The 72,089-nt window shown below is 45.8% G+C and overlaps 1 protein-coding gene and 1 pseudogene across 4 annotated transcripts; both read left to right on the top strand.

Annotated features, from left to right (window-relative positions):
- Positions 1–36,580: 36,580 nt before the first annotated feature.
- LOC136542859 (6-phosphofructo-2-kinase/fructose-2,6-bisphosphatase-like) lies at positions 36,581–55,132 on the top strand. 4 transcript variants are annotated; one of them, XM_066535504.1, is made up of 26 exons: positions 36,634–37,454; positions 40,553–40,869; positions 40,997–41,108; positions 41,235–41,366; positions 41,449–41,530; positions 43,096–43,394; positions 44,193–44,408; positions 45,267–45,407; positions 47,052–47,147; positions 48,825–48,923; positions 49,009–49,038; positions 49,274–49,327; positions 49,414–49,467; positions 49,534–49,611; positions 51,829–51,920; positions 52,001–52,058; positions 52,152–52,226; positions 52,469–52,516; positions 52,852–52,949; positions 53,584–53,659; positions 53,735–53,797; positions 53,893–53,984; positions 54,121–54,189; positions 54,286–54,349; positions 54,430–54,495; positions 54,810–55,132. In XM_066535504.1, the coding sequence occupies exons 1-26, from the start codon at positions 36,831–36,833 to the stop codon at positions 54,909–54,911; spliced, it is 3,237 nt and encodes a 1,078-aa protein (XP_066391601.1). In that variant the 5' UTR covers positions 36,634–36,830; the 3' UTR covers positions 54,912–55,132. The 4 variants fall into 4 exon arrangements, with proteins under 4 accessions (XP_066391605.1, XP_066391601.1, XP_066391608.1 ...); XM_066535511.1 differs by lacking the exons at positions 36,634–37,454; positions 40,553–40,869; positions 40,997–41,108; positions 41,235–41,366; positions 41,449–41,530 and adding exons at positions 41,559–42,592; positions 42,679–42,742; XM_066535513.1 differs by lacking the exons at positions 36,634–37,454; positions 40,553–40,869; positions 40,997–41,108; positions 41,235–41,366; positions 41,449–41,530 and adding exons at positions 41,560–42,592; positions 42,679–42,742 and having other exon boundaries at positions 47,055–47,147.
- Positions 55,133–56,329: 1,197 nt separating this feature from the next.
- On the top strand, positions 56,330–57,270 carry LOC136464594 (trihelix transcription factor ENAP2-like; annotated as a pseudogene).
- Positions 57,271–72,089: the final 14,819 nt, after the last annotated feature.

Genomic DNA, 72,089 nt, shown 5'->3' with positions numbered 1-72,089 from the left:
CTTGGATTCTCTCCCAATCTCACAATGATGATGGATCAATGATGGAGATGAGTGGGAGGGCTTTGGCTAAGCTCACAAGGTTGCTATGTCAATGAAAATGTGCAAAAGTTATCCCTTGAGCCGGCCATGGGGCTATAAATAGAGCCCCCATCAAATAGAGCCGTTATACCCCTTCACTGGGCAAATCAGCGGGCCGACCAGGACGCTGCAGTCCAACTGACCGGACGCAGCACTGGACGCTTCGGTCGTGAATACCGGACGCGTCCGGTCGGCATACCGGACGTGTCCGGTAGCCCCAGACTGCCACGTGTCCGGTTCAAATCATCATAGCCATTGCCGCGCATACTGCCGATGACCGGACGCTCACACCGACGCAGACACTCAATTGACCGGACGCTCCACCGTCGAGTCCGGTCGAGTCCAGTAAGCCACCAGGGCCGACCGACGCGTCTGGTAGAGACTGACCGGACGCTGAGCCTCAGCGTCGGTCGAGTACAGTAAGCACCCATGGACGACTCGGACGCGTCCGGTCACATCGGACCGGACGCTGCCAGCGTCCGATCGACTTCACTGCGGAACACTATTTTTCTAAGTCATACCGGACGTGTCCGGTGTGGCGACCGGATGCGTCCGGTCGCTGAGTCTGCCGCCGAATACCGGACGTGTCCGGTCATCATACCGGACGCGTCCGGTCACTCTGTAACCAGCGCGACTACCTCCTCTTCGACTCTATCTTCTTCACCCTTGCTCAAATGTGCCAACCACCAAGTGTATCACCATGTGCACATGTGTTAGCATATTTTCACAAACATTTTCAAGGGTGTTAGCACTCCACTAGATCCTAAATGCATATGCAATGAATTAGAGCCCCTAGTGGCACTTTGATAACCGAATTTCGATACGAGTATCACTCCTCTTAATAGTACGGCTATCTATCCTAAATGTGATCACACTCACTAAGTGTCTTGATCACTAAAACAAAATGGCTCCTACTTTTTATACCTTTGCCTTGAGCCTTTTGTTTTTCTCTTTCTTCTTTTCCAAGTTTAAGCATTTGACCATCACCATGCCATCACCATTGTCATGATCTTCACCATTGCTTCATCACTTGGAGTAGTGCTACCTATCTCATAATCATCTTGATAAACTAGGTTAGCACTTAGGGTTTCATCAATTAACCAAAACCAAACTAGAGCTTTTAGCAGCTACTGGTAATGCCTGGATGCCTTGCCCACGGCTTCAAATACCCCATTGCCAGTGTGCTCCTCTCCCATTTTCCTTTCCCACCGCCGCCGTGCACCTCCACGAGCCGGTGAAATTCATGACTGTCAATCCATCCGCGCCCAATTGCTCGCACCAGTAGCATCGCCCCACCCTAGCGTACTTCGCTAACTCACTCGCCTTGCCTCACCTCTCGCTGCTGTAATCATCCTCGGCACCGGTTGCCGTCATGGTCGTGCCACCATGGCTGCAATGACCACCTTAGCATGGCCAGCTAGCTCTAGAGCATCTCCCTTCCTCCCATATTTCATTTTATCTTCGTCTTGATGCCGAGATGCTCATTAGCTTCTTGTTTTTATCTCTACCATGCAGGTCGTGTTGGAACGCTGCCCTCGCCACCAGTTTAATCCGCCGCGTCCACCCTCGATGCCGGCAGCCGCCCCTCCTCCCCCTCCGCTTCAACCTTCAAGCTGCGCGAGTCATGGTGAGCCTCCCCGTGCTTTAGTGAACCTTTGTCGAGCTAGTCTTGTACCAGAGCAGCGAATCCATCACCGTGCCACTGTGCTTCGCACCACCGTGCCTCCATGGCCGTGGGTGAGTCCGTGCGATGTCCTAATTCATTCAACCGATAGCAGAGCTAGGTGCACAAGGTCGAGGGGAGTCCATAGATACTAGTCTCATCGTCAGCAAGCAACACGACTTACCAGCTAGCCACCGCTCGGTCAAGGCCGGCTAGGGTCCACTTGTCAGTGGTGGTGGGTAGGGGTGAGCTGAGTAAGAAAAGAATTTCAATAGTTTTTTATTTTCAGAAAATGATAAAAAGTGCAATTTCTTGTTTAATTCATAACTAAATATAGAAGCATGCTAAAAATGTGAAATTTGTTCTATAGACTTGTTATGATATGTTCTACCCATGAAAAATATTAGTTGGTCATAATAAGTAATTTTTGTATGCTTAAAAATTCTATCTTTTAATAGAAAAATGCTCCTTGTGTAATTTTTATAGACAAAAATATTAATCCTTTAATCATGAAACTTTTTGTGTAAATGTCATGTGCTAATACCTACCTTCACAAAAAGTTTTGTATGGTTTTGAGAATTCTAAATTGGTTGATTAATTTAAGTGTTTTAAATGACTTTTCTTTAATTAATAAATGCTAAAATGAATTAGGAAAATACTTAAATGACTTTGGTGTGTTTTATACTTTGATTGTGGACCTTAGAACACCTAAACCCCCTGTTGTTCCTTGGCAACTTAATTATTTCCTTGATATGCTTATAATCAACTTATTTATATAATAATTAAAATGACTTAATTAAATATTGGGTTTTATGAGTTCCTTATAATGTTATGAGTTAAGTAAAATGTTAATGTCTTGCTGGTCCATGTTAAGTTTAATTATTTCATGATAACAACTAATTAACTTGTTAGTTAAATAATTGAAATGCTTTTATAATAATAACCCTAGTTCTTTGGCGAAGGAAAGTTGTACTCAACTTTCTTAGATTAGTTTAACTTCGGTTATACACTTGAATGTCTCTCATCATGCATCAAGGCATACATTCCATCATGTTAAGCGTGCATCATCTTATTATGGCAGAACCGCCCGAAATAACATACTTACGGAGGTGCTTGTCTTCCACTAGATACTAAGCACCCCGAAGGTGAGCTATATCAGGTAGTTTTGTCGAGCACATCCCGAGGGAGAACTCAAAAAATCCATATTTTTTTCATCAGGGTCATAAATGAGAGGATAAATCTTACGACGTGCTTAACCATTTCTTACATCTCTTTTAATGCAACATCAGAGTATTGCTCCAATTGATTATAACAACAGATTATACAATGTTATCAGAGTTTTCAGCAGAAACCCAAAATTTAGGTAATGACAGTTCAAATGATGACATGAGGAGCATCTATATACATGGAATGATAACAGGTTGTAATTCTTTCCTTTGTAAAACATTTTTGGGTGAAAGTTATAAATAACTCTATGTTCGCATTGTAAGGAAATACTCGCTGAGCCCATTAGAAGGTTTCCACACACAAGTGTGAGCCCTAGCATTCACCTGTCACCTGCAACAGGGGGAATAAAATCCTGAGTACTCGATTGTACTTAGCAAGACTTATCCGATAGGAGGAAAATAAAAGACTCCAAGGATATGCAAGGCTATTTGTCTTGTGGGTTGTTGCATTGCAGGAAGCTTTACTAAATGTGCGTCCTTATATTCAATTTTATTAGAAGCCATCATTAGTTCATTAACTAACCATTCTATGTAAGCACCTATGCTACTTTCAAGCAGGTGGTAAGCAATCAGAACCATTTTACCATCTTTCATGTTCTAGTTCTTACTATGGTGCTAGATCATAGCCAAGTCATACCGTATCTATCGGGGACCTAATACTAGGGTACCCAATGAGGTAGGACTAATAACCATCGAACATTGATGCTTCCAGTTAGACGAGAGCACTGCTACTCTTCTTGCCTGGGCGATGGAAGGTTGGTTCTGCCTCACTCGATGTCTGAGGGAGGGCTCCGCCTCGCTCGACCCCCGGGTATGGGCTCCGCCTCGCCCGACCCCCGAGGGCTGGCCTCCGCTTCGCCCGACGTCCTAGGATGGGCTCCGCCTCGCCCGACGATCTCACCCTGCTCCTTCCTAATAATAAGCACAGGGTATGACAGGACATTCGAGTCAAATGTAGTACCGAGGACCATGCCCTGCACGTCGGTAGGAAGGTACCGTCAGTTTACGATGGGACAGACGCTTTAGGCCCTTTCCAACGTAATAGTGCCTAAATAGTGTTGTAGGCGCCGACTTTTGTCCCACAGTGTAGTAGGCACCGCCTTCAGTCCTCGGGCGTGGATACTAACACAGGCATATGATAGCCACTATGGTCCAAGATAGGAATCACCTCATCTACAGTGGTGGGCATATTGTCACTTCCCCTGTTACTCCCCGAGGGGTCACAGCTCGGCTCTTCGGCACACCGCACCGTCCACCGGTGTAGGATGGGATGCGCCCACTTGCTAAAAAAGGCCAGGGCATGGCCTACAAAGATCAGTGAACATGCCACCTCTAACATGGTCTGCCATGTTAAGCAGGGCAGGCACAAGGAAAAAGGAAGACCTGGCTCCCTCGAAGGACCTTCAATACCTTTGATATTTTCCTTGTTCTTCGATCTGTAATCCCTGCTCCCCCCTTGGTCTATAAAAGGGAGGGCAGGGCCCCCACCAAAGGGACTGACTCTAGAAAGATAAGTTCAACACACACACGATACTTCACACATGGCTGAGCAGCGACCAAGCTCTCGGCGATCTTTTCGATTATTCCATCAGAGACTTGGGACCTATCCCTCTCTCGACCGTTTGTACCCCTTACTACGAACCATTTTCAGTACTAATAACATGAGCAGTAGCAGCAGTAGACTGGATGTAGGGACGTTCAGCCCGAACCAGTATAAACCTCGTGTCCTTTAGTGCACCATCCAGACCTAACGCGCAACAATCATAAATTTACTAGCCGGTGTTTATTCAAAACACCGACAGTTGGCGCGCCAGGTAGGGGCCTTTGCACGTTCCAAATCAGTCCACAGATGGCTAACCATGTAATCAGCTGGGTTCCAGGCGCACATGTGTGTTTCGGTGACTTGGACTTCATTGTCACACTGGGAGGAGAGTTGGTGCTGGCCCACGCGGCCGTCCAGTCTCTCCCCTCCGTCAACTTCAACAATGGGAGGCATGAGTGCCAGCCCGGCTTCTCCCTTAGACCACAGCCATCTAGGGAGGACTCGTGCCGCCTCACCCTCTCTTTAGAACACTCCGCACGAAGTGCCTCGATCGTGTTTCTGTTTGGTCTCTGCAATGTCGCGACGATCGTTAGCCACCTTGTGGCACAATGCACGATCCTATCCCCCTCGAACAATGAGTTCATAGGGATGATCGAAAGCGTTACGGAATCCCTTCATAGCCTCCTCATAGAGGGGCCAGGGTCGGACTCTGGCTCTGACTTCAGCAGGGGGAGCCATCATCCCTCCTAGGAATGTTTCATGGCAGAAACCTTCGAGGGACATATCGAAAGCATTTTTGCGAAGGAGACTACCCCAGGAGGCAACCGTGGTGGCACAACTGAGAGGGGGATAGCCTCCCCACCTCATGTTGGGGTGGAGCAGCTGAGAGCCTAAAAGTGGGAAGTAGATGAAGCCAGACAACAGCTTGTTCGGGACTACAAGAAGATCGATGAAGAGATCAGGCGCCGCAGAGATGGAGGGCACGCACGCACCGTAGCCTGCGACATAAACCAAAGGATCATTGCCGATGATGAAACCCTTCCCCACTTTGCTCGAGCAAGCTAGAACATTGCTGCCGCAACGACCTTGCTCCATGGCCTCCCAGAGGCTGCAACACCCGAGGATCGCTGGGCCCACCGTGAAATCCGCACGCTACTTTAGCTTGCGACAGCACAGCAGGTGGAGAGCTCGTTGTCTCGCTGACAGGAGCTCGACACCAGCCAGTGCACGCCCTTGGTACGCCCCACCAGGGATGCATCCATCCACCAAGCGCCGCAAGGTGACGGGTAGCGTGCTGCAATCCCAGTGCATCAACGTCTCGGCCACAACCGCGATGCACGCAACACCCTCGATGCCCATAGACATGCCTACAGCGACCCAAGGGAAGGAGCCTGCCTTGGCTATCATCCTCGATGCGGTAGATGCTACGACAGTGGCAAGGACTGGAGTCCAAGCCCTAGCCTCCCAGGGCCTCAGGCCTTCAGCCGGCACATCCTCAACGCTGCATTCCCACCAAGGTATCGACCACCTACTAATATCCCCAAATACTTCATGGAGACAAACCCTAGGCTTTGGCTTGAAGACTATCGGCTTGCCTATCAACCCGGTGGTGCGGATAATGATGACTTCATTATCCGCAACCTTCCACTGTTCTTGGCCGATTCGGCTCGGGTATGGTTGGAACACCTACCGTCCAACGCAATCCAGAGTTGGGCGGATCTGAAGGAGATCTTTGTGGGAAACTTCCAGGGCACATACAAATGCCCTGGGAATCCATGGGACCTCAAGAACTATCGCCAGAAGGCCGGTGAGATCCTTTGTGGGTACATCCGATGCTTCTCCCGGTAGTGCAACGAGCTTCCCAACGTCGCTGACACCAACATGATAGGAGCCTTCTTGTCCGGAATGACCTACGAGTCCTTAGTTCATAAGCTGGGACACAAGGGCCCGCAGACCACCAAGGAGCTCCTGGACATCGCCACCAGCCATGCCTCAGGAGAAGAGGTGGTTGGAGCGATCTTTGATCGTCTCGAGGGCAAGGCAAGGCGGGACGAGGGTGCCAGTGAAGGCACCTCCAATCGTTCCGCCAAAAGGAAAAACAAGAAGCAATGGCGTGAGGACCCACTTGTGGCTGCTACTGACCGCAAGGGTCATCGGAAGCCTACGGAGGGCGCTCCAAACCACTTCGAGAAAATGCTCGAGGGGCCGTGCCCGAACCACGCCTTCCCCATAAAGCATATGCTCAAGGACTGCAGCCTCATGCGGAAGTTCCTGTCTGGAAGCTCCAACAAAGGGGAACAGGGGAAGGAACCTGCCCCCGCTACGAATGACACCGAGGAGAAGGACGATGGCTTTCCAATGCCAGATGGCTGCCTCATGATCTTTGGAGGATCAACGGCCTATGACTCCAAATGTCATTAGAAGGTCGCATGCCGCCAAGTCTACATGACCCAGCTGGCCACACCTCTTTTTCTCCAGTGGTCAAAGTTCACCAAAACCTTCGATCAGGCCGACCATCCGGACCTATCCCGCACCTGGGAAGGTATCCGCTTGTCATCGACCCGATCATCGGCCCAAAGCGCCTCACCAAAGTTCTGATGGACGGAGGCAGCGGCCTCAACATCATGTACGCAAAGACGCTCGACGTAATGGGCGTCGACTAAACGCACCTCTGCCTAATCCGAGCACCTTTCCACGGCATCGTCCCTAGAAAGTAGGCCATGCCACTCGGACAGATTGATCTACCCATTACCTTTGGGGATCAGTTCAATTACAGGACTGAGACCCTCACCTTCGAGGTAGTAGGGTTCCCCAGAACCTTCCACGCCATCCTGGGACGTCCATGCTATGCGAAGTCCATGGCCATCCCCAACTACACGTACCTCAAGCTAAAGATGCTAGGCCTCCGTGGGGTCATCACCATCGACACCTCCTTCTAGCATGCCTACGAGTGCAAGGTCGAGTGCTGTGACCACGCCACAGCAATCGTCGCCTTTGGGGAGCTCGCCGCCCTGAAGGAGGAGGTCGCCGAAGGAGCGCCCGACGCAAAGAGGTCGACCGGGTCATTTGAATCGGCCGAAGGCTCCAAGGAGGTACTCATAGATCCCAGCAGCTCCAAGGGTAAACTGGTACGCATTGGTACCATGCTCTCCTTCGAATAGGAAAGCACGCTCGTCGACTTCCTCTGCAACAACAAAGACATCTTTGCGTGGAAACCCTCAGATATGCCAGCATTCCAAGGGAGGTCGCCGAGCATACCCTAAAAATCCATCCAGGCTCAAAGCTGGTGAAGCAACGCATGCGCCGCTTCAACGAGGAAAAGCATAGGGCCATCGGTGAGGAGATAGCGAAACTGTTGGCCGCCGGGTTCACCAGGGAAGTACACCACCTAGAGTGGTTAGCCAATCTCGTCCTTGTATGAAAGAAGAATGGGAAATGGAGGATGTGTGTTGACTATACGGGCCTCAACAAGGCATGCCCAAAGGACCCATTTCCTTTGTCACACATAGACCAAATAGTTGACTCTACCTCTAGGTGCAAAACCCTCTGCTTCCTTGATGCGTACTCTGGCTACCACCAAATCACAATGAGAGAGTCCAACTAGCTCACGATGTCCTTTATCACCCCCTTCAGATCATTCTGCTACATCTCAATGTCATTCGATCTAAAAAACGCTAGGGCCACTTACCAGCGCTGTATGCTCAACTACTTTGGGGACCTCATTGGGTGGACTGTTGAGGCCTACGTCGACGACATCGTAGTTAAGTCCAAATGGGATGGCCACCTTATCGCCGATCTTGAGCAAACCTTTGCGAAACTCCAGGCAAATTGCATCAAACTCAAACCCGAGAAATGTGTTTTTGAGGTCCTGAGGGGCATGCTGCTTGGCTTCATCGTCTCCGAGCGTGGCATCAAAGCCAACCCGAAGAAAATCTCAGCCATCACAAGGATGGGCCTGATCTAGAACATAAAGGGGGTTCAACGGGTCACAGGGTGCCTCGCCGCCCTTAGCCGATTCATCTCGCGCCTCGGTGAACGAGGACTCCCCCTTTATCGACTCTTGAAGAAAGCCGACCACTTCGAGTGGATAGCCAAGGCCCAGGAGGTGCTTGACATGGTCAAATTACTTCTAACAAAACCCCCGGTCCTAGTTCCTCCAAGCGACGGGGAATCCCTCCTGCTATACATAGCGGCCACCACACAAGTGGTCCGCGTCGCCCTGGTAGTAGAGCAGGAAGAAGAGGGGCACGCCCTCAAGGTGCAGCACCCTGTGTACTTCATCAGCGAGGTACTGTCCGACTCCAAAACCCGCTACACCCAAATCCAGAAGCTCCTATACGCCGTCCTCATCACCAAGAGGAAGCTATGCCATTACTTTGAGTCACACCCTGTGACAGTAGTGACGTCGTTCCCCCTCAGTGAGGTTGTCCATAGCTAGGATGCCACAAGAAGAACCGCAAAGTGGGCACTCGAGCTGATGGATCAAGTCCTAGGTTTTGGCTGACTTCATCGTGGAGTGGACCGAGGTCTAGACACCACCGGCCGTCATCGATCAAGAGTACTAGACAATGTACTTCGACGGATCTCTGATGAAGAAGGGTGCTGGTGTAGGGCTGGTCTTCGTATCACCCCTCGGGGTCCGCATGAGGTACATGGTTCAGCTCCATTTCCCCTCATCAAATAATGTGGCCGAATACAAAGCACTCGTCAACGACCTACGCATCACGATCGAGTTGGGCATCTGATGCCTCAACATTTGGGGCGACTCTCAGTTGATCGTTAACCAAGTCATGAAGGAGTCAAGCTGCCACGATGCCAAGATGGTTGCGTACTGCCAAGAAGTCCGATGGCTAGAGGACAAGTTCGATGGCCTCGAACTCAATCACATCCCGAGGTGCCTCAATGAGGCGACCAACGCACTCATGAAGGCGGCATCCGGTCGAGAGCCAGTGCCAACAGGCGTCTTCGCCAGCGACCAACATAAACCCTCGGTGCACTATGAGGGGTCAGAACGGACCGATGATGGCCCATCTGATCCAGCCTCGGGGGCTGACCAACCGACCGCTCCACCCGGCCCCGGTGTCATGGAGCTTGAAGAAGATCTAGCGATGGAGCTCGACCTTCTAGGCGACTAGAGAATGCTCTACCTTGACTACTTCCTCCATGACGCGCTACCAACAGACAAGACGGAGGCCTGACGGCTCACACGATGCGCCAAATCCTTCATTCTTGTAGAAGGTGAAGTCTACAAGAGGAGCCACATCGGGATCCTATAGCTCTGTATCCCTATTGAACAAGGGAAGCTTCTGCTGAGCGATATCCACGGTGGGGTCTACAGTCACCATGCCATGCCTAGAACCTTAGTTGGGAACGTATTCCGATAGGGCATCTACTGGCCCACTGTAGTAGCTGATGCCGAGCAAATCGCACGCACCTACAAAGGGTGCTAGTACTACGCATGGCAAACTCACCTCCCGGCCTAGACACTCCAGATGATCCCCACCACGTGGCCCTTCATGGTCTAGGGGCTTAATCTGGTTGGGCCTCTCAAAAAGGCGCTTAGGAGCTACACCCACTTGCTTGTCACTATAGACAAGTTCACAAAATGGATCGAAGCTTGGCCGATCTCCACGATCAAGTCTGAGCAAGCGGTGCTATTCTTCCTCGACATCATCCATCGCTTTGGAGTACCAAACTCCATCATCATAGATAATGGCACGCAGTTCACCGGAAAGAAATTAATTTGATTCTACGATGAACAACACATCCAAGTCAATTGGGCTGCCATCGTGCACCCCCAAATGAATGGGCAGGTCGAGCGCGCAAACAACATGCTCCTACAGGGCCTCAAACCTAGGATCTTCAATCGGTTAAACAAGTTCGGCACACACTGGGTCACCGAGCTCCCTGTGATACTCTGAAGCCTAGGACAACTCCCAGTCGGGCCACCGGCTACACACCTTTCTTCATGGTCTATGGTTCTGAGGCTATCCTCCCGACAGACCTCGACTATGGAGCACCAAGGATCAGAGCATATGACGAGCACGGAGCTGAGGCATCCCACAAAGACGCCATGGACCAACTAGACGAAGCTCGCAACATCGCCCTCCTCCGTTCAGCCAAGTACCAACAGACGTTGCGATGGTACCATGGTCGACGGGTGTGGAACTGAGCCTTCAACATTGGGGACCTTGTCCTCTGCCTCGTATAGAGCAACAAAGATCGCCACAAGCTCTCCCCACCCTGGGAGGGGCCATACGTCATCGTGGAAGAACTCCAGCTAGGCACCTACAAGTTGAAAACCATCGACGGCAAGGTCTTCACCAACGCCTAGAACATTGAACAACTACATCATTTTTACCCTTGAATAAATGCTTACTTTCCCTTATCAAGTTTTTATCTTTAGAGTCCCTGCCCTTTTGTGACATCCGACCCCTACAAATTGCGAGGGGTCGGACCTCACTCGGGGGCTGATATAAGTAATACAAGTACATTTATCTTACAAACACTGCTGGTGTTACCTTCACAAACATTCTCAAAAAAGTTTTCCATTCTTCTCGTAACAAGTCCTAAGGGTTAGGATTTTGGGATTCAATTCTGACTACAATTGGTAGGACTATGGGAAACCCATGCCCCAGCGGCTATGACCTCCTTGCTCACCAGCGTGATCAGAATTGATTCACCTACACTCCTAGTTTTTGCAACCTGGACTATGAGATGAGCCAGAAGGCACATAAACCTCTTATACAAAAGAAAAGAGGAAGTTAAAAAGCTGTTTGCCGTAGCGAAAGTCAAAAACTTATGCATTTTTTTGCACAAAATTAATTGCCTACAAAGTGATCCCATCACAAAAAGGACTAATGTATTCATAAATACAAAAGACTATTCACTCGGGGACTCCCTCACAAACTTATTTGATTATGATTTCTGACCAGCCCTACTACAAGTACTGCTACGGTTGCCGCGTCACGCTCTCCATCAGCAATGCCCTACCAATCCGTGGGATCCCCGAAGGCACCAACCTCTACAAACATCAAGCACCACGTCGGCGACTATGGCACCCCCCATCGGGGCACCCAGAGACTACACCATCATCATCAGCCGTGACCCTGACAACGGCGCCCCCCGCCAGGGCGCCCAGGGACTGCGCCATCATCATCAGCCACAACCTTGACAATGGCGGCCCCCGTTGGGGTGCCTAGGGACTATGCCATCGTCATCAGCAGTGACCCTAACAACGGCGCCCCCCGCCGAGGCGCCCAGGGACTACGCCATCATCATCAGCCATGACCCTAACAACGGCACCCCCGCCAGGGCATCTAGGGACTATGCCATCGTCATCAGCCACAACCCTGACAACGGCGTCTGGGCGGGGGGCATCTCCCACCAAGGAAAGGCCATAATGAATGATGGCAAGGCTGACAACACTTGGCACCCTCCAGTGCTCCTTCTCCTTCAGCAGCAGTGGCCCCTTCTCAGCAAAGGCGACCTGCACCATCTGATCTACGTTGGATGACCCCAAGCTCGACATCGCGCTCCGGATTCACCGACGGATCTATGTGCTTTTCTCTCCCTGGCATTACCCTCTCTCACTTAGGACCCGCCGAACTCATTTGGTGGAAAGGAAGGAGAAGAGGTAGCGGCTCTAAAGTAGGCGAAGGAGTGTGGCAAGAATTCCCCTCCCCCTCCCTATTTAAGGAAGAGGCGTAGCAACTGGGGAAAGGTGAAAGGTTGGGACGAAAAACTCTCTGCCTTCCCCTATTCATTAACAGGTGGGAGATCAATGCTGATGGGAATCCAAGGGGACATGCCTGGACCAACGGGATGCGCTCTGACTGACAAGATGATGCCTGGGAGTGGCCCGCCACTAGTGCACACCGGGCACGAGAACTAGGGCACACTCGCATGCAAACGACTATCCGCTTCCCTAGGCAGGACCATGGAATGACCCAATGGGGGATATCCCGTCGGGCCTCCTGGGTCAATCCAACAGCCCAGGCGAAACGACAAATGAACGGCCATAGAAAGATAAGCACCCCTATTTCCTTGCTTTGCGCATTAACTTCATTACCGAGTTTCCGACCCTAGCAACGGCAGGGGCATGGACATTGCTCGAGGGCTGCCGAGAGTGTCTACCTGGTTAGACTTCCTCCTCGGCCGACCCCTCCTTACATTTAAAACCGGAAGCATGACATGTGGGTATAAAACTTTGAATACAACTGGACGAGCCGCCAGACCCTACGCCCTGACGGCTATGGTGTTTTTGTTCACCAGCATAATCAAATTCATAGTTCCCCACACCACAAGCTTTGGCTCCTGCCTTCCCGAGAGGGGTTTGGGGGGCCCTCCTGCAGAATCTCCTTCGAGGAGAAACTGTCAGGTCGCCTAAAAATCAATCGAACGACTCGGATCGCCACCGAGAGACAGAAATGAAAAATGGCAATGTTTATGCAGGTTACACAGACCTTGTCGCAGACGCCGGACCCAAACCCCGCAGGAACAAAAGTGGTAAAAGCTTCCCATCGCTCACACCACCAGGGTAACATTATCGACCTCCCGCTTTCGTTTCAATTAAATTATACGCTAAATCCATACATCCAAATGTTGCATATGCAAATCCTTGCATCCCAATGCTTCATGTTGCGTCACAAAGCGGCATGAAGGGCTCAATATGAGCGGCGACCGACCGAGGTTTGAAGGCTAGCCCATGAAGGGCTCGAGGCCGCCTCGCGTCAAACAGAGCCAGGGGAGAAAAAATAGAGATGAGCCCTAGCGGCCTTGCCCAACCCTACTCAGAAATAGACAGGGACATCTTGACCTTTCTCATTCAATTCTAACCCCGAGCCAGACCCACAGAATCTCCGTCGAGGAGAGGCCAACGGGCCACCTGAGCCTATCGAACGGCTCGGGCATCTGCCGGGAGCCAGGTTAAGAAGTAGTGAAATACCATATGAGGGCTCTACCAACCTCGTTAGCGAATGATGGACTCGGATTTCACACGAACATACCTGTTAGCGAGCTCATTGAGCGCGACACTCGAGCCATCGAGGCAAGTATCATCAACTCAGCCCCTCCGGTTGTGGAAATCGAGGACAGGGTAACACGCGAAACACGGCCAACCCCTATTAGACCCTAAGGGGCTCAGGGGCTCGAGCTGTTTGATCCAAGATCGAGAGACCGAGGTTTGAAGGTAGACCCATGAAAGGTCCAGGGCCGCCTCGTGTCGAACAAGAGCCAGGGGAGAAAACATAGATGAGCTTCAGCGGCCTTTGCCCAGCCCACATTGAGGCAGGTAGGGTCATCTCAACCTTCTAGTTCAATCTAGCCTCTAGGCGAGCCCATAGAATCCCCATTAAGGGGGAATCCATTGGAAGGCGGCCCAAGTAGCAACAGAATGCCACCCGAGGGCTTTTGCCGACCCTGTCGCAAAGCAAATGGGATCGGATTTTGTCCGAACATCCCTATTAGCGAGCTCATAAAGCATGTCACTCGAGCCATCGAGGCAAATGACATCGCCTCAACCCCTCTAGTTGTGAAAACCTGCTGATGGGGCGACAGTCATGAAATAGGCCGACCCTTGACCGAATTCCCACCATGCGCGGGGGCTCGAAGAAGGCTGGACCAGCGATAAGTCCAAAATGCATGATCATGCAGTGATCGCCAAAGTCCTAAGTAAGGGGTACGCGAAAATACAAACTCATTACATCAGACCTTCTCCTCGCATTGAGACTGGCGACAAGGTTCGGGGGAACAGATAGGTAAGACTGCAAAAAGCCCACGCCCAGACGGCTACGGTAATTTTGCTCACCAGCACAATCAAAATTTCCCCTAAACACCTTGGGTCCTACAATCTTAGCAAATGGAGGGGTCGGATCGCGTAAATCATTCTTCATTGCAAAAAAGGAAGAAGGTAAGATCAAACAAATGAAATGAAATTGCGAAACAAAGTCACGAATCTGTTTTTAGAAGTACCGACACTTGTTCACATATTACGGATAAATGTTTATCAAACTTATTCAACTAACTACTTCCATGGAGGGAGAACCATTTCTTTCAACCTGTTCGCCAGGTTCCATGCAAGGGGAGTCACCGCCCTCTCAATCTCATCCAGCTCGGGGTCTTATAGATAGGCGTGAAGCCTTGGCTCATTACCTCCAAGTTGATCTCCCGATCATAATGAGAACAGGCAATAGCGAAGGCTTGGGTGATCCCAGCGTGAAAGGCATCCTCCTCAAGCTGGCCCACCCACGTCGTGATACCGATGGTACGAATCGGGAGGGAGTCGATCCCCTCTCCTTGCGCCACCTGCAGGTCATCGCAGACCACCACGACGGCAGCACGTAGAAGATCATGCTCATCACTTTCAGCCCGAAGGATCCCCCGTACCTCGGTGAGTTCCATGACCAGCCCGGTAGAAACTTCCTCGACCTCTAGCCTTCGAACCACCGTGTCTCCAAGATCCGCCCAGAGGGCCATGGCCTCCTGACGTGCCTCACCATGCTCTCGGATGGCCCGGTCACGCTCCTCGCAGGCCGTGCTACATTTCGAGCGAAGTCTTTCTTCGGTCCAGCGTAGCTCGTCCCGCTCGCCGCATAGCCAGGAGATCACCTCGGCATCCTAGTTTGCCCTCTGCTGCAGGGCCATGGACCTTTCCTCGGCCTTCCACCGGAGATCCCGCTCCGTCTCTAGCTCAGCCAGGACCTCCATGGCCCACTAACTGGCCTTGGCATCCTTCTGAAGTAGCTCATCCCGCTCCTTTCGGATCCTAGCGGTCGCCTCCTCGTCCAGCTTCACCCTCGCCGACAGGTCTTCAAACATCCCATGGATCTCCTCCGTGTCCTAACGCGCCTCGGCCTCCTGCTACTGGGCGACAGCGAGCTGCGCGCCCACATCCCCTCGTAGGCGGGCCTCCTCGGTAAGGCGATCCCTTTCCGCTTTTTGCTCATGGAGAAACCAGGATTTGTTCCGGCTATGAGCAATGATACAATGAAAAGAGGACCGGTATCAAAAATATGAAAACACAAGAATACGCGAAGAAAAGAGAAAACGAGGGAGAAGATTCAGCGGATACCTGGCTAGTAGGAATGAGGATTTCACACAGGACGCCACTGGCCTGGCTCAAGGCATCCATCATAGCCGAGAACCCTATGTCAAGATTCTCCTGCTCCTTGCTCTCGGCAGCATCGTCAAGCAAGAAAAGAGCCGACGTTGGGTCCTTAGTGGCCATCCACTGGAGCGGCGGCTCACCCCGCGCGGGGGAGCGGCTCCCCTCCGACAACAGGGCTGAGGGCGCCCTCCTGCTGATCCTCTCCACCACTGCCACAATGCCTGGAGACCCTCTAGCCGTGTCCTCCTCCATCTGGCCTGCCTCGGGCACCGTAGCCTGGGCCGCAGGAGGCGCAGATTGTGCTACCCCTCAGATGCCACCATGGCAACATCTAGCCCCACTAGGCTTGTCACGGTCGTGGTCACCTTCGCCTAGGCCTCCGGTGGCACAGACTGCGCTGCTCCCTCAGACGCCACAATGGCTGCGTCCGACTGCGCCTAGCTCGTCAGGGTCGGGGGTGATCCGACCATGTCCTCCTCCACCTGGCCCGCATCGGGTGCCATCGCTTGGGCCGCTGGAGGCACGGATTGCATTGTCCCCTCAGACACCATCGTGGCGGCGTCTGGCGGCCCCTAGCTTGGAGCAGTCATGGCCACCACCACCGATGACACCGGACCCTCGGCTGGTGGTGTCGCGATCGCCATAGAAGACGCTACCTGCACGGCGACCACCGAGGGTGTGGGCGCCACCGCGGGCGCCACCGGATTAGCCAACGAGGCCACAGCATCAGTGCCGCTCCTGCCCAGAATAGAGGCGACGTCGGGCAACATCGTCCGCCCTGCTTGAAGGGCAAGGCTCTTCTTGGGTGCTAGCCCCAGAGAGCGGCCCCACCGTAAGAATCTGCAAGAGGGAAAAAGGCATAAGGTCAAAAGATAAGAATAAAAGGGGGGAAAACAGGGGAATCAATGGCCTAGTTCAACACCTTGGGGTGGCAGGAATGTTTCGGGGATGAACCCCCAGACCCTTGCCCTGACTCGTCTGGGCGGGACTGCTTCGAGCCTACTCCTTGCTCCTAGGCAAGGGGGCTCACCTCCCTTATCTCTGAGGGTGCGACGATGGAGCCATCCCTCTCTATCGATAGCTCAGGGGCGGCAGCCGATCCACCTCCCATCCACCGATCCTCCGGCGGCACCTCGGGTGGGGCGGCAGATTCTCCAACTCCCACCGGCCCCACAGACGGGCCGATGGTTCGGCCCACCTCCACCGATCTCACGGACTCGCTTCCCTCCGAATGAAACGGGAAGGGTCCCTATATGGGTCGGTGGGCATCTGTCAGCATATCATCGTCCGCTAGGACGTCCCAATCCACGTCAACGGCTACCTCACTATTGTCGTCGTCATCATCATCACTGCATGTCTCCTCTTCTTAATCACATGCTTGCCGCTTCCATAACACCTTCTTCTTCCTAAGCTCCCTCGACTTTTTGTCCTACTCGGCCATGATACAGTTTGCATTCGCCAGGGTCCGATCATTCTGCAACAAAGCCGAGCTATCCTTGAAGAATAGACCCCCCGGCTGGTCCCGCCATCCCTAGGGTCAGCTTCAAGGGGTCGGAAATTCAAGTAAAAAAGGAGTATGGAGAAGAAAAACTTATGAAGTCAATAAACCCCGGTTCCAGCCGCATTGGGGGATGCCCCGGCACTGGGAACATGAAATCGAGGATGATGCCAGCGGAGTCCTTCAAAGGCTCCATAGCCTCCTTGATGCGCTGCGCCACCCTGGATGGAGGCAGCGCCTCATCGACAAGCACCGTCCCTTCGGATGGCACTCTGAGCACCATTTAGTGTAGGGGAAGCACGCGCACCATCAGCGGCACCACCCTCCTCGCATGGTAGGCGCCGATGATCCCTGAACCCTTCACGCCCCTATCCTTCAAAGTTTGGAGGGCAGCAAGAAGGTCGTCGATGTTCTTCTTCTCCTTGGTTAGGACGCCCCACCTCCACGACCCTGGAGCCTCCTTGATGATGCACCCGGAGAAGACTGGCAAAGGGGCGGTGGCATCATCCTTGACATAGAACCATTGGGAATGCCACCCCTTGTTGGAGGTGGACAGACGCATTAATGGGTATGCATCTGACTAGTTGTTGCTGTAACATCCTAATGGGCCGAAGTGGGCCCAATCCAATCTAGTCATGGGACGGTGGTACTGTAGTAGAGAAACGAGCGGGTACTGTAGCATGCGGGATTCGAGGGTACTGTAGATCGAGTACTGTTCACCCAAAAATGGGACGACCAAATTCGGGGTACGGGTCACTGTTACTGTAGCACTGCAAAAAAACACTGTTCAACCAGGTTTAGTACCATACTGGAAACTGAGGAATCGCCGGATCGACTTAAATACTAGGGCCAGGGACGCGTAGTAACCTTCGGTTAACCGTTTTGAACGAAGCGAGGACGAAAGTTCAAGCGGGTTGCTACGCGGGTGGGACCACTCCTCGGAAGAGTGGGCCTGGGCCATGTATGTCGGGACTGGTTGTTACATTTGGTATCAGAGCCGACTCTTGAGGTTTCACGGGCACGTGGGGACAACTGCGCGGGTATGTTGTGTGCATGTGCGTGGACCCGTCGTGGACACGGCATGGCATACACATGCGCCAGCACGGGGCCACACAAACGTGTTGAAGAGAGGCGGATCCTGTGAATAAATGTCTCGAAAGGGTAAGCTAATCTGGCATTCGATGGGGATGTCGAATCCTTAGGGGGATGATTGTAATATCCTAATGGGCCAAAGTGGGCCCAATCCAATCCAGTCATGGGCGGTGGTACTGCAGCAGAGGGGCAAGCGGATACTGTAGCATCTGGGCTCCGGGATACTGTAGACAAGTACTGTTCACCCGAAAATGGGCCGGACAAATTCGGGGTACCGTTCAATGTTACTGTAGCACCACGAAAAAACACTGTTCAACCAGGTTTAGTACCATACTAGAAACTGAGGAATCACCGGATTGACTTAAATACCAGGGCCAGGGATGCGTAGTAACCTTCGGTTAACCATTTTGAACGAAGCGAGGACGAAAGTTCAAGCGGGTTGCTACGCGGGTGGGACCACTCCTCGAAAGAGTGGGCCTGGGCCATGTATGTCGGGACTGGTTGTTACAGTTGTGGAGGTGAATGCCAGCGCATCCCACCGGCGTGGGTAGCTCCTACTTCCCGACCCGCCTCTTCAGAAGGTTGACGGCGAAGATATGCCGCCACAGGTCAAAGTGGGGTTCGATCCCCAAGAACCCCTCACACAGGGTGATGAACGCCGCAATGTGCTAGATCCCATTTGGGGTAAGGTGCTGCAACTCCACCAGGTAGTAATCCAACAGCCCCCGAAGGAATGGGTGAGCAGGTATGGCGAATCCCTGCTCATGGAAGTGGGCGAAGGACACGACATACCCTTCGGGCGGTGATGGCTTGTCCTCATCACCAGGCAGCCGCCACTCCTCGGTGGCGGTCAGCGAGCGAAGGAGGCCACGGTGAACAAGGCCCTCCAGGCACTGAGGGGTGATGCTGGATCTGCCCCACGGCTCCATTGAAACAATTGGGAGGGGGTGGATGTGAGTTCAACAGTGGCTACGATGCGGGTGCGAGCTTGGCGGCGGCCGTGATGTGAGTATGGGAGGCTCCGGCGATTGGTGGTAGAGGTTGATGATGAGAAGGCAAAAAGGCGAAGCACGGAACCCTGAGGGCGAATTCCATGGTTTTATAGGGGCGATGGATGCGAGAAGGGCAACCGTTCGTCTCGATGTCTGAGCCTGCCACGACATACCGCTGCGTCACACCGCGGGATACGCGCCAGCGATCCCTATCCCTTCCCACCAAAATCGCACCAGACGGTTCGTCTTCCCGAGCGGATCGAACTCTTTTTCCATAGAGGGGACACGGGTCAGAAGATTTCCCCTCCGGCCTATATAGGCCCAGAAAGCCCAAAGGTTGGCCCAACAATTTCGATGGCCATCCCAATAAGGGACAGGACCGTGAGCGACTAAGACGTAGGTACACGAACATTGCTAGGGCCTCGTTCCACGATCGAGCCCCAGCCAGGCGGATCCAAGACAAAATCCCCGTGAACGGGATACCAGGGTTCCCTTAAAACTTTCTAGTTGACAAAAACCAAATCCCATAGCCTTACCCGCAAAGGATCCAAAATTACCCCCCGGGCGGTTCAATCTGAATCACCCGAGGGCTACACCCGACGGGTGTGCTCGCACACACCCTCGGGGACCTAATACCAGGGTGCCCAATGAGGTAGGACTAATAACCATCGAACGTTGACGCTTCCAGTCAGACGAGAGCACTGCTACTCTTTTTGCCCGGGCGACGGAAGGTTGATTCCGCCTCGCTCGACATCTGAGGGAGGGCTCTGCCTCGCCTGACCCCTAGGGATAGGCTTCGCCTCGCCTGACCCCCGAGGGCTGGCCTCCGCCTCACCCGACGTTTGAGGGCAGGCTCTGCCACGCCCGATCCCCGTGGGCTAGCTCCACCTCGCCCGACGTCCTAGGACAGGCTTCACCTCGCCCGATGATCGCACCCTGCTCCTTCCTAATGATAAGCACAGGGTATGACAGGACATTTGAGTCAAACATAGTATCGGGGACCATGCCCTGCACGCCTATAGTAAGGTACCATCAGTTTACGATGGGACAGACGCTTTAGGCCCTTTCCAACGTAACAGTGCCTAAATAGTGTTGTAGGCGCTGACTTTTGTCCCACAGTGTAGTAGGTGCCGCCTTCAGTCCTCGGGCATGGATACTAACATAGGCATACAACAGCCACTATGGTCCAAGATAGGAATCACCTCATCTATAGTGGCGAGCATATTATCACTTCCCCTGTTACTCCCCGAGGGGTCATAGCTCGGCTCTTCGACACGCCGCACCGTCCGCCGGCGTAGGATGGGATGTGCCCACTTGCTAAAAAAGGCCAGGGCATGGCCTACGAAGATCAACGAATATGCCACCTCTAACACGGTCTGCCGTGTTAAGCAAGGAAGGCACAGGGAAAAAGGAAGACCCGGCTCCCTCGAAGGACCTTCAATACCTTTGATATTTTCCTCATTCTCCAATCTGTAACCCCTGCCCCCCTTGGTCTATAAAAGGGAGGGCATGGCCCCCACCAAAGGGATCGACTCTAGAAAGATAAGTTCACACACACACGATACTTCACACACGGCTGATCAGCGACCAAGCTCTCGGTGATCTTTTCGATCATTCCATCAGAGACTTGGGACCCGTCCCTCTCTCGACCGTTTGTACCCCTTACTATGAACCATTTTTGGTACTAATAACATGAGTAGCAGCAGTAACAGACTAGATGTAGGGATGTTCAGCCCGAACCAGTATAAACCTCGTGTCCTTTAGTGCACCATCCGAGCCTAACGCACAACAATCATAAATTTACTAGCCGGTGTTTGTTCAAAACACCGATAGTATCACACGGCGATTCATGAACTAATGTATCCCAGCTAGGTACCCTAAAACACATGCCCTACTTGTACCCCAGGCATAAGCAAGACCAACCCACCACTCTCCTATCAAGGGGTCTAGGTCCCCGTCCAAACTTGGACTCTAAGCCCCCACTCCTGAGTCCTGGACTCAGTGTGGTGCTTAGACCTCCACCATCCCCGCCTCCAATTAGTCAGTCCAGAAAGAGCCAAAACCCACGACAATAGAGCAATGAGCCTTCCTGCTCCCATAAGCAAGTATGTACTCAGGATATTAAGTCTATGACCTGACTAGAATCCACTACAACGAACGGTCCTCAATTGACACAGGCGGGACAAATGCAACCAGAGCCTTGCTCGGTTACCTAACCAAGTCCAAATCCAAATCCAAAGTATGGTCCTGCCCGGTCTCTAATTATTATCCATATATATTCCATGTGATAGTAACATGATAATAGTAACAATAATATATTTCCTATCTCACGCGAGTGATAGGCAATCACTCGACTTCTACCAGAGTCCTATAACATAGCAATCTACATGATCCTGTCATACTAGTAAGACTCATAGGATAAAGATATATATATATATATATATATATATATATAAGTGGGTTTCATTCAACTCCTTAAAACTTAATGCACAAGCATAAAATTAAGTGTAGAATAATAGGGGTTATGCACCAGGGCTTGCCTGTGTAAGATATAACCAAAGTTAATGTTACATTATGATGACACGATCATCAAGGCACCATTTTCTTCCGCCAGTCTAGACGACTCCACGATCCAACATCGCTCCTATCATGAAATACGTGGATGCAACGTAGGGACGTAAATAATCAACGGCAACCGCAACCCTAAAATACGATTACGTCTCGCAAGCTAACGAGCTAGCTCTGATGACTAACATACTAGACCACGTATCCAAGTTGTCAAACTAGGCATTAATTTCCCACCATGTTTTAGTTATAAAATCCCTAGGTGTTTCGGCATTTTGTAGATTTAAACATATATTTTTGAACTAGGTGTTAATTTCCCACATATATTTTAAACTAATTATTATGGAGCTACAAAAATTACAGTGAGTACCTAATAATGTTAGGAATCTACTATAAAAATTTCAGAGCCAACACTACTACCAATCCATCACAACAATTCCTACAAGTTTATGTTTTAATAATATTAAGCATCTTGAATTAATTAGATTACTTTTGAAAATTCTATGAAACTATGTGAATAAAATACACTAGAAGATAGATCATGATTTTATGAACTCAACAAAATTGGTTTCACAATTTTTGGGTTCCTACACAAATCTCTATTGAATTTACAATTTTAGCTTAGAAGCCAAATTAGCAAATACTTGGAAAAAAAAGAAAAGGGCCGACCTTAACCCAATCAAACCCGACGGCCCAGCGTGGGGTACGGGCGTGTGTGCACCACGATGGCCCAACGTGGCCCAATGCTGGGACGCCCACGCGTGGTGGCATTCTTGCAAAAGAGACCCTATTCTTCTACGTAATAGCGCAACCTCCCTACATACTATTCTCCTAGTCATCATTTTTGCAAATGGGCCCCCGAATGTTGCTGACTTCACCACAGGGAAGTCCCTAGACTCCTCGCGCTCGCTGCCATAGTGGCTGATGGCAGAGGGCCGCTACGCTGGGCTACCAAGGCTCGCTAACACAGGAGTAAGGGGTTGACCTCAATCCACGGCTAAACGCGCATGACTAGGTGGCGGTTAGGGGCTCGAGGATGTAGTACTACGAGCTACAGCGACGAGCGACCATTTGTGGTGGCGGCATGGCCGTTCCCCAAATCTACATGCTCATGGGAGAGTGAAAGTGGTGGAGAAGCATTAGGAGCTCAACAGGGTTCATGCTACGGTGGCGGTTGAGACAGAGGAGCGATGAGGTGACCTGGCCACATGCGCCTGCACCTCATGGCGGCGTACTGAGTGTGGCACCGGTGCATCACCACACCAATGGTGGGCCTCCTAGGTAAAGCAACGCGAGTGCCAAGTGGAGGGGGTCAATGCGAGTTTAAGGTCTCAAGCAATCAAACTTCTATCGCTCCAATCCTACCTCTCTCCCTAGTTCCAGGTCACAGCGGCGACCAAGGCCCATGACGAGCAAAACACCCAATTGACTATTGTTAGCCCATGGCCAGGGGTGGAAGAGATGGAGTGCCAAGTGGGCTTTCGGTGTCCTCTACTGGCGCAAAGAATTAGTTTGTGGAGGACCAGAGCTAAGCGAATTGGAGGGCGTAAAAGGCGAGCTCTGCCCGTCCCCTGCCGTGGAGAAGCACAAGCGCACGGGCGGAAGGCTTAAGATGGCTAACCCTGGTCACTGGCTATGACATGAGCAACTCCACGCGATGGATGGACATGAGACTTGGTGCGACGCTCTTAACTCAGAGTGACCAAACCCGAGCCGAGCTCTCCATGGCGTCTAGCGGGGCAAGGCAAGGTCAGGAAGCGTCCCATCACTTCTGTGGTTGGGCCACCATTGCGACATGGTGGTAGGGCTCCAAGGCTTAGACTGGCATGGTAGGTAGAATGAGGGGCGAGGTGAGCGCCACGTCGACCAAGCGATGCAGCCGCAACCTCGGCAAGTCCCAGCGGCTAGTCATGCGAGCGTGGCGCGCACGCAGCAGCGGGACCAGGCCGCGGCTAGCTGGTGACGGCCATTGCCCAGGGCAAGGTTGTGCGGCGCCAACCAACACAAGCTGGCCAGCAGCGCCCACGCGCGTGGTTACCGCAGCTCAGGTCGAGTGGCAGCAAACTATGTCGTGCACGCATTTTAAAGCTAAACAAAAACGGCTAATTATCTCGTCTAATGTTCAACCACTTATGCTAGTTTAAAGCCAACACTACCCGGTTCCTAACAAAACAATCGTTCTGATCACAGAGCGGCTAGGGGGAAAGATAAACGAGTGCCAAGGTAAGCTCGTCACTGAAATGCCGGTTCACGTATAGAGAGCCAACGACACGGTTCACAACGCGTTCTAACGTAGTTTGGGCAATTTTTGCGAGAGCAACGTACTACCCAACACCACAACCACTTATACCATGCTCGAACACTCACTTTGATGCAACCAACGATACCAAAACATGAAGCTAATTGTCGACATAGAATTTTTGCCTCTGTGTCGAGGACACACGCAGCAAGCCGAAAGGGTCAGCTCGATTGAGCAGATACGCCTGGCTTCAGCGCAAGGGTGGTCGATCCTGCGCAATTCTCTCGAGACATGCCAGTCAATTTGACCCTACAATTGACAAGGAGAGAAAGCTTATAAGTAATTAAGGGCGAAACGTGCCGGTGTTGCCAGACATTCCCGAATGTGCTGCTCTGAGAGCCGATATGAGAGGAAATCGACTAAATAGCCGATCCCAGCATATTCACAAGAATGATTCGATTAAAGCTCATAGGGTTGTATAAGAAGGATCGGTTATCATTCAGGATAAATGTTATTTAAGTAAATATTAATCAATGGCAATAAGATATCAATAACGATTAGTTTATACTGAGCCAATGATTACAAGTAATCGAACTCCCTTTATTTAAAGAAACAACTCAACACCTCTTAACCATTTAATAAAGGTAAATCTAATGAACATGTTAGATCTCATCTATCACCATGACCAGTGGGCATGAGGCAGAATCATGCAGGCCGTAGAAACAACAATAGACTCGACGACCCTAACTCATTACTAATATCAATGGGGCATGAGGCAGAATCATGCAGGTCATAATACCATAATAAGATCATGGGCTAACACATCTTTCAACTTATCTCTACTTTAAGGATCTCGTAATGTGAACTATTCGTGAAAGCATTCGATATCGGCTAAACAGCCGATTCAGGCATAGCGCACAGTTAAGGTCATGCATTCTCAGGAACGGGTCTACTAACTAACGATCCCCACTCCACGGTGTCAACAGTGGAGTGAGAGGCAGAATCCCACAGGCCATGATGACGGGCCATGGAACGGTTTTCATTAACTAATAGATCTACTCAAGATCGGACATACCTTAACCGCACGCTATGCACGATTAAGATTGACGCAAAATAGCCAATAAAAAACATAACTCATCGCTTAAGATGTAGATTAGATTAGTTTTATATTAGCAAACGATGAGTTAAACAAGATATAAGGCTGATCCAAATCAATCTCAATCGGGTAGAGTGATATTGCTGTAATTAGATAAATAATAAAAGCAATAAGCAATATCGGTAACTTAATGAATCTACCAAAGACTGCCATACTAAGGTAGAGCCGATAACTTGACCTTGATCTAATTCAAACAGTGGGGTGTGAGGCAGAATCACACAGGCCATACTTGAATTAGATAAGAATCAATAACTAGCCTATACCAGAGTCGCAGTGGGGGTCGACCAGATCAATGTAGCCATACGAACAGAGGTATAAACCATAACGGTACTTATAGACAAGCAGTGGAGGTCGACTGGATCGATGCAGCCGTACTCGCTGAAGAACTCACTGAGATCTACTCTACTCCTACTCCTAAGAGGTGGCCGAAGCCGAAAAAAGTAATTGACTTTGTATTTGATTGATTGATGTCCTTTTTACAATAGCCGGGGTTTGGTATTTATACCCGGAGCCTAAAAACGAACCTTGCTCGAGTACGACTCAATACGATCTTTGGCATAATAAAAACATTCCTAATTTAAGATAACTTGGACTCTAATCTTTCCTTTTTTTGTAGAGTCCAGCATGTCTCGTCCCAACGCCAATCATAGCCTCTGTCATTATCTGCTGATATCATCCGAAGAGAATGGATCCAGTGTTGCATTCGATCCAGCAGATATCAATCTTTACTCTATCGAGTCCTTGATTGGCATAATTCTAGAAGCCTGCGAGTTCCCGCGCTCATCTCCCAAATTTTGGTGTAAACACTAATGTTTAGGCATTTTTGTTAAAATTTAAATGACAAAATAGTATTATCTATTATCATTTCAGACTTACAAGAATTCAATGTTCGATTAGTACTAACCTCCCCTAACACTTTTGATTGAATTTTTAAAAGGTCTAAACCTTGTCGGATTCAACTAACAATTGTACCATGACCTAGCCCATACTACATACTAACTCTTAGAACCAAAATATCCAAGCACTTCCTAATTAGTTTGTCTAATATAGTTCGCCAAAGAATGATACTTTTAAACACAAGTTCAAGTGTTTGCCGGCAATGAAATGACCCTTCTTAAATCCCAAGTTTGATTTTTGAACTTCCCAAATTACTAACTAATAATATTTATTCTCCAAAAATTAATGTTGCATTTCCATCTACTACACTTACACTCTAAACTTTATTCAAGTACTACATACAAATTATATTTAATTTTTGTATATAAAAATTGCTTTCGTGCCAATGTTTAGAACTACTTATTCTACTCTTCGCGTTAGGATTTTTCATTAACACATATATGCATTTAAGTAAACTAACTCACTAAATTTATTTGACCCTCTCTCTCTCACAGAGAAGTGAGCCACATAAGATTTGTGTATCATTTCAAGTGTGTTTTTAAATAAAAAATATGAGAAACTCATTTCAGTGATTTTCTTAGGCCTAAATCTTGGTGCTAAACAAGCTCGTAACACCAGGGGTGTTACACTTATTACGTGTAGTGCTTACGAGAGTGAGAAGGTTCATGTTGATCAAGTTTCAGTGGAGATTCACCCACCAGTGGTGTTGGTGCCAAGTTTAACTTCTGGATCTCTCTATGGAATCTAACCTTGTCTGCAACGTAGGCAAGCCCCAGAGCATAAACCATCTCTTAGTCTTTACAAATACTTATTATACTTTAAGTCTTGTGAGATGTGCATTAAGTAATTAGGAGTTGGTTGAAAAACCGTTGTGGCATGATTACCTTGATTTTAGGTATTCTTAGTTGTACCCCACTAGCATTGTAGGTCGATATCTCTAATGCTTAGTAATGCTTAGACTTCGATAGAAGTCGAATGATGGTTTCATCATTCGCGAGAAATAGGTTTGCCTAGACTCTATTTTTGGGTCATGTGAATACCATGATGATGATAATGATTAAACAGAGACCGAGCATGACTTGTTATGGTAAGTGTTCTTGGGCAGACAGGTTCGTCTGGTCGTGCTCATCCCATCTGTGTCGATTGAGGACTGTCCGTTGTTGACCTGTGTGAATTGAGACTTTGTAGTACTGGCCACATACTCTGGTAAGCCTGATACCTTGGCTATTCCATTATGTAAAAAGACAACCGCGCACTAGGAGTGGGAGATGGTGAGAGTAGCGTGTACCCATCCTATGAAACCGCTGAGGATGACGTAGGGAGGTGGAGTATTATACTCTCGGGTAGCGTGGACCAGTTCATCTTTTGGAGGATCCTTGGGAAGGGTTGATATATGTAGGTCTAGGACCTGCATATGTTGTGTGGTAAGGAAACCCCAGCTGGGCCAAATCGATTTGAATCATCGTTGCTTCTCAAAAAAGAAGACTCGATTCTCTGCTCTACAACTATCGGTGTGAAATGTGGTCAACAAATAAATATTTGTAGTTTTGCCATGCGTTGTGATCTGATATGGCCTAGCACTCAATGACACATGATTTATACTAGTTCAGGCAACAGGCCCTACATCTAGTTGAGGTTGGTCGGTGACTTTATTCCTGAGCCTAGGTGCTCAAAGTTTGCTGTGAGGTTACAAACGAGTAAGGAATGAGAATGGGGTGTTAGAGGCCCGGTTGGACTCTGAGCTGAGTGGAAGAAAGTGATGGATGCTCAAACGTGCGCTAAGTACCAGAGCGTTTGCTCTGTGTGTCTGAGCTTATCAGCTGTTGAGAGCATGTAGACTATGTAGCTATCGAGCTCTAGAGCCATTGTGCTGTTGTCCTCGAGTCCTCGAGTCTTTGAGTCTTTGAGTCTTTGGGGCTTTGGGGGGTTCAAAGCTTCTGTCTTTTTGGTAGGAGAGAGCGCATCCCCTTTTATAGTTGAATGGGATGGACTTACAAGTAAGAGAAAGAGAGAGTTCATACGGGCGTTGGCTAGTCTTGTTGCCCACGTCATCGGGTACAGGATGGTCATCGGCGCCCCTAATACTATTTATGTTTAGACGCGTCTGGCAGGCTCTACCATGTTCGCCTGGTACAGCAAATGATGATGCCCATAATACTATCTATGCTCTGACGCGTCTGGCAGGCTCTACTATGTTCGTCTAACATGCCCCGATGGCACCGTCCTGCAGGTGCGCAGGGCATGGCAGGGTACGGTCCATGATATTGTGGTTGACTTAAGCGCCTTACCTTATCTGCTCCACCTGCTCCCTAGGCCCATATCGAGCGGGCATCCCCGGTCAGTTGCTCCCAGTCGTCCCTGACCATGTCAATCAGGAAAGAGCAGCGAGCAGAGGTCCTATCGTATTCTTAGTCAAAAAAGGGGGTCAGAGTCGGACTACGGTCCCACCACGGCCAGGCCTTCCAGTCGCACCTCTGATCAGATCTCCTGGCTGGAGGTGCCGGTTGGGGACTAGATCATGGTCTTGACCTATCATTGTGTATCTGGGCCGGCCTAGGCATGTGCTGTCACTGCGCCGCCTATTGGGCCGAGTTTTGTAGGGAAGCAGGTCCATTGGGGACCCCGAGTTTATGAACCCGACAACATCGTAGTTAATCAATGAAACATGGTTACTTATGAATATGTATAAGTGCATCTAACCCTTTAGTGGGTTTTTGTGAATTGAATGACAACACCATTAAAGGTCTAACAAGTTTGCTAAGTGTTGAAAAGGAAATTGAGTTTATTGCATACACTTGTGAATTATGGAATGAGAAGTGTATATAGGTTCAACAAGAAGGCAAATTTGATGATATGCCACATAGTGTTGAAATGAAGGCCAAATTGTATATTGTTGTATTGAAAGATTATAAAAACAATCTAGTTCAAGCAAAAGACAACAATGCAAATGGAATCAATGAAATGACTTTTATGTTGTGGGATATCATAGCATCATGTGAAAGCAAGCATATTTGGCAAATGGCAAATGAGACATGAGTTGATGATTTTGGATTGGTCTCTATAATGGCTTGCTTTGCATGCACAAGAAGAGTTGGATAGTGGACTAGCTTTGATCAAGGATTAAAGAATGAATCAAGAGTGCATAAGTGAGGAAATATCAAGCAAAGGTGAAATGACAAATGAGACAATGTATAATGGATATAAGATGTTCTCTACATTGGTTTGCTTGTATGGATAAAGATTTGAAAAATCACTTTGCATTAATATGATCAAGCTAGAAGTATAAATATAGAGCTTGAAGTGAGTGTTAGGAGTGTCAAGCCAAAAATGAAGAGGATATAAGGAATCATGAATTGGCTTGACCATATTGATGTTGATCCATATATGTCTCTATGTGAATCAAACTGAAGCTTGATTGATCTCAACATTCATATCTAGAAGATATTCAAGCAAGGATCACAATATTGAAGAAATGGTTTTTCAATGGATGCTTAATATGATGTGACTTGAGTATGGCTTGGTAAGGTGAAGATAGCAAGGAAATGGCTTCAAGGGACTAAGCGGAGGTGAAGGGCAAGCAATGGCTTGAGGACCGAGGTACCATGGCTAAGGTGAAGAAGAGAGTACTTACATTGAGTCGAGGAACTAATCAAGCTATGAGGAGTCATATTGTGTTGAGGATCAAATCATTAGTGGACTTGAAGCCATTGTGGTGAACTCATATGTATGGAAATGGTTCAAGTCACATGCTTAAGGTGTGTTTGCTCGAAGAGATGAGACAAAGGTGATTGCCACCCCTCATGAAGTAATATTGAGAAGAAATGGCATATGAAGACATTGAAGACTCAAGTGGTTAAAATTGTTATATTCTCTTGATCCTGAGTGTACGTATGCCGTACTATCAAGGGGATGCGATACGAATCATAGACAAGTCTCAAGTGCTCAAACTAACCGAACCCAAGTGCTAACATGAGAGAAAACACTTAGCACTGCACCTGCACTTGTTGATCTTGGGGCTTGTTCTCTATTGGGTTGGATAGCCTTTGAAACAAGCTTTCTGAAATGTCTAAGATCACTGAAAATGAAGTTCGGAGTAAAAAGTTATGGCATTTTCTATGAGGTGACCTATGCTGTTTCTGGGAGTTGCGTCAGTGCCGCGAATTTTGTAGCAGTGCTGCTCCGTGGCAGTGCCGCGAGTTTACTGCAGCAGTACCACACATATACAGTGCCGCACCTATACAGGTCATAACGGCTAATTTTTGAACTGCAACAGCTAGTTTTTGTGGGGGTGAGTATATATACTCATCCCACGCCTCCTGGTCGTGTTGCTGATGCTCAGATCACTCCCAACCTTTCCCAAGCCATTTGAGAGCTCTCTCTAACCTCTCTCTTTGTGAGAGTGAGTGATTAGTGTGTGATTAAGTGTTAGAGAGCAAATTAGAGCAAACCAAACCTTGAGCACTTGTCGGGCTTCGTCGATCTTCGTTGCGCATTTGTTACTCTTGGAGGTGAAGCCTCCTAGACGGCTAGGCATCGCCCGACGAGCTCCCGTGCTTGTGTGAGCCACGGGAAAATTTGTTAATCACCCCATTGATATAGTGGAAACCCCTCATCTCAAGAGTTCACTCTCTGACTTGAGAACGAGGATAAGGGTTGCAAAACCCAAGCCTTAGTGGCTTCCTCAATAACGTGGACATAGGCAAGCCTTGGTGACGAGCTGAACCATGGGATAAATCTTGTGTCTTATTCCTTTATATTTTAAATTGCATTATCTGTGTTCCACTCGATCTACTTGGTTGTGCATGTTTATGAGTGCAGGAACTTAGTGGACTTGCCACTGGACATCTCCATGCACATCTCCAAGTTTGGGTTCTAGGCGTAGTTGTGTTGAAGCTCTCTGCGTAGGCACGACAGTGTTGCATTCTCAGTGAGGCAGTGCTGCAGTGTGGCAGTACCGCGCGATGGAGCAATAGTGTCGCACACTCTACTAATCCGCTGCAAGTTTTATTTGTTGTTAATTTTCAGAAACGCCTATTCACCCCTCTCTAGACGACATCAAAGTCCTTTCAATATGAGATGAGATAACTAAAGAGGTGATTGATTTAGATCAGGTGCAAACTGGATACCGATAATGACTTAATGTTGAGCTAAAACATTGAAAGTAAGGATCCACTTATAGTAAGTTTTTCTGCCAAAATTATTCTTGCTTCAGACTTTCCTTTAAGCATGCATACCCGTGGAGTCTTTTCTTTTAGTCGGGTAAAACTTGTTGAGTACTCTCAAGTACTTAGGGTTTGTTAACCTCTGTTGTAGGTTCTGACTCGTGCTGCTAATTGAGATCATGTCGGTGGGCTCGACATGATCTGGTCGTCTCTTCTCCCTTAGATGCTTTACCTAAGTCGCTTCCGCAATTCTACTCATCATTTGGAAATAGTTAAGGATTTTACTTGAATATGTTTTGTAAACTAATGTCACAAATCTTCCGCACTCCGATGTATGATATTTTTGTACCAAATGTTGTAATGTTGTGGTAACTCCATTGTTGATCATGTATGGGTTATAAAAAGTGGATGATTAGGGGTTCCCCAAGGACACCCGACACACTACCGGAATTATCTGGCTCTCGTGTGTGGCAGTCAGAGGTCTTTAGGACATGACAGATGCACGTTGGCCATATAATTTGGGTGGTTCTACCACAACTGTTGGTTCTACTAGAGCTGCTGGTCCTGTCACTCCTACCCCTGCACTCTGCTGCTACTTCTCAGTCTTCTATTGATGTACCACCATCCACTTCAGGTGTCTTGCCGTGGACTTTTGACTGTGGTGCTTCTTTTCATGACACCTGATCGTACTTGTCTTTCTTCCATTTGCCTCATATTCCACTCACTGTTCAAACTGCTGATGGCTCACCTCTTTCGGTTGTTGGTCGTGGCACTCTTTCATCCTCTTCTTTCATGTTCCCAATGTTTCTTATGTTCCTAATTTAACCATGCAACTTATTTTCTGCTGGTCAACTCACTAATCATGGTTGTCGTGTTATTCTTGATTCTAACTCTTGTCGTGTCCAGGATCTCAGCATGAGTCTCTTGGTTGGTACTGGCCCTTGCCGTCATGATTCTCAGCGTCTTTGGAAGCTTGACTGGCTTCGTCTTCCTTTCATTCTAACAAGACCAAAGTATCCCAATAAATAGATTAATTTATGGTAGTTCTAGCTTTGTGAATCACACTCTTCTAGTCTCTTTTGGAAAAAGGAAAGATAACTTTTTTTAATTTAATTTGCAGCACATCAAGTATCCCTATAAATAACTATTATTGATAATCTATAACAGAACAAGTCTTCTACAGTCTGTTAAGCAGACAATGGGAGCAAACATCCCAGTCCATTAAGTTGGTAAGCCTAGCAGCATTGAGTTATAAAGGAACATTGGGAACATCTGTTCAAACTGCTGATGGCTCACCTCTTTTGGTTGTTGGTCGTGGCACTCTTTCATCCTCTTCTTTCATGTTCCCAATGTTTCTTATGTTCTCCCAAACTCTGCAAGCCTTTGCAAACAGAAAAATTGCAAAAGTTATAAAGGATATCATATTTTGTTTCGCGACTGTGCCTAGGCAGCTACAAGGAGAGAAATATTCCCAGTTTCGTGCCGAGCTTACCAAAGGGAAGGATGACCAAAAACACAAAAAAGAAAAGAGAACCGAAAGAAGCTGAGGATTACAACAAACTTAAAGACGATCTCAACTGTAGGAAACCTGCCAACGCCAAGTCAAGGCCACCTGGGCTACGAACTCCCTAACCACCCAACGTCGCGCTCGGCCGTTGAGGCCATGCACAATCCAACAGACGACATGAATCCTTAACGCGTTAAAGATATCATATACAATGCTAGAATCAAGCAACTGCAGTTGATGCTAATCACAACAATTGAAGCTGCGTAACAGGAGAAACAAATACAAAAATTTGCTTCTTTGTTTGAGGACAAATTTGAAATTACGCCGAGGCTTGTTGCTCTTATTCATGGTGGCTGCTAGACCAGCCTGATGTGAAGAGCTTGATACGGCCACGGACCACATCACCATTCACAGGCAGCATAGCAGTCGTTGGTGAAGAAATTCCGTCGATGAACCAGTCCTGCAAACACTTGAAGAACTTAATCCACCCCCAAAATGTTAGACCTAAACAAATGGTTATGTATTAGTTTCAGAAAAAAATCACGGGAGAGTTCAAAAGGAGGGAAAGCGTCATGCAGATTTAGGAGCAGAGATGAAGCAAGGAAAACTACATAAAAGGATAGAGAGATAACCTGCCTTTTTTTTTAGCATAAAAACATGTCCTTCTGAGGCTCTGGGAATTGGCATACTCGTGGTGCACCAACGGCTGAACCCGAGACGATCGACGGACGGATCCAGGCATCGAGCACACAGGGAAAGGGTGTCGGTGGGCAATGGCCACGCCACACTGATCACTGACTGACCGTGGTGGCGAGGACGACGCAACGCAACAGCGACCGCCTGCTCGGGGTCCGGTCGCTGTCTTCCCACGTCGGCAGTGCGTGTGGGCGAAGCCCTGTGGACGACCGGTCCTGTCCTGTTGGATGAGCGCGAGGGACGACGGCGGCATCGCCCCCAACTTTTGTTGTCGTCAGGACCAGCGGAGGCCACCAAACCTGCCTCTGTTCCATTAAGACTAGACCAGCAACACTAAGGCCCTGTTTAGATTTCAAAAATTTTCACCCCAAAGTGTCACGTCGTATCTTGCGGTACATGCATGGAGTACTAAATGTAGACGAAAAACAAAACTAATTGCACAGTTGGGTGAGAAATCGCGAGACGAAACTTTCGAACCTAATTAGTCCATAATTAGACACTAATTGCCAAATACAAACGAAAGTGCTACAGTATCCAAAACCAAAAAATTTTGCCAACTAAACGCGCACTAAACTCCGGTTAGACCTGCGTCGTGCGTACAAACACACACCTACTCGCTGCTGTTCAGCACGATTCTCAGATCCTCTCAAGTCGCAGTTTCATTTGGCCATTGGCAGCCTTCAATTCTTCACTAGACTGGTAAGGCTTCTCAATCGTCTTTCAAACACACTATTGAAGTATTGATGTCCCCAAGGCACCAGTTCGTAGTACAAGCTGACTGAGACTCTGCGGCCAGCGCGAATGCTGGCAACACAACACAATCGATTTCTCTGATGACTGAAGGGGAATTTCTGGAGTGGAAAAGGCAGGCAAACCACTGGATGGAAAACAGTGACTTGGGAACCGAAGAACGGCAAGTTAGGTGCCGAACCAGGGAGGAATAGGTATTTCTTGGGTCCAGCAAAAATGTACCTGGTCTCCTGGGTTTCTTTGGAGCCCCGGCTAGGCGGTATAGGCTCCATTTAACATTCAGCACTGCTGTTTGCTGAATTTCTGATGAAGCAAGTGGCTACACTACAACAAGCTGTTTCTAGTTTATTTCTACTGTTCTCGTACCCCTATCTTCCTACCACTGCTGCTATCCTGTGGGAAAACATTACAAACAGCTCGGTAGTTCAGGTTGGAACACTGAAACTGTTCTCTGGTCCCTGGTCTAAATCGAATGCTATTTGTGATCTAAAGCCGTGTGATGGGATCACTCACCGTCTCACCGAACGAAGTCGGCGTGGTACTGCCTTTATTTCAACAAATGCTTCGTCAGCTTGGCTGCTTGGGCGAATAAATCGGCTCCTTCTTGTGTACCACTGACAACGAAATTCCATGGCGAACGTCGGATCAAGCGCCGCCCAAAAGTTTCACACCAGAAAACAAAAAAGGTTGATGCCGACGCGCACGCCGCCCGGATTTCTACACGGGTAGCCGTCCTGTCCTGCGTGCGTCGCTGCCACGCCAATGGATGGCCGGGGTAAAACTCACTTTCACCGTGGCAAGTATGAGGTTGCCTTCACTGACGCAATAATGTTCCGGTGAAACGTTTCCTCAGGCAAGAAAAGTGGTGTCACGATGTACGGATGCTTGGAAGCTTCTGTGTCTGAATCAAACTAGTACAGATTATGAATATGAATATCCTCCATCAGCGCGTGCGGAGCACCTCGAGATGTGTCGGTCATTATTAACTGTTGGCTTCAGATGAATTGTTAACCAGGACAAGATGGTGAACAGCGTGTAAATAGGCACGTTTGTCGGAATCTCAAAGCTACAACAGTTCTTGCGGTGGATTCTCACAGTCACAGCTCAAACTCAAGGAAGCGACGTGTATCCTCGGCAACTCATCCTGTGGGATTTTAATATAGATTGGACCGAAATGATTGCAAATTTGCAATGATCACTCACTGGTACAGCTCCTCACATTTATGTGTGAGCGTGTGACACTGCTGATACATCTTTAATCACAGTGTTAGATATGCGTTCAGGAGCTCCATACATGGTTCATGCACAATACATCAAATATCTGGCAATTTTGTCAATCAATTCCGAAGGAAAAAAGTGGTGGAAACATGTGGAACTTCGTAAATGCTTACTACTCAGTTGCTTCTCCTGGGTGTCATGTATATGCGATCTAAATCTGAAACCCGAGACAATGAAATCAATCAACTCCATCACTATGTCAACGATTCCCTATACATCAGGGAACTTCTTGCTATAAACTGGAACCTCTGCACCATGTTACAGAGCGAAACTTCTTGCTGTCAGCTCTGTTTACGCTATACTTCTTTCCGTGTTGCCACCTCTGGCAACAGTTTCAGAACCTTAATATGTAGGGACACCAATCCATGTTGCCATTTCCCCCCATAAACAGATTGACAGTGACATGGGTTGTTTCTTCCAATACCAAATGAAAAGCTCTATTTGATTCTTCAGATTCCCCCCTCAAAGCAATGAATTTTCCGAGATCAGAACGATTGTTTCAGTAAGGTTTGCTGTAACTGCGATAACTATAGTCCAGAAATTATAGACATTACTTCTACAACACGTGAACTGAAACCAACAATCTGAAAGAATGTAGCATCTTCATGTGTTCAAGAAGTAAACACACATAATTTAACCCTTTTATTCTCTGTTTTGGTCGGCTTTCCCATTATTTCTTTTTCTTCCTATGATTTAAAACTTTTTCTTGCCTGTTATTAGCAAAAGGTGTTCCTCGCTCTGGCTGGTAAAGGAGCTCTATCTGAACTCCTTTTACACAACTTGAGACAGAAGAAACCTTAAAATCAAAGTTTGCAGTCAGAATTAATAAAAAATTGGAATCAAGAAAGCAACATAATCTCTGAGAAATGATAGAGACTAAAAAACAATGAAAACAAGAGAGAAAAGGAGACACCATACTAGTTTTCCTCTTTGCCAGAACAGAATAACAATTCAACAGCTAAAGCTAAAATCTCAAAGCACCTGTTAACATAACATAAATTCAACTTGAATCCAAGAATAAAACAGGGGTGGTTCGATTCAGATGATCGAACTGGCACACAGGAAAAATGAGAAAACAATGCAAGTATTGGCTGCATTTTACTTTAGGGAAGTTCCACAGACAAGTCAGCTACCCCATAGCAATCACTTTAAGGACAAGTAATTAGCCCAGCAACAGCTCCCACCAAACTCAATGCTTCACCCATTCTTGCTTGCACATTTGTAAGTTTCTCTAGCCAAGGCTCAAACAATGATACGGCACCTCACTTACAAAACATCACCTTTAATGCTACCACTATATGAGTGAGGAGGTAGGAGACATATATAGTGAGAGGAACCAATACCACCATACTGTAACCTCATCTCCTCTGATGAGAAAGAGATGATGAGGGAGGGTGATGCATGTGTTACGCTTCTAAGAAGCAAGCTCCATGGTCTGGTCGAAAGGAATCGCGCTCTCGAAGAGGAGAACAAGCAATTGAGACACCAAGTGAGCCGATTAAAAGGTCAGATCTCCTCTCTCGAAGGCCAGGATACTGATAAGAGGATGCTATGGAAGAAGCTGGAGAATTATGCAACCAGCATCAGCTACTCCAAGGAAAAGCAGTTTGTCCAGAGCAATGATGGTGCTAAGGAAGCTGTAGATCTCAACAGCTCATTGTATCACAGCAGGCAGCAATTCTCCAGGGTAAACCTAGTGAGATCAAGGGCGCCAAGGGTTCCAAATCCACCGCCCAATCCGACATGCACCCAACCAAAGACAACTATGAGAAAGGAAGGATGCATGACCCCTCCTCCTCCTCCACCACCACCTCCACTACCTTCCAAGTTGCAGAGGAGCACAAAGGCGATACAAAGGGTACCAGAGGTAGTCGAGTTGTACCGGTCGTTAGTGCGGCGTGAAGGCAAAAATGATGCAAAGTCTGGACCCGTAGGAATTCCAGCAGCAACAAACAGCAGAGAGATGATTGGGGAGATTGAGAACAGATCAGCTTATGTTTTAGCCGTAAGTACATATTTTTTTCCTATCAAGTTCAAGCATATTGATGTGTAACGTATTGTTCTACGTATCTGCTGATTCCTTCTGCCCTTTAATTCTTTTTCTTTTAATAAACACTTTCAATAAATGGTTGGGACAATATTTTTTCCAAGGCATTAGCTAGCAGTTCTTTATTGGATTACAGACATCGGAGAAGGATCGTCACCAATAAATTAATGATATCCAAAGGGAAATTTGTTTCTTGTATAACATGCTCCCTCATTGTTCAAAGCTTGCTCATCAGAATGTATCACATATTCTATGTGCATCCTGTGTTACTTTGAGAGCAGCCAACATTTGGTTTGTTTCTGAATGAGGTCCCCGTGGATAGAGGCTTGCCTACAACCAGTTTAACTGTTGATTCAGAGATAGACTACTGATACCCCTGCCTTGTCCATCTTGGCAGTTGGCAGCTAATATATAGTTTTCAGAGACTTTTTAAGTTAACACTTCACTACATAAACCATATATATGTACATTATGTATTTGATTTTTAAAAAAGAATCCTAACAACAATAAAGAAAACTTTTGTGATGTTTGTTAGCCCACAAGATCACCGGCTCAGGTGAGTCGACCACTCACCAGTCTTGCCGACCACGGCCGAGCACGACAGACGTTGTCCGACCACACACTATGGCTAGAGGTAGAAGAAGGGAGGGAAACAGAGCATACACACACAGCCAGAGACACCAGCGTTGGCCGGAGCCCTATATAGGAGATGGCAAATCTGAACTCTCTTTACTGAGTTGCAGTGGCAAACTATATATACAACTCTATCCATCTAGTCCTAGTACAGCTGCCATGCTGCTACAATGACTAGATAATACAGCAGGACTGACTTCGGCGCCTGTCCCTGTTGTGGCCACAGTGAGGCAGGTGAGCCGTTCGGCGCCTGCCTCCACAGTGGCTACAGTACCACAGCAGGGAGCCTTTTCGGCGCCGCCTTCCTTTACTGTGTGTTCACACAAGGAAGCAGTAGATTATCTAACAATTCTTCCCCTAATCCTACTGCTATCCCTTGTACCCCCTCCATGCCGATCATCTCCTTCAGCTCCGTGAGTCGAAGACGTCCAAGCGGTTTGGTGAGGACGTTCGCGAGTTGCCGACCAGTTTCGATGAACTCGATGACGATTTGCCATTCATCGACACAGTCCCTGAGGAAGTGTAACTTTACGTCGATGTGCTTGCTCCGGTCATGGAAAACCGGATTCTTCGCGAGGGCGATGGCAGGCTGGTTGTCCACCATCAGTGCTGGTGGGTGAACTTCCGCACCGGTCAGCTCGCCCAGCAGCCGGCGCAGCCACACAACTTGGCATGCCGCTGTGGCCGCCGCTACATACTCTGCCTCGCACATAGACAGCGCCACCACCTTCTGTTTCAGCGACAGCCATGAAATTGGAGCCGACCCGAGGAAGACGAGCACGCCAGAGGTGCTGCGTCGTCCGTCGATGTCCCCCGCCATGTCTGCATCGCTGAACACAGTGAGCTGCAGCCTGCTTCCGCCTGTCTTGGGAAAGACGATCCCTTGATCCATCGTCCCCTTGACGTAGCGCAACAGCCGCTTCACCGCAGCCCAGTGATCCTCCCTAGGATCCGCCATGAAGCGACTGACGTAGCCCACGACGAACGCAATGTCCGTCCTCATGTGGATTAGGTAGCGCAGACCGCCGACGATACTCCAGTAGAGTGTTGCATCCACCTTCGCCGCGGTACTGGCATTCGTCAGCTTCAGCTGCTTCTCCATCGGAGTCACGCATGGCTTGCACTCAGCCATGCCGCTCCACTCCAACAGCTTCGAGGCATACGCGCTCTGACCGAGCGTGAGTTCCTCCTTCCCCTATCTCACCTCGATGCCGAGGTAGTAGGAGAGTGCCCTGAGATCGCTCATTCGAAAACGAGCCGCCATCTCTCGCTTGAAGCTGTCGATGTCCTCCGCACGCGCACCGGTGACGATCAAGTCGTCCACATACACGCCGACGACAAGCTCCTTCCCCCGTCGCCGCGTGTAGAGTGCGTGCTCGGTTGCGCACCTTGTGAACCCAAGCTCGCCCAGCGTGGCGTTCCACGCTCGTGGGGCTTGTCGCAGCCCGTAGAGCGCCTTGTGCAGTCAGAGCACCCTGTGCTCCGCTCCCTTGATGGCGAAACCCGGAGGTTGCCTGACGAAGACCGTCTCCGCCACCTCCGATACCACTTGTTAGCCCACAAGATCACCGGCTCAGGTGAGTCGACCACTCACCAGTCTTGCCGACCACGACCGAGCACGACAGACGTTGTCCGACCACATACTATGGCTAGAGGTAGAAGAATGGAGGGAGAACAGAGCATACACACACAGCCAGAGACACCAGCGTTGGCCAGAGCCCTATATAGGAGATGGCAAATCTGAACTCTCTTTACTGAGTTGCAGTGAAAAACTATATATACAACTTTATCCATCTAGTCCTAGTACAGCTGCAATGCTGCTACAATGACTAGATAATACAGCAGGACTGACTTCGACGCCTGTCCCTGTTGTGGCTACAGTGAGGCAGGTGAGCTGTTTGGCGCTTGCCTCCACAGTGGCTACAGTACTACAGCAGGGAGCATTTTCGGCGCTGCCTTCCCTTGCTGTGTGTTCACACAAGGAAGCAATAGATTATCTAACAATGTTACTTTAGAGTTGACAACTCTTTAGTTTTACCACTACTAGCAAAATTGTAATGGTGGATCATGGTTTGTACAAATGGTGTAGAACTTAAGCCATGCTTTAATATTCTCCATATGCCCCCCTTAATAAAAAAGAACATTCAGCAAAACCTTTGCTATGTGTCTTAATTAAATATCTGGGTTATATATATGTGTGCATGTTTTATAGAAATTATAAAGTATTTTCACAATACTTAGTTTTACTGGGTTTCATAACATGACAAGGAATAGAAAGTAATGGTCAAAGCTGTTTACAGGGTACCATGTCAATGCCCAAACCATGGTTTATTTGTGACTGTTCGGAGTGTCAGTTATTTCCCCTATCAAACTCTTCTCAGAACTAAGTCTAAAACACCCCCTTATATTTTCCATTTCAACAGATTAAATCAGACGTAGAAAATCAAGGCAACTTTGTGAACTTCCTCGCAAGTGAAGTTCAAAACGCAGCATACAAAGAGATAGCTGATGTTGAAGAGTTTGTGAAGTGGCTTGATGGGGAATTGTCATACCTTGTGGATGAAAGAGCAGTGCTCAAACACTTCCCTAACTGGCCCGAGAAGAAAGCAGATGCTATGAGAGAAGCAGCATTCAACTACCGAGATCTGAAGAACCTAGAATCAGAAGCATCATCCTTTCATGATGACAGGAGAGTGGCTACACCTATGGCTCTCAAGCGCATGCAAGCTCTGCAGGATAAGTGAGTAAATGACCGAAATGTATTTAACAGAACAAAAATTGTTGAATACCTGCTTCTTTTAAATTCTACGGAATGGTACTAAATCAATACATCAACATTCACCTAATTGTACTTTCCCTTGTTGTAGAATTGAACAAGGTATTCATAACACTGAACGAGTAAGGGACAGTGCAAGCGGAAGATATAAGGATCTTAAGATACCATGGGAATGGATGCTCGACTCTGGAGTCATAAGCCAAGTATGTATTCCTAAACTCCTTTCACAGTATGTTCTGTCACAACTCACGATAAAGAAGAGGCACTTTGTCACAAAGTATGGAGTCCAAATATAATAATAGAGTGCATGCCCATCCTACATTAAACAGCTAAAGAAGGCTTCCTTGAAGCTTGCAAAAGAGTACATGAACCGCATTGTGAACACACTGAAGTCAGATCCATTTGCGAATGACGAGGAGCTACTTCTGCAAGGTGTCCGCTTCGCCTTCCGCATACATCAGGTAACTTGTTCCGAACAACAAATTACTTCGCAATGACATTTGCATAAACTAAGTAACTGATTACACCAAAACAAATTTGCAGCTTGCTGGTGGCTTTGACGAAGGATGCAGAAAAGCATTTCAAGAACTAAAAACTTATGCAAGTCAGAGTGATCAGAATTCAAGTGCGTCCAAATAAAAGTTGAGATCACACATAGATTATTATGACACATAGATTATTAAGTTTTGCCGAGGTTGGCTCCAAGGGAACTACACCAAATCTTGAGGATAACGCTGCATTTTATAAAGCTTAATTTATCTGGCATCGGTTGCTGATCTCTTGGATACAAGTTGAGGGTCTGAAAATTTCTATGCGAATAGTACATATAAGCACACACCTACTTATTTGCTTTTTCTGTACCATCTACAAACAACCAATCCACCAACATAGGACTCCCTTGAGAGTTGAGATCATTTGGGTCCTGGTCGATCATAGAATCATCCAAACAAATGCGCGAAGCATGACAAAAGCAGGCATAGAAATGCAGAATCGGTTTCTAAATCACTCACAGAGGAACGAGGGCAAGACATATCCTATCATGAAATTATCCCACAAGTACCTGGGTCGTGTAGGCGCTGCCCTTCGTGGGTGAATTCGCTGCAGAGACAACTGGTCGATCAGGGTCCTAGATATCATTTCGCCGTGGCGACGCGCCGCCGCCGGTCGCCGTCGTTTACTTCCCCGCAGCTTTTCCCATTTTTCCCACTAGACTCCGTGGAGACGGGATCGGGGACGGCTCGCCACCTCACCTGGGCCCACGAGGCAGCGAGACGCTCCCGCACCGTCACCGTCGCGCACCAAATTCCCACTTTCCCAGCTTCAGTTCAGGCTTGTGTTACTGTCCTTATCACCGTATTAGTTACTGACTGGTGGGCCAAGATACGTTCCTGGCCCCGCTTGCTGTGTCACTGGAACTATATCCTCTGTACTGTAACACCCATCGCGCTCTCGTGTCGGCCCCACTCCGAATCGGCGAGCCCACGACATCGGCGCTTCCTTCCGGCACCTTCCAAGTCACGAGAAAGGCTTCGCTCCGAACTCGCCGGCGATGGCGAGCTCCGGCGGAATCTCCGACCAGCTCTTCGTCTCCGTCAAGTTAGAGAGCCCGCGCCTCGCGGAGCTCGACCTCGCCCCCCACCTCTTCGGCTCCCACCTTGTGCCTGGCTCGTGGGACCCCTGCAAGGCCGTAAGCTCCGGATCGCCTCTAGCCCGCGTGATGTGTGCGCGGAGCGGATTTTTGACTCGTTTCGGGGGTTTTTTTTTTCCACGCAGCTGCCGTTGGAGCGGGCGGCCACCGCCGTGTGGGAGTTCAGCTGCGTCGTGCCTTCGCAGCACGGTAAGTCGGTTGATTTTATCCTGGAGTTTGATAACTTCGCAGGGCCGCAGAGGTCCTTGGTTCCTCCGTAGCGAGGTTTGGGATAGGACGAGCGCAATCCGTGCTACGCCGTTGGGATGTGCATGCACTGATATTTCAGGAATTGGGCTGTGCTACTTTTAATTGGGAATGAATGAATTCTTGTGTGTGAGGGAAACAATGTAGTGTGTGAAGTTGTGCTTTAAAAATGAAAATTAGTGATTTGTCAATTGTCGCTGAGGATTTTTCTTTAGGATTTTTCTTTTTTGTATATGTTCAGTCAGATTTTGTTTCAGTTGTTAGCATTCTAAGTAGTTGTTCTGTGTTTTTACTAGAATCGCTGGATTTCAAGTTTGTTTTGAAGCGAAAAGATGATAGTTCTCAGTACATTATTGAGGAGGGACCTAACCGACCACTGGGTTGCCAGAGCAATGAATTTGAAATGAGGACTGCGGTGTTTAAACTCAATGAAGGGAAGGAGGTACTTGAGTGCAAGGTTCAGGTTGAGACAGAAATGTTATCCCCATTTGACCTGGCGGCTAGTTGGAGGGCTCATCAGGAGTATTTTCAGCCTTCAAGGGTGCGAGGGACCCACGATGTCACTATCAACCCTGGGTTAGAAGGCAGGGCCAAGGTCTGTTTCACTGTTTTCATTTTATATTTGGACACACATAGATCAGTGATATGCATAGAAATTTAAAAGTTGCAAGACTGGTTATAAAAACAACTATTCGACTAGTGACACTGGCCACAGTCTAAATGGTTCCCAAGCAATGGCCGACACCTAACAGTCTGATACTTTCGATTCTGCTGTTGTAGATGTAGACAACTTGGCACATTTTGCAACTTGGTTGTGGGACTTGACAATTCTTTGGGCCCTAGGAGAATACATTTATTCCAAGTGTTGTTTTTTCTATTATTAGTTGATATTGACATGATGAACTTACTGGAGATACGTGAGTAGGACTGTAAATATTTTAGCAAAAATATTATAGAATTACGAAGCATATCACTATGAAGAGTATGAGTGTATGCCCATCTTTTGGGAAAATGTCAAGATGTTTAATGGCCTGTCTCGAACTCTAATGAGGATTTGTGACAATTGGGGATCTTTGCATAATGCATTAAAACTTGATGATGACTCTTTTACCTCAAGAAGAGTTGCAAGCATTTAAAACGTACTATACTAACATGTCACCATTGAAAGTGAGAAACCACAATATTTTTTAGGTACAGATAGAACCGACATTGCAAAAATATGTCCAACCATAAAGTTCTCAATTAAAGTAATTATTTTGGTCAAGAATAGTGTGGGCTCACGCATGCTTTTAAAGGAACACTCTTCCCACAAAGCTGTTGTCTATGTTTCTATATCAAAGTAAATGCTGCTTCCTTTTCCATTCTGCCAATTTTCTCTTGTTCATTCAAACAGAATGGCTTCGCTTCTGGTTTGGAGCTTGATTTAGAGAAGTATGTAGTTCCAACACCAAACATGGGCTCAGGTGTTGTTTATGCAGCTAACTTAACTGAAAATCCACGCTCATTATTGCAAACTGGGAGTTCCTCAAACAATGATACCACAAAGGACATTTTGCACAGCTCAACTAAAGGCGATTCATCCTCGAATCACTATGTTAACACTATGAAGGTATAACTTCAGTTTCATTGTTTGATTAATTCTTAGCTTAAAATCATGCAACTATGGTAATTTAGGTGTTCCACTATAGAAAAGGTAGATGTACTATTGGCTGAAATATGTGAGAATTTTGGGAGCTTAGAAGTAACTTCAATAGTGTCATCATAATTTGTTCAAGCATGCAGCCAGTTAACTTTTACTTTTAGCTATTTAATTCACTCCGAAATAAAAATTAGGTTAAATTAATTTGACTGAAGGGCGGGCCTGGTGCAAGCGGTAGAGTCTTACCACCTGTGACCGGAAGGTCCCGGGTTCGAGTCGCGGTCTCCTCGCATTGCACAGGCGAGGGTAAGGCTTGCCACTAACACCCTTCCCCAGACCCCGCACAGAGCGGGAGCTCTCTGCACTGGGTACGCCCTTTTTTTAATTTGACTGAGTTCATTAGCCAGAAGAACTAATCCTAGTGCTGAAGTGCGTGGGTTTATGGTCATGAACTTACCAACTTCCCTTTACTTATTGGAATATAAGCCACATAGTATCAAATTTCTTCAAGTTTCTCATACATATTGTTGGTGCAACACCAGACAATGGATGGATCTATCTCTTGATTTTGATCATTTAGATTTCTGTACCTTGAATATCTAATAGCTAGCATTTTCTGCCTGAAAGAGTTTTGACCTATACTTATGCACTTTGCTGTGATTTATGTCTCTGGTGTGGTCAGCATGGCATTTTCTTTATGTTTAAATGGAAGAAACACTGATGTTTGGCCCTTTCTTGCCATCTGTTGTATATAGCCCTTTGAATATATATACATATAGCAGTTCTAAATGTAATTAATCCAGAGATGTTTTCTAATTTTTTGCTCAGAGTGCAATTGGAGGGCATGCGCCATCACTGGAAGAACAAAGGGCAATGTTTGTTGATAGAGGTGTTGGCTCACCAAACTTTGCAAGACCAACAAAGGAAACCTTTTCGATGAGCAACTTTAAGTTGGATTCTGAATCAAAGGTTGTACATTATTCACTTCAGGTCACTAGATTTAGTAAAACTTAATACTCGTGGGCTTATAGCAAGTATAATCTCTATATGCTATGTCCTAGCTATTTGATACATCCTAATAGGTAGTATTAAATTGTAAGTATCAAAGGGAAACTTCACAACTGGTTAGGGTATCTTTAGTTCCAGGGAAGGAAGAGTATACTTAAGAAGCATTTTCTTTCTTGCCAATTGGCAAGGTTGGGGAATGGTGGGCAAGAGAGACAAATATGCCTTTGCTGTAACATGCGTAGAGGGTGCACACCTAGTTATCTCGAATGTCCAACAACATTCAATGCATAGAAACATGTCTTGTGTTTAGGGATGCAATTGGGTACCCAATGGGTACTTTTGGGTTACTACTTCAGTTCATTTGCATCCCATTTTTCTTTCTTTGAAATCCAGATTAGTTCAATTTGATAAGTTTTTTTTTGAGTAAATTGCACCCTGGGTACTTAAACTATTGGGGCATTACCATCTAGGTACTCGAACTGAAAAACCTATCACCTGGGTACTTAAATTATTGGGCCATATCATCTGGGTACCGTCGCCGCCGCTGCAGAGTGAACAGGAGCGCGGGAAAATGAATTTTGAATCTTTTTCTTTTTCTGAAAATGGATGAATAGTGCTGGAATTTGTTATTTTTGTAAAAAAATAATTAGAGCTCCAAACATTCTAAAAATTTTTGTGTAGCCTCTATATGATGTACTCTACCTAGGAAAAATATGAAACTTGGAAAATGAATAGTTTTTGTATGCTTAAAAATTACCTCTTTTAATTAATAAATGAACTTCCATAAATTTTATAATTAAAATAAATAAATGTCCAAAAAGAGGCGGCCTACCTGTGCTCGCCTGCTCGCTCGCACACAGGTAGGCCGCCTCTTTTTGACATTTATTTATTTTAATTATAAAATTTATGGAAGTTCATTTATTAATTAAAAGAGGTAATTTTTAAACATACAAAAACTATTCATTTTCCAAGTTTCATATTTTTCCTAGGTAGAGTACATCATATAGAGGCTACACAAAAATTTTTAGAATGTTTGGAGCTCTAATTATTTTTTTATAAAAATAACAAATTCCAGCACTATTCATCCATTTTCAGAAAAAGAAAAAGATTCAAAATTCATTTTCCCGCGCTCCTGTTCACTCTGCAGCGGCGGCGACGGTACCCAGATGATATGGCCCAATAGTTTAAGTACCCAGGTGATAGGTTTTTCAGTTCGAGTACCTAGATGGTAATGCCCCAATAGTTTAAGTACCCAGGGTGCAATTTACTCAGTTTTTTTTATCAACTCAATTACCCAGAAAGAAACAAAACTTGCATCCCCTACTTGTGCTTCAATGCTTCACTCTTTCAATAAAAGTTGCACAATGTTGAAGCTCATGAAGTTAAGTAGCTAGAATCAACCCTTGGCTTCTGCTTAGGGTCAAGAGATATCCAGGATACCTATTTCCATTTCACCCTTTCTTTGATTCACTATTACATTCTACCACATATATGTGGAAAGATTGATTTCTTGTCATCCTATGATATTCGTTGTAACAGCATCTGAATCTGTTAAAACTTGTTGCTTCATTTTTTGTCACCTTAACTTCTGACAGCTGCCTCCAGCAGGGTATGCCAGCAGCAGAAGGGGCTGTTGCAGCAGCTGCAGTAGCTGATCAGATGTATGGGCCAAAAGAGGACCGCAAGTTGGCCATAGTGTTGGTAAATCTCGTACACTTAGTGTTTTACCTTGGTAGCTATGACACAGTTATTGCAGATTTACTTAAACTTGAAGCTAGATAAGTGTCTTCCATTTCTGGGGAATTGTCCTTTTTCTGTATAAAATATAAAAAAGCAATGATTTCGTAAGACTATAAGAATTTGTTGTAGCAGAAGTTTTTGCTCAGCCCAAAATCCACAAAGAATAACTTGCTAAGTGATATGAGTGGTCTATTTTGAAATATGCAACCTCATCTGCCTAGTTTGCACATCATTTGTTCAATTGTTCTGATGTACTCATGTACATCAGTCAAACAGCACTGTCACTGTGTATCCAGCAAGCTTTTTTTCCTTTAGGTATTGCACCGATAAAAAAATGGGGGCACTTTCTTTGATAGTACTCAATTTGAAGGGTTTGCTCCCATGCTATCGTTTTTCATCATATTGCAAAAATAACACTGCAATTAATCAGAATCATGCTTCATCTAGCACTGTACCATTAGATAGCAAATCAATGGTCCAGATCACACCTTGAATCACCCTCCATTTAACCGACCATGAACATAGCTCATGCTCATTCACATCCAGCCCAAATCTGGAAGTGGCAAGGTCTCCTGCGTCTATGTAGAGTATCTGGGAAGCCGGTCAGGGAGGGATTGGGAGGGGCAGAGAGGAGCCGTGACCGGGAGGGGTGGAGAGGAGGGGATCATGCGCGCGGGGAGAAGGACCCGTGGGCAGAGGAAGTCGCGCACAGAGGCATCGCGAGGTGGGTGGCCATGGTCCGTGGAGTCAGCGGCACGGGAGAGATGAGAAGTTAGGGTAGAGGAAGGAGCCGGAAGGGGACCCGGACTCTTGATACCATGTAGAGAATTATGGGAACACCTCACACCCATTAGGGAGGGGTGGCTTTCATATATATAGTCAAGATACAACTTGGAGTACAAGTTACACGATATACATGTGTTAGACTATACATATCTCTAATAGTCTGTCACCTCCCTGCTATCCTCACCCCATCCCCCTCACATGCCTTCCTCCTTGGCACCCTTGGACCCTCTTTTGCACAAAACAAGCAGTCGCTGAAATCGAGTAACTGCTGCAAATCAAGCCACCACCGCCAATCAGGGGACGAGCAAGCCTGACACTGTGCCCGGTTGCTGAGCTGCCCGCCCACCAAGCCCTGCACCTAGACTCCTAGAGCAATGGTATGAAACAGGAGAAGCCATGAGGAGCTCGTGGAGATGTGTGCCCTAGGCTGCCAAGTCATCGCACATGCTACAGCAGGCAAGTGCCAGCTTGCTTTTCCTCTCGCCTCTCTTTGGTTCCCTCCGCTTATCAGCGAGAACAGAGATCACCAGAGAAGGTGACGCGGACTGAGGTTGACAGAGTGCTAGAGCCCTAGAGGAGGAGGAGGGGAACAGATGCAGTGGTATTGTTTCAACCCTAAATATGATGGTACTGCAGCAAAACGGTTTGGATTGAGTTCTATGAGGGCAATTTTTTCCTTTTTAAAAAAAATTACAGCACAGCCTTATAAAAATATAGACTTTTTGATGTGCATGGTTCAGCTCTATATATTGCATATAAAAGATGGTATGCATATATTCAGATAACTGGAACTATTCCTGTTAATTCATTGCGTGCATGCAGTTCTTTTTTAATCATGTGCTGATATTCTAGGTTGGGCTACCAGCTCGTGGTAAGACCTTTACAGCAGCTAAACTTACAAGATATCTCAGATGGTTAGGTCATGAAACAAAACACTTCAATGTTGGAAAGGTGATCATTTAGTTTAAGCTAATTTTGTAGAGAAAATTGCATGTGTGTATGGTATCACTAATCATGTTTGCTATTTGTTTTCTAGTACCGCCGGCTCAAACATGGAACTAATCAGGTACTTACAACTTTTTGACTCATCATACCATTTTTTCAGCAGGAGTGGGGGGGAGGGGGGGGGGGGGGGGGGGGGGGGGGGGGGGGGGGTAGCAGCACATCCATTACTATTCTCAGACTTCTATTTAATTCTTGATATTTTTATGAATCGTATAGTTTGCAATTCCGGTTTCTTTTTGCCCCTATATAACCCTGTCCAAGAAGAATTTCTAATACCATCTTGTTATTTTGAGCAGACTGCTGATTTCTTTCGTGGAGATAACAGGGAGGGTGTGGAGGCACGTAACGAGGTTAGTGAATTGCATCAGGCATGCCTTTCTAGAAACATATACTGTTTTCTTTTTTTTCTTGTAAGATCGTCCCCATGCTTTTGAAGGTGGCTGCATTAGCAATGGAAGATATGCTATCTTGGATGCAGGAAGGTGGTCAGGTAGGGCATTGATTTGGTAGCACCGCGATAGTGCTTTTCGATGATTTACTTTCAGCTGGTCTGCAGGTTGGTATTTTCGATGCCACAAACAGCACAAGAATACGGAGAAACATGCTGATGAAAATGGCTGAAGGAAAATGTAAGGTATGATTAAATCATCGTGTGCATCTTGGGCATCCTTTTGGTTTGAATTTTTTGTCTCCTGCCAAGTGGCAATAGTATTTTTTATCCCGAACTAAACAGGAGTGTTGCGTGCCATTTCATTAAAAAAGTGCCAATAGTATTATTTGGCAGTTGTTAGCCATGTTCACATGTCACTTTTCCAGCTGTCAAGCATTCATGCCCACTGCATTTAGAAGTTATGACATTTTCAAATCATTTATGGTGGGTGCACTCCTTATATCAGGGTGAATGTTGTTTCTTTCCTTGTGGACACCTTTGTTCTTGTGGTAGCCTGCCCCCTCCCGCCTCCCCTCCCTTCTAAAGTAGTAGATGTGCATACCTAGTGAACATGATCTAAATAGAGAAAGGTTGGCCTTCTAATAAGGTTCTCTTGTGTATTAATTCCTGAAGAGCTAAGAAATTTGCTTGGCAGTTTACAGTTGGCGAATAGTATTATCATCATCTAGACTGGATCCATGTACTTGCATTCTCTAAAGGACCTTCCCTCGGTTACAAAGTGGAAACCTCTTTGAATAGTCTATGCATTTGGCGCCATGGTGTGGAGATTAAAGCTCATGGCCAGTTGCTTCTTAGTAATGCATGCATGTTGAAAGCCATTATTAGAAGCTACTGCATAAAAAGTTATATCAGCAAGAGATTTGGTCTTATCTGGCTCAAAAAATAAACATTAATCAGCCACTCCAGAGCATTTGAAACACGTCATTATCTTCCATGTTAGGATCATGGGAGCTATCAACATTCTCATTTAACACTAAAATATATTGAACTGAGAATATATTTACCATGCCAAGATTGGTCTTGCCAGCAAACTCAGCAAAACAGGAGTTACCATGAAAAAACCTAAAGGCAGGATAGCCATTTCTGTTCCTCAGCTATCGTCCGATGCTCAATTTCGTCCCTGAACTACTAAAGTGGCTGTTGCACTCCTCAAACTTAACTTTTGGGCTCAATTTCGTCCATGAAATGTCAAAGTGGTCGTTTCAGTCCTCAAACTTTTCTTTTAGGCTCATTCTCGCTCCTCATCCTTATCATGCCTCATCAGCCCCAGCTCCATCGCAAGCGGAGGTGAATGGTCGCTGTTGAGAGGACTGCAGGTTGTGTTGAGCTAGGGATGTTGGGATACGCACGGGTGACACAGCTGGGTCTAGTGACCGCAGGTGGCGCACATGGTCGATGCCACATGCGGCCGTCAACTATGCTGAAGGCGGCGTGACCTACAACTGTGCACAATGGGACAATTGCATGACAACAATGGGGTGGAGGGCTGCAGGCGGGTGCAGGTGGTGGAGTGTTGTGGTGGAGAAGGCCTTTGAGCTGCAACACCTCCAGGATTTGCTTTAGTGTCGTGCCACGTAGGATGAGGAGCGGTGCTGGAGCTGATGAGGCATGAAATGAAAGTGGCATGCCACGTAGGATGAGGAGCAAGGATGAGCCCAAAAGTAAAGTTTGAGGACTAAAATGGTCACTTTGATAGTTTGTGGAGAAATTGAGCCCAAAAGTAAAGTTTGAGCACTGATATGGACACTTTGATAGTTCATGGACAAAATTGAGCCTAAAAGTAAACTTTAAAGGCTGAAACAACCACTTTGGTAGTTTAGGGATAAAATTGAGCATCGAGGGATAGTTCAGGGACAACAATGGCTATTCCGCCATATTGAGAGCAAATTAGATTATCCAGAAAAAGCCATTGCTGAGGTACTTATGTTCCTGTTGCTGCCACCCAACTGGAACCTAGACTAATAAATCTTTCTTCTGTGTGTTATATGGTAGTGTGGGGAGAGGTTGAAGAACATGTTTAAGACCTGTAATCGGATAATTAGATTTTCTTAGGGAAAGGGTGGGTGACTACAATCAGAAGAGTGAAATTTGGACCATTTGCCTCATTTATTGAAAAAAATGTGTGAAGTTTTCTTTTTTCTTTTTTCTTTTTTCAATGCAAACAGTTTAAAACAAGTGAAGATTCAGTGCACTCCTTTGGAAGAATATTTGGTTTGTTTTGTGACAGCATTTATAAAGTAATCTTGTATAGTTACATAAAACAGATTTTCAGATAAGATTTTTCATGAGGTGCAGCATATGTACATTATGGAACACTATATTAAGCTCCTGTGCTCCTGTATGGTTTGGGGTGTATTACTATTTCCCTTTAACATATGGGTCCTTGCCTTTGCTTTCTAGATCATCTTTTTGGAAACATTATGTAATGACCAAGATGTTCTTGAGAGAAATATACGATTGAAAGTTCAACAAAGTCCCGATTATGCAGAGCAGTAAGAAATAAATGATTTGCCTGCCTATTTGCATCCTGTTGGTGCACCATTTTATGCAATCATTGTCTTCTATGTTACAGAACAGATTTTGAAGCTGGTGTACAAGATTTCAAAGAGCGATTGACCTATTATGAAAAGGTCTGTAATTGCCAAATTATATTATATAGGAACACAATTTTTTTTGTCAAGAATATAGTATAGTTATATGTAAACATTTTGAAACCTTTTCAGGTCTATGAACCGGTGGAAGAAGGTTCTTACATAAAAATGATTGACATGGTTAGTGGGAAGGGGGGCCAACTAAAGGTATGTATGAACAGTCAAGTGACACATGTAAAAGTAATATCAAAAGTTATATTCCCTGTGATATTGCTACTTTATGATTGCTTAATTGTACAATCTTGAACTGGTTATTTTGCTTATCATACAAATACTAATATATCGAGTAGAAGCATATGTGCTGTTTTGAATATACTACTGACATACCTTGCAACCTTGCTTCTAGTGGCATATTCCTAATCTCATACCCTACTTTGGTTTTCATGCAGATTAATGACATAAGTGGTTACTTGCCTGGACGGATTGTTTTCTTCTTGGTACATACACAGAAAATCATATCCTTTTGTTGGGCGCACATTAATACGACTGGATATCTTTGCAGTTTGGTGTACCCTTGTAGGTCAAATCATTATTTGTGTTGTGTTTAGTGATTCAATGATCTGCTGGGGTCTATCTGATTAGTTTTATGTTTATATGGATATTTTTGTCAAATTTCTACTCTGCTCTTTATCTTCACAATGTTGTAATTTAGTCACAGTGAATCCTCACTGCATCTTTTTTTCTTGCTTGAACCTGGAGAATTCAACACACCACTGACAGATATAGGTCAAATCATGATGAGTTTTTTCAACTGGGTTATGTACTGTTACAGGTTAACTGTCATCTGACGCCTCGTCCTATCCTGCTAACAAGACATGGCGAAAGTATGGATAATGTCAGAGGAAGAATCGGTGGAGACTCTTCTTTGAGGTCTTAAGTTTCTTTATTCTGTATTTCTGTCATTAGTATCTTTGATTTCTTTGTTCTGCAGTTTGGTATTTACCTCTTTGCTGTCATATTAATTTGGGTGCCATGCTAAGGAAAAATCCATAATAAGTTTCAAATGTTCGTGATCTTGCATATCAACATGCGCAACCAGTAAAAGTGAAAGATCATAAGATCAAGCCCAAGTAAAAAAATAGTTTCTTGCTAATTTTTTGCTCTCATTTTTTTCCCCTTAAGCTTAAGTGCACAGGAGAACTGCATGTCATTGCAGTAAGTAGGAATGAAGTTATGAGCAAACAAACACCACCTCACCCTTGTTTTTCCTCTTTTGAGTTGAGTGTCGTATTATTTATTATATTATCATTGATGAACTTTGTGATATATGTACTGTAAATTGGACTTGTGATAGACCGAGGTATAAGCCTTGGTGATAAAGACATACGAACTTGTGAGCTCTTACCTTGAAAGGGGGAAAAGAGAGGGAGTTACATGTATGGGAAAAGCAACTCCATTCATATTTGCTTATGCTTGCATGGATGCAATATTTGGGCAATTCTTGGTATATGCTAATTTTGCATTCTGCTTTTGACTTTCATGTGATGGAATAATTGGTATGCAGTGAGGCCGGTGAGCTTTATTCAAGGAAGCTTGCAAGCTTTGTGGAGAAGCGACTGAAGTCCGAGCGGACTGCCTCTGTAAGTATGTCATTTGCTTCTCTGTTCAGTGAAGGGAAAAATAATCATTAAGTTTATTTGCAACAATGATTTCAGATATGGACTAGCACACTGCAGAGAACAATATTAACAGCACATCCGATCATTGGTTTTCCAAAGGTTAGCTATCATAGGTGATTGAAAACGGTCTAGCAAGACTGTCCTCTACTTATAGAAGTGTTACCAAAACTAACTTGTTTCTTGTGTTCTTCTAGATACAATGGCGTGCTCTTGACGAGATAAATGCTGGGGTCTGTGATGGGATGACATACGATGAAATAAAGAAATGTAAACCTGAAGAATATGAGTACGTGAATTCACTGATATCATGGCATTTTATGTTAAAAAATCCCCTTCATCACTGAAATTTTGGTTGTTATTACACAATTTTTTAGTAGCTCCCCTCCCCCATTCTGTTTGCCTCATGTTATATACCTTCTCAGATCACGAAGAAAAGACAAGCTGAGGTATCGTTATCCGAGAGGAGAATCCTACCTTGACGTCATTCAAAGGTTGGTATGGCCTACTTGATACTGTTGCATGTCTCTATACATGATTCAGTTACTTATATGTGTTGCCACTTAATCTTAAAATTCCTCTCTGTCCAGATTAGAACCTGTAATAATTGAGCTTGAACGACAGCGTGCTCCAGTTGTAGTCATAGCTCACCAGGTAAGGACCAGCATTTTCATTCTTCTGTTCTTTTTTGGTACTAAGCTATTGTAGATGCCTGAGAAGAAAATTCTGTATAGGCTGTGTTAAGAGCACTTTATGCATATTTTGCGGACAAACCACTCGAGGAAGTCCCAAATATTGAGGTAAGGCATTTTGTGCCAACTTGTAGTACTTCCTCCGGTCAGAAATATATGTCCATCTAGGCTTGTCCTAAGTCAAACTTGTTTAGCTTTGGCTATCAATATCTAAAAAAATGTATAGTTAGACAACATAGTTTGGCATGGCTGAATTCATTATGGAAACTATCTTTATAATATATAATGATTTCATGTGTATATTTATAGATATTAGAAGTCAAACTTAAACAAATTTGACTTAACACAAACATAGATGGACTTATATTTCTGATCAGAAGTAAATTGATTATTTTACTGTGGCTAAAAATATGTTCCTGCAGATACCTCTACATACAATAATTGAGATACAAATGGGTGTTGCTGGTGTTCAAGAGAAACGGTACAAACTCATGGATGCAATCCATCCCACAGCGGGGTTATAAGAAATAATGCATGGAGCTCACCTTCTAAAAGCAATGGTGGCACAAATAAATTTATTTTGTGGTGATATATGTATCACAACATTCAATCAATTAGAAGCTATAGTTCGAAGTGGAATATTACCCCACTAGGTTTAGCTCATAGATGATTTGACATTTGACTTACAAATTTTGGTGGGTTATGTACTCCTCATAATTCATGAGTTCTGAGCATGTTTAATTCAGGTCTGAGTTTTAATCAAGTTTATTCAGGTCCTCAAGACTTGTCAGGGCTCGTGCCAAATAAAAAATTTAAAAATATTTTCAACTAAAAATCTAATAGTTATAACGAAAGAAGATAGTTACCCTCTGTTATTAATTTTGTATAGTTGTAAGCGTAGTTTGGTCAGCCTTTTTTATTCGAAACGTTTACATAGTACTTCAAAAAAAACTGATGGTTACCCACCCTCTATGAGCCCCTGGCCCATAAGCATTGTTCTCCTAAACGACTGTTTAGTCCGTTTAAAAAATGTTTTAAAAGGTAAACGAAGCCCACCCATATCATTTAGGTCCTACACAGTGAATTAAATAATTGGACTGTCTAAACCCATTTAAATCGTTAAAACCTGTCTAAACAGAAGCGAGATAAACATGATTAAATGAGCTAAATGACCTTTCCATTCGCCATTTAGAATGAATAAAATAATTAAAATTACCACATTTGACACCCAACTAATTAATACAGCATAAGTATATAAGATCGAGCGGAATCTTTTTTTTAAAAAAAAATATATTTAGTAGACTATTTATTTCTTATAGATGTAAATATGTAAACTTTCTAGCATATTTGACATTTACACATAAGATATGTATATTTTAATATTAATATACACCATCTAACTCCTTTTAAATACTACTGAACAGTCAAAATACTAAACAAAAGGTGACTGACTATTTATAGTATAGTGTTTAGAAGAATAGACTACCCACAAAAGGCTGCTTGTCCACTCAAAATAAAGAGAAGTTTCAGAAAGAGAACGATCAGTTACCCACGAATGATATTTTCCTCTTCTGCCCACAAAATTTACTATGGTAATTATGTAAATAGTCACCAACGACTCACAATTACCATTGTTTTTTTTTTTTTGAGTGGACTCACAATCACCATTGGTGGCTGTGATTCACAATTACTATCTCTGTCCGTGAAAGGAAGTAATTATGGTGTGCGTGCCAGTTAAAGTGCTTCACATTTGATCATGTTTCTGGTAAATAGTATTCACATTTATAACTCCAAATTAATTTATTATAAAAATATATTTCGTAATTAATCTAATGATGTTTATTTGATATTATAAATATTTATATTTTTTAATTATAATTGGGCAAACTTGAAGTAACTGTTTTAGAATTGCATTCTTCTGGTGGGCTGGTAGCCTGCTCATATGGTAACTGTGAGTCAAACCCACAAAATTTTCCTTTATAAATGAGCAGCCTGCGCGGCCTGCGACCATATGCTAGTATTCTCTGCCTGTTAGTGCAACCACCCCCACCCGACCTGCTAGTTTAGCCACCGTTCAGTTTCGCTCGCACGACGAGATGCCCGGACGCAGCCCACCACCGCCGGAGAGTGCCTCCGGGAACTGGTGTGACGGCGAGACTCATCGACGCGTGGGGCCCCGTCCACCTGCGCCGCCGCCCGCGGGGCCTCCGCCTGGAGGACTGGCGCGCCGCGGCCAGAGCCGTCAACGCCCACCGCGCCGCCGCGGGGCGCCGCTTCAACCGCACCCGCGTCCAGTGCCAGACCCGCGTCCGCACCCTCAAGCAGCGGTACAAGGAGGAGCTCCCGAAGCAGCCGCCGTCGGGGTGGCGCCACCTCCCGCGGCTCCACGCGTTCCTGGCCAGCCCCGACGACTCGCCTCCGGGCTTTCCGGCGGCCAGGGCGCCGGCGACCGTCGTCAAGCAGGAGGCGGAGGAGGAGGCATTGGGCTGGAGGAGAGCTGGACTGTTCCGAGGAGGCCGAGGAATGCGGCCGCAGGGACGGCGTTCTGCCCGGGGGCGGTGGTGGTGAAGCTGGCGGAGGTGTACGAGCGCGTGGAGCTGGCCAGGATCGCCGCCGAGAAGGTCAAGATGGAGATGCAGCAGGCGCAGGAGATGGAGGTGCAGAAGGCCATGTTCGACGCCGTGACGATGGAGCAGTAGAAGGTGAAAACTACGAAACCACGCTACCAAAGTTCCCCTGCCCTGCCACTGAAGATGATTCAGGGATGCATAGTAGATTATGTGTAATGAAAATAGCTTAGAGTAGACCTTACTTTAGTGCTGTGTTTTTAGAACTTGTGCTAGCTTGAGTGCTTGACTTCAGTGTAGTCGACAACAACATATGTAGGAGTAATACTTACCAGGAGTGGCCTTCTCGTTGCTAAGTAAAATTACGAATGACAGGATGAAAATTAAATGATCGGGTCGTTCGTTGTATCAGTACATTTTTAGCTTCAATTTTTTTGCTACTACTAGCACTGCATTCACTTGCTGTTGCTAGGCACTGCACGTTGATGTCCAATCATTTTAGAAGATTACTACTCCTAGTACTTGTTTCCAGTTGCCTTTGGGCATAGAACAGTTATTCTTGGAGGAGGGTTGGTTTCCTAGGTGACTGATCCGGCCATAATATACTCCCGTGATTTTCTACTGCACTGGCAGCAGAAATCGAACGTACATACGACCACCGCAATGCGTGAAGGCACGGAGGAAAGGAAGAGCGGTACGCCCTCAGCGGTTCAGCCATAGTCCTCAGCTAGTACGTCTTCCATTTTCCATGACGCGTACAACGCGGCGTTTTGCAGCCGAAGCACCGCGCCTCGCCGCCTTGGGCTACCTAACTCAACAGCAGTTCGACCTCGCCGCACGGTCCACACCCGCAGACGCGCGCCGGACGCCACCCCGCTCCGCCGGTCCGCCCGCCCACCCGTTGCGCCAGAAGTTGCCGCGGCGAAACAAGCCCGTAGCTCCCACCCCATTGTTAGCAACCCAACTCGATTCAAGCAACAAGCAAGATACAATATCTCAGGGGAAGGGAGATTGGAGCAGAGAAAAAAAAGGAAGAACAGGGTAACATAGATCTTGTCATATCAACGAGTGTTCTATTCTTATTCTCACTAAGGCTATTTGATTATGAAGTGTACTTGGTCAAGAATTGATGTCTAATTCTAAATTCATCACACAACTCATCAATTCTAGTGTTCTTGAACTCACTACCATTGTCACTTCTAACTCTCTTGATGGTTATTTTAAACTCATTGTGAATGCCCTTGACAAATGATTTGAATGTTGCAAACACATCACTTTTGTCCACTAGGAAAAATACCCAAGTGTATCTAGTATAATCATCCACCATCACAAAACCACATTTGTTTCCATCGATGCTAGTGTATTGTGTTGGCCCAAACAAATTCATATGCAATAACTCAAATGCTTTACTATTGCTCGTCATGCTTTTCTTAGGATGGGTGTTTCCAATTTTTTTACCGGCTTGACAAAAGCTATAAAGCTTATCTTTTTCAAACACAACATCTTTCAAGCATATAACCAAGTCATAATTAATCAATCTATTCAATTGTTTTATTCCAACATGACCAAACATTCTATGCCATAATCAACCTATGCTAGACTTAGTGAACAAACATATAGATAATTAAGCTTCACTAGCATTGAAATCAACCAAGTATAGATTCTCATATATAAAGCATTTGAAGATCAAGTTAGAGCCATCTACATGTATGATCTCTACATCATCTACCCCAAATATGCATTTGAATCCAAGATCACACAATTGAGCCACGGATAACAAATTAAAATTCAAACTCTAAACAAGCAACACATTGAAAATGCTTATATCATTGAATATTGCAATCTTACCAAGCCTCTTGATCTTGCCTTTGCCATTGTCACCAAATATAATACTATCATAATCATCATTGTCATTGGTGTTGATTGAGTTGAACATTCTTGCATCACCAATCATATGTTGAGTGCACCCACTATCAAGAACTCAATACTTTCCTCCAGCTTTGTAATTGACCTATAAAAGAAGATCTATTCTTTTTAGGTACCCAAACTTGCTTGGGTCCTTGAAGGTTAGTGACCAAGCTCTTTGGCACCCAAATGGCTTTCTTCTTTGAGCTCATCCATGGTGTAGCAATGAACTTAGCTTTCACACCATTTATACCCTTAGTAAACACATAGAAAGAATTAATCGTAATTAAGGATACATTAGCATTTTTGCTCTTGTTCTTGCACTCATGCTTTTTATGACCAACTTGTTTGCAGCTAGTGTAAAACCGATCATTGTTCTTCATAAAGCTAGGCTTGTGAGGAGCAAAGTGTAACACCATCGGTGTTACACTGTACAGTCTTTTGCTAAAACACTGCATGAGCATCATATTTATGTGTAAATGTGCGTAATATAGGGTGTAAAGCAATGTACGTAACTTGAAACGTTCATCAGAAACGCGAAACGAATGTTATATTTCATGTCGCGTTACATCACTTAGTGTTCTAAATGAATTTTTATTGAACGAGAATGCTATAGAACGCATATACGAAACTTTAATAAAGTTTATAGTTTAAGCTTCGTAGGTAACGATGAAATACTTGTGGTCGAGAACGAAATTCACTAGCTAGCGTATCGAATAGCGTGGAAATCAAATTCGACGCGAATCCGATCAAGACTTGGTCGAATTTCCTTAGTCGAAAAACGCTTGGACGAAGCTAAGTTTGACAATTTTTGTAGAAGAATTGGGTTAGGTAGTGGTATGGTCTTAGGGCTTGTCTTAGTAGCCTAACATGCCATCTTGAGTGTAAAATAGGTGGTTTAGCAATTGGAGCATCGAGTTGAATTTTTGGGGCGCTTTAAAAAATGTGCATGGCACGTTACCGTCAGCTGCTGTGTCTGGACGCGGTCACCATGCCTCGGTTCAGCTCGGCGCCATGGCACTGGCTTGCCCAAGCGCGCACCCGCACCGTCGTTGCTGCGCCCGGGCACGCGACGCATGTACGCGCATGCCATGCTCGGCGAGCCTGGCCGCCCTACCGCCGCTATCGCGTCTGCCTGGCCGCTCTGCCTTCGCCGCTGTCGTCGTAGGCCCGGTGCCCTGGTTGGTCCGCTGCCGTCGTCGACGGCACACGCGTGTGCCTCTGCATCGCGTTGTCACCTCGCTTGCGCCCACGTCACTTGCGTCGCGACGTCACTGCCGCTGCTACGCACACCCGCTGCGCCGTCACGTGGCATGGCCGCCGTCGTCTTGCGAGTCAAGGCGCTGCGGTCGCATGTTGTGGTGCTGGTCTCGTACATGCATGTGGAGCCATCACCCATCGCGCTGCCGTCCTCTCCCATTTAGTGACTGCTCCACGCCACGCTCCCCATCATGTCGCCTTGAATAGCGTCGCGCCGGCCGGCCGAGCTATGCCAAGGCCAACCCGTAGAGTTGTCCCCATCCTTGTAATCGAGTACATCTGGAGCTTGATTTGGAGTCTAGCTTCGAGCCAAACTTGCCACTGCTGCAGCCATATGAGGTCGGGGCGTCAATTTGAGTTTTTCCCCTGCCATCGACCCCCTTAAGACTGAGTTGAGTCATCCATCTAATTGGCCTTGCATAGTCCACCTCCGTCCAATTAACCGTGCACCCAACTAGCTCTGGTAGTTAGCTCGCGATTGGAGTTGACCCGACGAGCTTTCATCCTCCAGTGAGGTAATGCGGGGCATTTTCCTCGTGGCGGTCCGCCATGGCCGTTGAGGCGGGTGCTCGGCCAGGGTGTCGCTCCGTGCTCTGTTGTTTCAATTGAGCAGTGCTTTTGTGTCGTGTTGACTTGGTTGCCTCGCCATGTAGCAGTTTTGTCGATGGAGCAGCAGGTCGCCGGGGACACCGTCGTCGCGCTTGTCATGAACTAGAGCAACCCCGTTGAAAGCTCTAGTTTGGTTTTGGTGAATTGATGAAACCCTAAGTGCTAACCTAGTTTATCAAGTGATCATGAGATAGGTAGCACACTCCAAGTGATGAAGCAAATGAAGATCATAGCATGATGATGATGATGCCATGATGATCAAGTGCTTAGACTTGGAAAGAAGAAAGAGAAAAACAAAAAGCTCAAGGCAAAGGTATAAATCATAGGAGCTATTTTGTTTTGGTGATCAAGACACTTAGAGAGTATGATCACATTTATGTTTGATAGCTGTACTATTAAGAGGGGTGAAACTCGTATCGAAATACGGTTGTCAAAGTGTCACTAGATGCTCTTACTCATTGCATATGCATTTAGGATCTAGTGGAATGCTAACACCCTTGAAAATATTTATAAAAATATGCTAACACATGTGCACAAGGTGATACACTTGGTGATTGGCATATTTGAGCAAGGGTGAAGAAGTTAGAGGTGAAAAGGAATTAGTCTCGCTGGTCATAAGGTGACCGGACGCTGGTCCCAGTGGAACCGATGCGTCCGGTCAGTTGTAACAGCAGAGACGCTAGCGTCGGTCAAACGACCGGACGCTGGAAGGGTGTGTCCCGTCCTATTGTCGGGCAGCACAGAGAGAAGTCACTGAGTGACTGGACGCTGCCAGTATCCGATCAAGCATGACCGGATGCGTCCAGTCAAATAAAACCGTTTCTAGAACCTTACTGGAAACGACCGGACGCTGGAGGCTGAGCGTCCGGTCAGTTTGTGCGCTGCGTCCGGTCAACAGATGACCGTTGAAATCTGATGAACAATATTTAAAGCAGGGGACACGTGGCGTGAATTACGTGACCGGACGCTGAGGGCCAGCGTCCGATTGATCGGACCGGAGCGTCCGGTCACCCCACGTTGTGCCCAGTGAAGGGGTACAACGGCTCTATTTCGTGGGGGCTTCTATTTAAGCCCCATGTCTGATTGAAGCTCATACCTTTGGCAATTTTCATTGACATAGCAACCTTGTGAGCTTAGCCAAAGCCCTCCCACTCATCTCCATCATAGATTCATCATCTTTGTGAGATTGGGAGAGAATCCAAGTGCATTGCTTGAGTGTTTGCATCTAGAGGCACTTGGTGTTTGTGTTTCGCTGCAGATTTCACTTATTTCTCTTGGTGGTTGCCACCACCTAGATGGCTTGGTGCAACGAGGATCGTTGAGCGGAGAGTGGTGATTGTCTCCGGCTCCGATCGTGGTAATTATGAGAGGTTCTTGACCTTTTCCCGGCGGAGAGCTAAAAGGTACTCTAGTGGATTGCTCGTGGCTTATGTGATCCTTATCTTGTGTTGGTTGTGAGGCACCCTATTGTGGGTTTGGCGTGTGAAGCCAATTAGCGCGTGAACCTCCAAGTGAGTGAATCGCCACAACGAGGACTAGCTTGTCGGTAAGCAAGTGAACCTCGGTAAAAATCATTGTGTTCATCATTGATTCTGAGGTGATTGGTCTTTATTGTTATTCATCCTTGTGATTGATTGGTTCCTTCATCTATACGGCGGTATAACCTTCTTGACCACTCTCTTTACATTACCGCAAACTAGTTGTCAAGCTCTTTAGTGTAGCTAGTTGTGAGAGCTTGCTTGCTTGGTTGGTGTGGCTCTTTAGTTAGCCTTTGAGAGCACACTAACATAGGGTAGTGTCTTAGCTATTGTGTGAATAGATACTATCTAAACTAGAATTATGATAGGTGGCTTGCATTTTTAAGTAGGCTAGCGTAACACTTGCTTTGCCTCATAATTGGCTAACCTTTTGTTAAATGTTGTTGTAGAAATTTTATTAGGCTATTCACCCCCCTCTAGCCATCAGGGCCTTTCAAGTGGTATCAGAGCCGAGGTCACCGTGATTTGAGGCTTAACAACCTTCGGTGTAAAAATAGCTCAAATCAACAACACAAAGAAGCCACCCCAATTTGATGGCTCCAACTATCCCTATTGGAAGGCCAAGATGATAACTTATATCAAGTCAATCAATAGGAAGGTTTGGAAGGTGGTAGAAACCAAAACTAAGATTGAAGATCCGGAGAATCCCACCGCAGCCGAAGAAGTGCTTCTCCAAAACAATGACATTGCTCTAAGTGTTATTCATGATACAATTGATGAAAGAATATTTGAGCAAATCAAAAATACTGAGATGGCTCATGAGGCATGGAAGAAGTTGGAAGAGTCATTTGAGGCACTCAAGTCATGAAGGGTGCAAAGGCATACATCATCAAAGAGAAGTTTGCAAGCTTCAAGATGAAGGAAGATGAGAGTGTGCCGGAGATGTTCCATAAGCTTCAAGTGCTTGTCAATGATCTTAAAGCACTTGGTGAAGAGGTAAAGGATAAGGACTTCTCACATAAGTTCTTGAGATGTTTGCCTTCAAGATTTGGTACATTCGTCACCATTCTAGTGAGAAGCGGTTTGGACACCATGACACCAAACCAAGTATTGAGAGATATAATGACCGATGATACATATAGAGATGATGATGAGAAGGAAGAAAAAAAGGAGAAGAAAGATGAGAAGAAAGATGACAAGAAGAAGAGCATGGCGTTCAAGGCCACATCATCCAAGGGCAAAGCTAAGCAACAAACATCAAGTGAAGATGATGATTCATGGGATAATGATGATGATGAGAAGATGGCTCTGTTTGTCAAGAAATTTGGCAAGTTCATGGTGAAAAAGAGCTACCGTGCTAGAAGAAAGAAGTCTTCATCCAAGAATAAAGAAGAGTCAAGAAGGTGCTTCAAGTGTGGAAGCAAAGATCATCTTGTTGCTCAATGCCCATACAATAGCAACAATGATGATGACAACAAGAAGAACAAGAAGAAGGACAAGAAGGAAAAGAAAGAGAAGAAGGACAAGATGGCATTCAAGAAGAAGAATGGTGGTTCATATGTAGTCACTTGGGATAGTGATGCTTCCTCAAGTGATGATGATGATGATGATGATAGCGATGATAACAAGACCACCAAGAAGAAGGTTCTTGCAAGCATTGCAATCAATGAGAAGCCTTCTCTCTTTGAATCTTCATCATGCTTAATGGCCAAGGCCACTAAGGTACAATCTTGTGATGATGAAAGTGATGAAGAACATGATGATGAAAATGAATATGAAAATGAAAATGATAGTGATAGTGATAATCATGAGCCTACCAAAGATGAATTGTTTGATATGCTAGAAGATGCTAAAGAACACTTTGAGATCAAGAGAAGGGAATGCAAAAGCTTGCGTAAGGAACTAATAGCCCTTAAACAAGCCTTTGATGAGCTCAATGCATCTCATGAGAGGCTAGAGGAAGCCATTGAGAAGCTTGGCAAAGCTCACAAAAAGCTTGAAAAAGGCCCATTCCTCTTTGCTTGATGAGCAAAATAAAAAGAAGCATGTTGAAACTTACAATATAGGTTTAACTTGTGATATAATTGATGAATCACTATCTATGCCTATCATTGTTGCTCCCACTAATCCTTCTTGTAATACTTTCACTTCCACCTCATCTAGTAGTGACGGTCTCACTTTTGATACCTCACTAATGATTGAGAATGAGAACCTCAAGAAGGAGGTTAACAAGCTCACTCACACTTTGGCTAAGGCCTATGGTGGTGAGGACCGCTTGCTTATGTGCTTGGGTAGCCAAAGAGCTTCTCTCTATAAAGAGGGATTGGGCTGTACCCCCAAGAAAGGCAAGGCAGCATTTGCTCCTCACAAGACTAGTTTTGTGAAGAACAATGGTCGGTTTTGCACTAGTTGCAAGCAAATTGGTCATAAAGAGCATGAGTGCAAGACCAAGAGCAAAAATGCTAATGTATCCTCCATTAAGCTTAATTCTTTCTATGTGCTTACTAAGGGTACAAATGGTGTGAAGGCTAAGTTCATTGGTAAACCATGGATGGGCTCAAAGAAGAAAGCCATTTGGGTACCAAAGAGCCTAGTGACTAACCTTCAAGGACCCAAGCAAGTTTTGGTACCCAAAAAGAATTGATCTTCTTTTGTAGGTCAATTACAAAGCCGGAGGAAGGCATTGGGTTCTTGATAGTGGGTGCACTCAACACATGACCGGTGATGCAAGAATGTTCAACTCAATCAACACCAATAACAATGATGGTTATGATAGTATCACATTTGGTGATAATGGCAAAGGCAAGGTTAAAGGGCTTGGTAAGATTGCAATATACAATGACATGAGCGTATCCAATGTGTTGCTAGTAGAGAGCTTGAACTTTAATTTGCTATCCGTGGCTCAATTGTGTGATCTTGGATTCAAGTGCATATTTGAGGTAGATGATGTAGAAATCATAAGTGTAGATGGCTTTAACTTGATCTTCAAAGGCTTTAGATATGAGAATCTATACTTGGTTGATTTCAATGCTAATGAAGCTAGATTATCTACATGCTTGTTCACTAAGTCTAGCATGGGTTGGTTATGGCATAGAAGGCTTGGTCATGTTGGAATGAAATAATTGAATAGATTGGTTAAGCATGACTTAGTTAAAGGCTTGAAAGATGTTGTGTTTGAAAAGGATAAGCTTTGTAGCTCTTGTCAAGCCGACAAACAAGTTGGAAACACCCATCCTAAGAAAAGCATGATGAGCACTAGTAAAGCATTTGAGTTATTGCACATGGATTTATTTAGGCCAACACAATACACTAGTATCGGTGAAAATAAATATGGCTTTGTGATAGTGGATGACTACATTAGATACACATGGGTATTCTTTCTAGTGGATAAAAGTAAAGTATTTGTAACATTCAAATCATTTGTCAAGGGCATTCACAATGAGTTTGAAACAACCATCAAGAGAGTTTGAAGTGACAATGGTAGTGAGTTTAAGAATACTAGAATTGATGAGTTGTGTGATGAATTTGGAATTAGACATCAATTCTCGGCCAAGTACACTCCACAATCAAATGGTCTTGTTGAGAGAAAAAATAGAACACTCATTGATATGGTAAGGTCTATGCTTAGTGAGTATAATGTGAGTCAATCTTTTTGGGCCGAAACTATCAACATAGCTTGCTATTGTAGCAACCGCCTCTATTGTCACCCATTGAAAGAGAAAACGCCATATGAGCTCTTGAATGGTAGAAAGCCCAACATTGCATACTTTTGGGTCTTTGGTTGCAAATGATATATCTTGAAGAAAGACACAAGATTGGGCAAGTTTGACAAGAAATGTGATGAAGAATTCCTACTTGGTTATTCCACTACAAGCAAAGCATATAGAGTTTGGAATTTGGATAGTGGTACTCTTGAAAAAGTTCATGATGTTGAATTTGATGAAACCAAGGGTTCGCAAGTAGAGAATGAGAACTTGAAAGATGTTAGAGGCATTCAACTTTCAAATGCCATGAAGAACATGGATGTTGGTGAATTGAGGCCTAGGCAAGTGAATGATGATAAAGATGATCAAGTGCATATGCTCTCTAACTCAAATGTGCATGATGATACAAATCAAGTTGGTGCAAGTGGATCTCATGATAATTAACAAGATCAAGTGGCTAGCACATCATCTCAATCCAATGATCAAGCAAGTGCAAGCATTCAAGTTCCAATACTCCAACCAACCAATGTTGCAAGGGATCATCCATTGGACACTATCATTGGTGATATTTCAAGAGGTGTACAAATAAGATCAAGATTAGCTTTATTTTGTGAGCATTTCTCATTTGTGTCATCCATTGAACCAAAGAAGATAGATGAAGTATTAAAGGATGTTGATTGGGTAAATGCTATGCATGAAGAATTGAATAACTTCACAAGAAATCAAGTATGGGAGTTGGTAGAAAGACCAAAGGGACACAATGTGATTGGAACCAAATGGGTCTTTAGAAACAAGCAAGATCAAGATGGGATAGTAGTAAGGAATAAAGCAAGATTGGTAGCATAAGGCTATACACTAGTTGAAGGTCTTGACTTTGGAGAAACATATGCCCCGGTTGCTAGATTGGAAGCAATTAGAATCTAGCTAGCCTATGCTTGTGCCCACAACATCAAACTCTATCAAATAGATGTTAAGAGTGCATTTCTCAATGGTTACATCAGTGAAGAAGTTTATGTTGAGAAACCTCCCGGTTTTAAAGATGACAAGAAGCCCAACCATGTATATAAGTTAAAGAAAGCTTTGTATGGTTTGAAGCAAGCACCTAGAGCATGGTATGAGAGATTGAGGGGTTTCCTACTCTCTAAAGGGTTCACAATGGGTAAGGTTGACACCACTCTTTTCATCAAGAAGATTGGAAAAGATCTATTTGTGTTGCAAATATATGTTGATGATATCATATTTGGATCAACTAATCAAGACTTTTGTGAAGAATTTAGAAAAAATGATGGCTAATGAGTTTGAGATGTCCATGATTGGAGAGTTGAGTTACTTCCTTGGTCTTCAAATCAAGAAATTGAAGAATGGTACCTTTGTAAGTCAAGGCAAGTATATCAAGGACATGATCAAGAAGTTTGGCATGAGTGATAGCAAAGTCATTAGCACACCAATAGGAACAAATGGTAACTTGGATAGTGATGCAAGTGGCAACATGGTGGATCAAAAATTATATCGGTCCATGATTGGAAGCCTACTCTATGTGACCGCATCAAGACCGAATGTTATGTTTAGTGTATGCATGTGTGCAAGATTTCAAGCCTCACCAAGAGAAAGTCATTTGAAGGCTACAAAAAGGATATTGAGGTACTTGAAGCATACACCAAATGTTGGTTTATGGTATCCCAAAGGAGCAAAGTTTGAGCTAGTTGGTTATTCCGACTCGGATTATGCGGGATGCAAGGTTGAGAGGAAGAGCACCTCAGGCACATGCCAATTGTTGGGAAGATCACTTGTTTCATGGTCATCAAAGAAGCAAAATAGTGTTGCATTATCAACCGCCGAAGCCAAATACATATCCGCTGGTAGTTGTTGTGCACAAGTACTTTGGATGAAGGTAACTTTGAGTGACTTTGAAATTAAGTTCAAGAAAGTGTCATTGCTATGTGACAATGAGAATGCAATCAAGTTGACCAACAATCCGATTCAACATGCAAGAACAAAGTACATTGATGTCCGCCACCATTTCATAAGAGATCACCAACAAAAAGGGGACATTTGCATTGAGAGTGTAGGCACCGAAGATCAACTTACCGATATATTCACCAAGCCATTGGATGAGAAAATGTTTTGCAAGCTAAGGAATGAGTTGAACATATTGGATTTCTCAAATATGTGTTGATGCACCCCCTCACTTATATGACATGCCTCTCCTTCAAGCTATTCAAGGTAAAAGTTGATTGGCATGACATACATCCTTGCTAAGGACATGTTTAGTGCATCTAGTCACATTTTCAATCTTATTAGGACCTTCAAGTGGTTCAATTTTATTAGACCCATTCTGAAAATCAAATGATTTTGATGTTTATATGGTATCACTATTGCTTTTATGCTTGACTTGATCTAGTGGTAGCATATGACATGTTTGTGGGCTTGTAAACCTAGTGTTTAATCTATAAAATAAGCTCTAAGTGTTTAACTCAACATGGTACAAGATAACCCTTATTTGAAGGTGTGAAGAAGCTTGTCCTTGGATCAAACCAAGTTAAATATCTTTGGCAAATGATCTAGATTGGACCAAATTTGGAAAAAATGATCCTCACCCCATTGATTGACATTGATAATCTCGACCCTACAAGTGGTACTATCTATATTTTAAGTCTTTGTGGTCATTGATGACAAAGGAAGAGAGATAGTGCACAAAGATAAGTGAAAGGACAACACAAAGGGGAAGAGAAATAAAGATACAAGTGATAGGGGGAGAACTTGACATAAGGGGAGAGATATGATAAAAGGAAAGGGATCAATTAAAACTTTGAGCACACAAGTAGGGGGAGCAAGCTCATGAACTTGTATGGTGCATTTGAATGTGCATTTCATATGTTTGCTTGCATGGCATAAGTTCTAAATTTAAAATATCCATGTTTGTGTGATGAATGCTAGTTGTAAGATTGAATGATGAAATGAAATCACTAGATAACTTTCATTTCCAAGTAAGTTTTTACAAGTGGTATCTTTTCAAAGTATGTTTCCAAGTGGTATAAAGCTAACCATGGTGCTAAGGATGGTATAATAGTGCACTCCGATTGATATCACGCTTCAAAGGTCCATCTTTTATACCTTAGCATCATTTAGTAGACATTGTCTCCTATATTTCCTATCTAAGCATATGTGCAAGCTTCAATCCAAACTCTTAGCACATATGTAGGGGGAGCAATTGCTACCATTTGGGGTTCATGAAACTTGTCCATATTCTTTTACACATGGTAAATATGCTTGGGCAAGCAACATGAATTCAATTGAAATTTAATTCATATCTTTGTGAAAGGGTTGTCATCAATTACCAAAAGGGAGAGATTGACAGCTCTAGTTTGATTTTAGTGAATTGATGAAACCCTAAGTGCTAACCTAGTTTATCAAGTGATCATGAGATAGGTAGCACACTCCAAGTGGTGAAGCAAATGAAGATCATAGCATGATGATGATGATGCCATGATGATCAAGTGCTTGGACTTGGAAAGAAGAAAGAAAAAAACAAAAAGTTCAAGGCAAAGGTATAAACCATAGGAGCTATTTTGTTTTGGTGATCAAGACACTTAGAGAGTGTGATCACATTTAGGTTTGATAGCCATACTATTAAGAGGGGTGAAACTCGTATCGGAATGCGGTTGTCAAAGTGCCACTAGATGCTCTAACTCATTGCATATGCATTTAGGATCTAGTGGAATGCTAACACCCTTGAAAATGTTTGTGAAAATATGTTAACATATGTGCACAAGGTGATACACTTGGTGGTTGGCACATTTGAGTAAGGGTAAAGAAGTTAGAGGTGAAAAGGAATTAGTCTCGCTGGTCACAAGGTGACCAGACGATGGTCCCAGTGGAACTGGCGTGTCCGGTCAGTTGTAATAGTAGAGACGCTGGCGTCGGTCAAACGACCAGACGCTGGGTCTTGAACGACCGGATGCTGGAAGGGTGTGTCCGGTCCTATTGTCGGGCAGCGCAAAGAGAAGTCACTGAGTGACCGGACGCTGGCAGTGTCCGGTCAAAGAAAACCGTTTCTGGAACCTTACTAGAAACGACTGGACGCTGGAGGCTGAGCGTCCGGTCAGTTTGTGTGCTGCGTCCGGTCAATAGATGACCGTTGAAATTTGACATACAGTATTTGAAGCAGGGGACACGTGGCGTGAATCACATGACCGGACGCTGAGGGCCAGCATCCGGTCGATCGGACCGGAGCATCTGGTCACCCCGCGTTGTGCCCAGTGAAGGGGTATAACGGCTCTATTTCGTGGGGGCTTCTATTTAAGCCCCATGGCCGGTTGAAGCTCATACCTTTGGCAATTTTCATTGACATAGCAACCTTGTGAGCTTAGCCAAAGCCCTCCCACTCATCTCCATCATAGATTCATCATCATTGTGAGATTGGGAGAGAATCCAAGTGCATTGCTTGAGTGTTTGCATCTAGAGGCACTTGGTGTTCGTGTTTCGTTGTGGATTTCGCTTCTTTCTCTTGGTGGTTGCCGCCACCTAGACGGCTTGGTGCAGCGAGGATCGTCGAGCGGAGAGTGGTGATTGTCTCCGGCTCCGATCGTGGTGATTATGAGGGGTTCTTGACCTTTCCCTGGCGGAGAGCCAAAAGGTACTCTAGTGGATTGCTCGTGGCTTGTGTGATCCTCATCTTGTGTTGGTTGTGCGGCACCCTATTGTGGATTTGGCGTGTGAAGCCAATTAGCGCGTGAAACTCCAAGTGAGTGAATCGCCACAACGAGGACTAGCTTGTCGGCAAGCAAGTGAACCTCGGTAAAAATCATTGTGTTCATCATTGATTCCGAGGTGATTGGTCTTCATTGTTATTCATCCTTGTGATTGATTGGTTCCTTTATTTACACGGTGGTATAACCTTCTTGATCACTCTCTTTACAATACCATAAACTAGTTGTCAAGCTCTTTAGTGTAGCTAGTTGTGAGAGCTTGCTTGCTTGGTTGGTGTGGCTCTTTAGTTAGCCTTTGAGAGCACACTAACATAGGGTAGTGTCTTAGCTATTGTGTGAATAGATACTATCTAAACTAGAATTGTGGTAGGTGGCTTGCATTTTTTAGTAGGCTTGCGCAACACTTGCTTTGCCTCATAATTGGCTAACCTTTTGTTAAGTGTTGTTGTAGAAATTTTATTAGGCTATTCACCCCCCTCTAGCCATCAAGACCTTTCACCCGCGCTCATGGCCAACCACCTTGCTGAGCCCCGTGACTTCAACTAGGCCATCCTTCACGTCTTTGGTGAGGCACCTCTGCTCCTAGGGTAGACGGTTGAACCGGTTGAGGTCTAGGATCGCCGGGATGCATTTGTTGCCGTCGGCGAACTGGGTTTGATGTTGTTCTCGTGGCCGGCGCGTTTGAGTGTAGTAGCGATTCAAATAGGATTTCTATCTTGTTGCCCATAGTCTGTAGATGGATAAAGGGTAGCGGTAGAGGAATTGGGCTAGGTAAATTCGTCGGCGCCGGTGTTGCCGTGGCCAGACCCCACCATGGCGCATGGCCACATCTACGTGTTGCACTGTTTTTATTGTTTGATACCTCGATCGATTGTGCTTCATTCGTAGAGTGCTAGGGAGGTGATGGTTGAGGCCGAGGAGGTCCGTGCTCATCGGTGTTTGGTAGGAGATGCCGCGGCCTTATTTAGTTCCGGCCAGAGACCTTGAAAATGGAATTTGAGTAAGAGCAGGGTGCTAGATGCAAAGGTTGTGACTTAGTTAAATAGTGTTGAGTTAGCTTTGTGAATAGGATAAAGAACGGGGGCTCTTTAGCAAAAGAGCCAGCTCGCGTGTGGGCTCCGCCATGGGCCGCGTCCGCGTGCCGCGCGCATGGGGCGCGCCGGTGGCTCGCGTTTGCACGCGCTGCGTGAGCGTGGGCCGAGCCGCGTGGGGCACGTCGGTGTGCTGCGCATGCGCAGGAGTGGGCCGCACCGCTCGCTCGTGGGCCACACTGTGGAATTCAGTTTTTCATTTTCTAGTGAATTAGTAAAGGTTTATTCAATTTAGTTTTGAGATGAACTTTGAAAAATTATAGTAAATTATGTAGATATCCAAAAATAGTGAAACAAAAATTGTTAGGTTTACAAAAATGCTATCTATCTGTTGGTGTAGTTAGTTTACAGTTAGCTATGATAATGATAGACTCATAAA

The sequence above is a fragment of the Miscanthus floridulus genome, chromosome 1, assembly GCF_019320115.1.
Source record: "Miscanthus floridulus cultivar M001 chromosome 1, ASM1932011v1, whole genome shotgun sequence".
Taxonomy (NCBI): Eukaryota; Viridiplantae; Streptophyta; class Magnoliopsida; order Poales; family Poaceae; genus Miscanthus; species Miscanthus floridulus.
The sequence above is the reverse complement of the archived record's forward strand: the minus strand, read 5'-3'. Positions and strand labels throughout refer to the sequence as shown.

Excerpts from the sequence above, each read along its gene's own strand:
- LOC136542859 (XM_066535504.1), top strand. The coding sequence starts at position 36,831 with ATGATGAGGGAGGGTGATGCATGTGTTACGCTTCTAAGAAGCAAGCTC. Across the intron at positions 40,870-40,996 it reads ATGCAAGCTCTGCAGGATAA|AATTGAACAAGGTATTCATA; the intron begins GTGAGTAAATGA and ends CCCTTGTTGTAG. Across the intron at positions 49,612-51,828 it reads TGGCTGAAGGAAAATGTAAG|ATCATCTTTTTGGAAACATT; the intron begins GTATGATTAAAT and ends TTTGCTTTCTAG.